General features: G+C 45.7%; 2 protein-coding genes across 4 annotated transcripts; both read right to left on the bottom strand.

Annotated features, from left to right (window-relative positions):
* Positions 1-7,849: 7,849 nt before the first annotated feature.
* LOC148834044 (E3 ubiquitin-protein ligase TRIM39-like) lies at positions 7,850-21,677 on the bottom strand. 2 transcript variants are annotated; one of them, XM_088916276.1, is made up of 7 exons: positions 21,051-21,677; positions 15,828-15,923; positions 15,449-15,682; positions 15,163-15,322; positions 14,782-14,841; positions 9,672-9,697; positions 7,850-8,599 (listed from the first exon to the last, which is right to left on the bottom strand). In XM_088916276.1, the coding sequence occupies exons 1-7, from the start codon at positions 21,639-21,641 to the stop codon at positions 8,021-8,023; spliced, it is 1,746 nt and encodes a 581-aa protein (XP_088772402.1). In that variant the 5' UTR covers positions 21,642-21,677; the 3' UTR covers positions 7,850-8,020. The 2 variants fall into 2 exon arrangements, with proteins under 2 accessions (XP_088772402.1, XP_088772401.1); XM_088916275.1 differs by lacking the exon at positions 9,672-9,697 and having other exon boundaries at positions 7,850-8,565.
* A 20,714-nt stretch (positions 21,678-42,391) lies between these two features.
* LOC148834043 (E3 ubiquitin-protein ligase TRIM39-like) lies at positions 42,392-66,062 on the bottom strand. Of its 2 annotated transcripts, XM_088916220.1 has the most exons (9): positions 65,400-66,062; positions 62,654-62,749; positions 62,275-62,508; positions 61,989-62,148; positions 61,639-61,698; positions 56,983-57,015; positions 56,346-56,372; positions 48,191-48,250; positions 42,392-43,229 (listed from the first exon to the last, which is right to left on the bottom strand). In XM_088916220.1, exons 1-9 carry the CDS (start codon positions 65,988-65,990, stop codon positions 42,682-42,684), a joined length of 1,809 nt encoding a protein of 602 aa, XP_088772346.1. In that variant the 5' UTR covers positions 65,991-66,062; the 3' UTR covers positions 42,392-42,681. The 2 variants fall into 2 exon arrangements, with proteins under 2 accessions (XP_088772346.1, XP_088772347.1); XM_088916221.1 differs by lacking the exon at positions 48,191-48,250.
* Between the last annotated feature and the right edge of the window lie 5,515 nt (positions 66,063-71,577).

Below are 71,577 nucleotides of genomic sequence, written 5' to 3'. Positions count from 1 at the left end.
GATAATAGAGAGGGGCGAGAGGAGAGAGGAGAGAGAGGAGAGAGAGGGGCGAGAGGAGAGAGGGGGGAGAGGAGAGAAGGGAGAGAGGAGAGAGGGGCGAGAAGATAGAGAGTGGCGAGAGGAGAGAGAGGGGAGAGAAGATAGAGAGGGGAGATTGGAGAGAGAGGGGAGAGTGGAGAGAGAGGGGCGAGAAGATAGAGAGAGGCGAGGAGAGAGAGGGGCGAGAAGATAGAGATGGGTGAGAGGAGAGAGGGGCGAGAGGAGAGAGGGGTGAGAAGATAGAGAGGGGTGAGAAGATAGAAAGGGGCGAGGGGAGAGACAGTGGCGAGAGAAGAGAGGGGCAAGAGGAGAGAGATGGGCGAGAGGAGAGAGGGGAGAGAGGAGAGAGAGGGGCGAGAAGATAGAGAGGGTCAAGATAATAGAGAGGGGCGAGAGGAGAGAGGGGAGAGAGGAGAGAGAGGGGCGAGAGGAGAGAGGGGGGAGAGGAGAGAAGGGAGAGAGGAGAGAGGGGCAAGAAGATGGAGAGGGGCGAGAGGAGAGAGAGAGGAGAGGAGAGAAGGGAGAGAGGAGAGAGGGGCGAGAAGATAGAGAAGGGCTAGAGGAGAGAGAAGGGCAAGAAGATAGAGAGGGGAGAGAGGAGAGAGGGGGGAGATAATAGAGAGGTTCGAGAGGAGAGAGAGGGGCGAGAGGAGAGAGGGGGGAGAGGAGAGAGGGGAGAGAGGAGAGAGGGGCGAGAAGATAGAGAGGGGCGAGAGGAGAGAGAGGGGCGAGAAGATAGAGAGGGGCGATAGGAGAGAGAAGGGCGAGAGGAGAGAGGAGAGAGAGGGGTGAGAGGAGAGAGAGGGGCGAGAAGATAGAGAGGGGCGAGAGGAGAGAGAAGGGCGAGAGGAGAGAGAAGGGCGAGAGGAGAGAGTGGGGCGAGAAGATAGAGAGGGTCGAGAGGAGAAAGGGGACAGAGGAGAGAGAGAGGAGAGAAGACAGAGAGGGGCGAGAGGAGAGAGAGGGGTGAGAAGATAGAGAAGGGCGAGAGGAGAGAGGGGAGAGATGATAGAGAGGGCGAGAAGATAGAGAGGTTAGAGAAGATAGAGAGGGGCGAGAGGAGAGAGGGGAAAGAGGAGAGAGGGGAAAGAGGAGAGAGGGGCGAGAAGATAGAGAGGCTCGAGAAGATAGAGGGGGCGAGAAGATAGAGAGGGGCGAGAGGAGAGAGAGGGGAGAGGAGAGAAGGGAGAGAGGAGAGAGGGGCGAGAAGATAGAGAGGGGCGAGAGGAGAGAGAAGGGAGAGGAGAGAAGGGAGAGAGGAGAGAGGGGCGAGAAGATAGAGAGGGGCGAGAAGAGAGAGAGGGGAGAGAGGAGAGAGGGGGGAGAGGAGAGAGAGGAGAGAGAAGAGAGGGGCGAGAAGACAGAGAGGGGCGAGATAATAGAGAGGGGCGAGAGGAGAGAAGGGAGAGAGGAGAGAGAGGGGCGAGAGGAGAGAGGGGGGCGAGAAGACAGAGAGGGGCGAAAGGAGAGAGAAGGGCGAGAGGAGAGAGGAGAGAGAGGGGTGAGAGGAGAGAGAGGGGCGAGAAGATAGAGAGGGGCGAGAGGAGAGAGAAGGGCGAGAGGAGAGAGAGGGGCGAGAGGAGAGAGGGGGGCGAGAAGATAGAGAGGGGCGAGAGGAGAGAAGGGAGAGAGGAGAGAGAGGGGCGAGAGGAGAGAGGGGGGCGAGAAGATAGAGAGGGGCGAGAGGAGAGAGAAGGGCGAGAGGAGAGAGGGGCGAGAAGATAGAGAGGGGCGAGAAGATAGAGAGGTGAGAGAAGATAGAGAGGGGTTAGAGGAGAGAGGGGAAAGAGGAGAGAGGTGCGAGAAGATAGAGAGGCTCGAGAAGATAGAGGGGGCGAGAAGATAGAGAGGGGCGAGAGGAGAGAGAGGGGAGAGGAGAGAAGGGAGAGAGGAGAGAGGGGCGAGAAGATAGAGAGGGGCGGGAGGAGAGAGAGGAGAGAGAAGAGAGGGGCGAGAAGACAGAGAGGGGTGAGATAATAGAGAGGGGTGAGAGGAGAGAGGAGAGAGAGGAGAGAGAGGGGCGAGAGGAGAGAGGGGGGAGAGGAGAGAAGGGAGAGAGGAGAGAGGGGCGAGAAGATAGAGAGGGGCGAGAGGAGAGAGAGGGGAGAGAAGATAGAGAGGGGTTAGAGGAGAGAGGGGAAAGAGGAGAGAGGTGCGAGAAGATAGAGAGGCTCGAGAAGATAGAGGGGGCGAGAAGATAGAGAGGGGCGAGAGGAGAGAGAGGGGAGAGGAGAGAAGGGAGAGAGGAGAGAGGGGCGAGAAGATAGAGAGGGGCGGGAGGAGAGAGAGGAGAGAGAAGAGAGGGGCGAGAAGACAGAGAGGGGTGAGATAATAGAGAGGGGTGAGAGGAGAGAGGAGAGAGAGGAGAGAGAGGGGCGAGAGGAGAGAGGGGGGAGAGGAGAGAAGGGAGAGAGGAGAGAGGGGCGAGAAGATAGAGAGGGGTGAGAGGAGAGAGAGGGGAGAGAGGAGAGAGAGGGGCGAGAGGAGAGAGGAGAGAGAGGAGAGAGAGGGGCGAGAGGAGAGAGGGGGGAGAGGAGAGAGAGAGAGAGAGAGTTCAATCAAACTTTATTTGACAGAAAAAAAAACAAAAGTATTAATCAAGGGTCTTAAAACTCCATTTTAAGAATTAAGAGGAAAAAAAAAACAAAAAATAAAAAAAATAAATAAATAAAAAATCATAATTGGAATAAAATTCTTTCATTATTTATGATCCTGCACAGGACATTTCCAAAACACCAAAACATTTCGAATGTTCTGAGGTCATTATGCGATTTGTAAAACAAAAATTCTAACGATATCCTGCTCTTCACCAACCCTTCGAACATCCTCACCAAGTCTACAGACCCGGAACCAGAGATCTTATTTTTCCGAGTCCTGTAGATGGTGAGTTTGGCCTGGCCCAGCAGAAAATTAGCGAGGAGGGTCTGAGTTTTCTGTTTTTTTGTATGACCTACCCCAAACACGAAAATAACATTGTTGAAGGCCAGGCCAAGGTTGGTGAAGAGCCGGATCAGTACGGCAAACATGGGCGACAGGCGGGGGCAGGCGCTGTAGCAGTGGAACACCGTCTCCCTCCGAGCGCAGAAGGGACAGGCGTCAGACACCGCCGGGTCCAGAACCGACACAAACGAGTTGACCCCCAAGATGGTGTGCAGGACCCTCCATTGCAGATCACCAGCCATCTTGTTGAGGGGAAATCTGTAGAGGCTACCCCAGGCAGGCCGGACGTCATCCGGCACTCCCAGACGAGCCCTCCAGGGAGTGTCGGGGAGCGCGGACAGCTGGGCCTGGTGCCTAGATGTTACGACTAGTCTGTACAGACATTTCCCCCCAACACCAGCTAGAGACCTCTCCTCTGAGGCAAGGGGCTCAAGGAGAGATCCCGTCGGTCCGGGACTGAGCGCAGGAGACACTAGCAGACCAGGGAAAGGAGGCTGTGTGGTTGGAATGCGATGATCCTCAAACAGACCCTGGATCAGCAGCATCTCCTGGAGAGGCAGAGCAGAGCGAAGCTGACTAAGAAACCTGTCTACACACCGCCGCGAGTGTAGTCCCAGCGCGTCACAAACCCAATCCACGCTGCGCCAGCAGCCCTGATCCACGTCCAGCAGGTGGTGGAGCTGTGTGATGTTGGCGTGGACCAGTCTGCTGGTAAAGTCCAAGGAGCGGCCCGGTCCTATGTCCATTCGTAGATTGTGTATTAATGGTTCTCTGAGTGTCCAGTATAGACTGGGCCGCTCCTCTTCCCTCTGCACGCGCAGATGCCGCCAGGCCTCCAGGAGACTGCGCTGGAAAGGCGGCAGTGGAGACAGGTCAACCCTGCTGGTGTCCATCAAGAAGAGCACACAGTCGAGCCCGAGGTGTCCTGCTCGACGCAGCAGGGTGAAGGTCAGCTCCCTCCAGGACAGCGAGGCCGGGCCGAACAGCAGCTTCTGCACTGCCTGCATGCGAAAGGCGTCCACCCGGCTCCGGATGTCGATGAGTCCTTGCCCTCCGTCCTCTCTGGGCAGATAGAGGACGCCCCTCCGCAGCCAGTGCAGTCCATCCCAGAAGAAGTCGAGGAGCGTGGCCTGCAGCTCCTCGACCAGTCCGGCTGGTGGCTCCAGACACACCAAGCGATGCCACAACATCGAAGCCACCAGGGTGTTGACAATCAGAACCCGGCCTCTGTAGGAGATCTGGGGGAGCAGCCAGCGCCAGCGGTCCAGACGACCTTTCACCTTTTCAAGGAGCCCCTCCCAGTTCTTTTTCACGTTGGCCTCATCCCCCAGGTGCACCCCCAGGTATTTGAGTCCCCCTCTGGTCCAGCTGAGCCTCTCTGGCAAGACTGGGGGACCCATCTCGCTCCACTCCCCCAGGAGTAGGGCGCTACTCTTGGCCCAGTTTACTTTGGCTGATGATAGCCGCTGGAAATCGCTCAAAGTTGTCTGTAGCGCCCTGACATCCTGTTCTCCTCCGACCACGACCATGATGTCATCAGCGTACGCCGAGATCTTGACAGTGGAATCGGGGCAGCCCGGGATGGACAGGCCCCTGATTACCCGGCGCAGCTGATGTAGCAGAGGCTCGATGGCAAGGGAGTAGAGCATTCCTGAGAGTACACAGCCCTGCCTGACCTTTAGCACACTGAAGATGTCACTGTACAGCACCTGAATCATGGCAACAAAGACGGGGCTGAACCCGAAGGACCTCATGGTCCTCCACAAATACTGATGTTCAACCCTATCGAAGGCCTTTTCCTGGTCTAACGAAATGAGACCAGTATCTAAACCCAATAGTCTGGAGGTGGCCAAAACATCTCGAATCAGAAATATGTTATCAAAGATTGACCTTCCAGGCACGCAGTACGATTGGTCGGAGTGCACCACAGACCCCAGCACCACCTTCAGCCTGTTGGCCAGAGCCTTGGACAGGATTTTATAGTCCACACACAGCAGGGCAACAGGTCTCCAGTTCTTAATGTCACACAGGTCCCCTTTCTTGGGCAGCAGGGTGACAACAGCTCTCCTGCAACTCAGTGGCAGGTCCCCCTGCTCCAGACTTTCCAAATATACATCGAGCAGGTCAGGACCCAGCACAGCCCAGAAGGCACGATAGAATTCGGCTGGCAGGCCATCGAGGCCAGGGGTCTTGCCATTGCTCAAGCCACTGAGTGCAGTGGAGAGCTCCACCAGGGAGAGAGGCCTCTCCAGCCCTGCCCTCTCCTCTTCGGGGACCTGTGGAAGGTCTTTAAGGAACCTGCGTGTGCGGACCGAGTCCTCACTAGCCTCGCTGGAGAAGAGCGCTTTATAGAACTGCACGGTCCTCTCCTGGATCTGCCCGGCCTCGTGCAGCTCCTGCCCTGTCTCCGAGCGCAGGCAGTGGATCTGCCGGCTATGGCCCGGTTTCTTCTCTAGGCCGAAGAAATAGCGAGTCGGGGCGTCTACTTGTGATGCACTCTGAACCCTAGAATTTATTAGAGCTCCTTGTACTTTTGTGTCCATAAGGCCAATGAGTGATTCTTTTTGGGTGTGGAGGTCATCAATTAGCCTCCTGTCTGCACGACACTCCAGAGCCTGGTGGAGCTCCAGAATGTCTCTCTCCAGAGCCTTCATGGACTCACGGATACCTCTCGTGACACTTCCAGTGTACTGCTGGCAGAACTGGCGAATCTGCACCTTGCCAATATCCCACCACTGCCTCAGGGAGACAAAGTGGGCTTTCTGACTCCTCCACTGCTGCCAGAAGAACACGAGGCAGTCACAGAAGTGAGCATCGTCAAGCAGCTGGGTATTAAAGTGCCAGTAGGCACTGCGGGACCTCACTAATGGCACAACGACTGTGCAGACAGTGAGACAGTGGTCCGACAGGCCCACTGGACAGATGGAGCACTGCTTGACGATGCTGTAATGATTTTTACGGTAGTAGAAACGGTCTAGCTTGGCCAGAGAGAGGGTATTCCCCCTGACCTGGGCCCAGGTGTACTGCCTCGTGTCCCCATGACATCTCCTCCAGATGTCAGTGAGGTCAGACTTGACGAGGATCCTGCGCAGCTCCCTGGCCGACGGGCCATGTGGCTCTGCGTGATTCCTGTCCAGTGTGCTGCTCTCTGTGCAGTTGAAATCCCCCCCCAGGAAGACCAGCTCTTCAGGCTGGCAGGTCGCCAGTGCAGTCTCAAGCTCCCTGAAGAGGGTGACCCTCTCCACGCCGTCGGTGGGTGCGTAAACGTTAATAAAAACAAAAGGTTTTCTTCCCGACAACTACTCGCACGAGTAGCAGGCGACCCTTCACCACCTCCTGGACAGCTATAGAGAGGGGCTTGAATCCCACAGAGAACAGCACCGCAACCCCCGCGCTCACAGGGGACCCGTGACTGTACAGGATGTCCCCCTGCCACTCCCGCTGCCAGGCGACGATGTTGGAGCTGTCGGTGTGGGTCTCCTGCAGGAAAGTCACCTGCATGCTCTTTTCTTTGATGACCTCCAGCACCGCAGCTCGCTTCAAAGCCCTCCTGCACCCATTGGTGTTCAAACTCCCTATCCTAATGTCGCCCATGTTTGCGGAAAAGAAAAAAAGAAAAACATAAAACACGAACAGACATTTAGCACGCAGACGGATAGTGATGTGATGTGAGGGACAGGACTCATTCGTGCTGAGGTGCGTTCCGCGGTCCTGCCTTGATCTTACCTAAAAGGCTCTTCAGGCGCCATCTCTCCTGATCGCTGAAGTCATTCGCACCCGAGCCCCTCTTCAGATGGCGCGTCGCGGAGAGGACAAAGAGCTCGGTGTCGGGAAAAAAGTCCTCGACCACAGTTCCCCTCTTACCTTTAGTCTTTTCTAAGAACTCCCTAATGCTCTGGAAACTGTAGCCTCCTCTGCAGCTCCACCGGGCCGAGGAGCCCGAGGCGAGAGAGGAGTCGGTGAAGCCGCCCTCGTCGTCGCTCCCGGACTCCGAGTGGACACTCCAGCGCGTCCTCACTCTGCCGGTGTTGGAGTCACTCGCGGCCCCCGGGCTCCACCAAGCTCTCTGTGCTGCGCTTCTTCTGCACCGCACTCTGCACACAGCGATAGAGAGGGGCTTGGATTTTGGGCTTTCATATTGTAACGCTTCAGGGTTCAGGCAGGCACCCTTGCCGCATCAGGTCGGCCCCCCACCCTCAGGGGCTCAAACCCAGGACTCCCGCGTCACTCAACAAGGACCCAGCCCGGTGAGCCAAAGAGAGATCTCTGTACAGCCCAGTAGCTGTAGTCCTGCTATCACAGGGAAGGGTTGCGACGTCACCGCTCTGGTAAGCCGGCTCTTACACACCCTGATGGCCGTAAGCGTTACAATATGAAGGAAAACAGAGCTTTCACCGGGCGATTATCTCGATTTATTGGGAACTAAAATAAAGAAAACAGCAGGAAAAAGGAGTAACGGGCACAGCGCGTCCACACCGCACTTTCCCCTGAGACACAGATCAAATAAAACTGATTTTATTTAAACGTTAAACGTAACTCTAAGGGGAGCCGTGTACTAGACTGTCAGGGTCTGGAGCTGCTCACAGACACAGCGCTGGTGATAAACTACAACTCCCATAACCACCCTGAGCCACTTCCTGTCTGCGTCACAGTCCCTATTCCTCCTGGCTGTGGTGACGTCAGCGGGTCCCTCCCCGTTCTGGCAGCTTCACGGTCACCGGCGCGCGCAGGAGAGACTCACACGGGATTTCATTTTTAAAAGTTTATTTTCTCAAAAATTAGAAAAAAATCACAGGAGGTTTTCCAGAGATATTTACAAGTCAGGAGTACAGCAGGCTGGTAGCGAGGTGTATCTCCCGCTGTCATACATGTTATTTTCCCCCGTTTAATTTAAAAAAAAATAATATAACGCATTTAAACACAACACAACATCATCATCTACAATTACTACTATATTTCTGACCTCATCTCACTGGCCGTCAGTAAACACGTCTCCCAGTGTGAGCAGTGGACAGAGAGCTGGGAGAGAGTCAGCCTGTGTTCATGAGTCAGTGACGGGTTTAATCTCCACACTGACAGCAGGCAGCAGCTCAAGGTCTTTATTTGAATCCCAGGTCCAGAAGACAGGATAGATCTTCTCCCCCTGAGTGAAGACCATGTCAGTGAAAGTGTAGACATGAGCTCTGGACTCCACTGTGTAAAAGGAGACCTTCCTCTCCTCAATATCCACACACACCTCCAGCTTCCTGGGCCGCAGACTGAGGGGGAGATCAGTCATAGGGTCAGTGAGAGCAGAGAAAACAGGGTAAGTGCCCAGACACCAGTAACCCTGCTGGGGAGAGAATCTGATCCCCCCTTTCCTCTCTGCAGACTCTCTGGTCACTCCTGTTCTCCAGCAGTCATTCAACTCCACCTCCCAGTAGTGTCTCCCTGAGGTGAAGGCCTCCCTGCTCACGACACAGGGACAGAGATCAAATCTGTGAGGATTGTCAGAGAGACTCTTCCTCTGTCCCCGTCTCACTCTCTTCCCATCCTCAGACAGGCTGAGCTCACAGTGAGCTGTATCAGGGTCCAGAGTCACAGCAGCTGGGGAATAAAACACAAACATCACAACAGGCTCCTGCAGATCACAGTCCAACTCAACTCCATCAGACTGTGAAATATCTTTGTCCCCAAACACACCGAGAGAGAAACACCAGTCAGTTACTAATGACTGCTCTTCCCTTCCAGAGAAACGACATCTTCTTCATTGTTTCACTAGTGTTACACATGGGAGTGATCCCCAATATCCTCTAAATACAAACATTAAACACTTGTTTTCTCTTGTTTCGATGAAACTTTATTTTTTTAAACGACATTATTAATAAACACAGGACCGACCGGACTGCAGGAGAAACTACAGCCCGACCACTCGCTTTCAAACACTTTACAACCCACCACAACGGCCTGTATACTGTAAGAAACTGGACAGCCTGTCTGTTAAACTGGTTTATTTCAAATCCCAGTTCAGCAGCTCGTTCATCTTCTCTAAGACCATTTTCCTGACGACGCAGAATAAAAAAGTGCTGAATTCAAAGACTGAATAATGCTCGTTTTTACAGAAAAAAAATATAATGGAAAAAGCAAAACCTTGCTGAGATATAAGAAAGCCTTCCCACTTACTTTGAAAATGCCAAGAAATATCCAAAGTGTTCAATTTAAAGCAGAAATAACACATCCAGAAACCCAGAGAGAAAGACGAGAGAAACAGAGGCGCTCATACTGACTTCAGACTGCTCGCGCTCACTGTCCGCCTCTCTGATAGGAGACACCAGCTGTCAATCATTGAACTCTGACCACTGAGAGATGGGGGCGGGGCTTATACATGCCCAGAGCGAATGGGGGTTTTAATCGATTCAAGAAGCTTTATTCGCATGACTAATGAATACTGACTTAATACTCTCCTCGTACTTAATACTTTAGTGTAAACTATTAATACTTAATACTGAGTAAATACTCCCCTTTGCCTGTCTGCCTGTCAATCTAGTGAAGATCAAATATATTCATATCAGCTCTTGTATTCTGACTCCCAGAGCCTAGAAAGGCTGACACAGTCACCTACATGAATTTATAAAAACACCAGCAGCCATATCACTCTGCAACTCACAACTGGCAGCCCACTGCAGCTCAACAGGTGTGAGCCTGGTCAGTACCTGGATGGGAGACCTCCTGGTAAAAACTAAGGCTGCTGCTGGAAGAGGTGTGAGTGGGGCCAACAGGGGGCGCTCACCCTGCAGTCTATGTGGGTCCTAATGCCCCAGTATAGCGATGGGGACATGATACTGTAAACAGGTGCTGTCCTGTGGATGAGACTTAAAACCAAGGTCCTGTGTGGTCATTAAAAATCCCAGGGTGTTTCTTGAAAAGAGTAGGGGTGTAACCCTGGTGTCCTGGCCAAATTTCCCCCTGGCTTTTACCCATCATGGCCTCCTAATAACCCCCCTCTCTGAACTGGCTTCATCACTCTGCTCTCCTTCCCAATGAGAGCTGATGTGTGGGGAGTGTTCTGGCACACTATGGCTGCAGTCGCATCATCCAGGTGGGGCTACACACTGGTGGTGGTGAAGGGGAGTCCCCATTACCTGTAAAGCGCTATATAAGTGTAAGCAATTATTATTAATACCTGAATTCATTTCTGGGCTCAGAGCGCCTTTATTTCAGTGATGAGAGAGGTCGCCCGTTTCTGGACACTGCAACTCTGAAGCCATCATGACAACATCTTCCACTGATATTTCACACTTATTCTGTGTAGAACAGGACACAGTGTCAAACACTGACTTACTCCACAGGAGAGTCTATCAGTCTGGAAACACAGACACCCTCTAGATCACTCCTGTTTGAAACGAGGTCCCCAATATCGCAGGCAAACACCCCAATACACACTCACTCTGGTGGGACTAGTGAAATAATATTGACACTCCAGTGTCATTCTTAGTGAAACACACCACTGGGTCTCTTAATGACCAGGACCATGTGAGAACACCAGCTGGGCTGAAGAGAAAGACCCCAAAGTTATTACCCCTGGCCAGTAAGAGAGCCCTACAGCCCCAGTAAATACCCCTCTTAAACTAACCATGAGCACCTGACCCTGACATGTCTGAGCTGCTCTGAGGAAAACAGGCTGTACTGTGACCCCAAGCTTCTCTCTGTCTGTGTGTCTGTGTCTCATGGAGAGCAAGCTGGGGTCCTGTATGTGAAAAGATGAATTCCTAATGCAAGAGATTGTATATGGCAAATAAAGAGATCTTGATCTTAAACGTGTGTCATTTTTACCATTTCTGTGACAAGTAGAATTGACACAGCTTTCCAAACATCTGTTCTTCTTGATGTGAAACTGCAGAAACATGTCCTGTACAGAGTGTTTGCTCACTCTTTCAACACTGAACAGAATACTTTTACAATGACTTATACCTGCTGTTGGCTTCCTGTTACTGTTGGTCCCAGTAAACAGCAAGCCAGCAATGAACAAACTGTGTAACGGGTTGTGTGTCGTCCTGAATTATTTTTCTTTTTGTCTGTCATTCCCCTATCTCTTCACATCCATCTGCGCAAAATACACAGAAATACTGTTTCTTCCCCCTTCAACTTATACCACTCCTGCATTTTACTGTGTAATTCCCAATTCAAGTGTATTTGATGTCTGCAGACTGTAGTCTAAAAGCGTTTGAGGTTTTTGTGCTTAAAGATTTAGTGACTGACCAACAATAACCTAAGACATTCTTATTTTGGCAGGATATCAAGAACAAATGATGTTGGGTTTTCCTATCGCTCTGTTTGATCAGACAGATCAAGTCCTGACTGTTTCTTCCTGCTGACCCATCAGCCTGGTTGAAGTGTGAAGAGAAGCAGCCATTTCTCAGACAAGAGAGAGGCCTACAGGCCCCAGAGGAGCCCCTGTACCAGAGTCACACTGCTGCCGCTCACAAGAGGCTGTGTGTCTGTGAAGCTGCAGGGGAAGAGGCTCTGCTCCTGTATATTCCAGTTATTCACAAATCTAGGGTCTCAGACTCTGACACATTCTGACAGATGGAGAATGGCAAAGGGCTGTGGCAAGACGGACTTCCCAAGGAATTCTACACCTGCTTCTGGGACACCCCAGTGGCAGACCTGGTGGAGGTGGAACAAGAGCTCTTCCATCAGCAAAAAGCTTGGACACGGGATGAGGGAAGGTGTCATCTCTCAGCACTTCAGGAGGGGTTCAATAGATGCTCTGCATGGACATCAAGATCGTGTCCAAGCTACTGGCCATTAGATTGAGGACCGCCCTGCACCACATCACCAACAGTGACCAGACATGTGGGGTGGGAGGGTGATAAGTCAGCTGGAAGTTCCAGCTCACCAGAGATGCCATCACCTGGGCCGAGGACCAGAACGTGCCCATGATGGGGGTGAGCCTGGACCAGGAGAAAGCCTTCGACACAGTAAACCACAGCTATCTGTTCAGAGGGCTGGAGCACTTCAGATACTGAGAAAGTTTCAGCTGCTGGACAGAGATACTGTACTCTGAAGTGGGCAGTAGGGTCAACATGATCAGACATCTTTGGGATTGAATCCCCCAGGAATCTGGAGTAGGACAAGAGTGTCTTCTTTCACCTCTTCTCTATGTTCTCATTATAGAGCTGTAGGCAGAGGCACAGGGGAAGTCCTCAAGATCTCCCAGTACACATGACGCTGTTCCTGATTTCAGACAGGGGGTTGCAGAGTGGGCTGCAGGTTAGGGAGCAGTACTGCAGAGCCTCAGACTTGAGGCTAATAAACAGAAAGAGCAAGGGCAAGCTCTTTGGACCCTGGAGGGACAGGAACATGCTGCCAGAAGGTCTCAAGCTTTGCATGGAGCCCCTAATGATACTGGTGGTTTCATTCCAGAGCCAGGACAACAAGAACATAAACTGGACAGAGAGGACCATCAAGGTCAACGCGTAACTGGGCCTGTGGAAGACTCGCACACTGACTCTCATGGGGAAAGTGAGAGTGCTGAAGGCAGACACCCTGCTGTATTTAGCTAACCTGGTCGTGGTGTATCCTCTGTCAGCCAGACTCAGACAAGCGCTGCAAGGGATGGTGGAACAGGTACGAGTACATCACAAGGAACCAGATGTGCCAGACAGTGAGGAAGGGGGAGAGATGTGCCGAATTTCCCCCTGAAACTCCACTGCATCTTCTTCTGCAACCTCTGTCACTAGGGGCTGGACCCCATCAGTCACAATTCTCAGTACTTTGTCAGGCTGTGGTTCTCCCTCCCAATGAAGCATCTGATCCGGTGTCAAACACTAGTCCTAAAGCAGAAAACTGACCGGAGACCTACTAGGAGGTATGAGGCCATGAGACAGCCAGAGCTCTGCACCAATAAAAGGCACTATACAAGGAAGAGAAAGGAGGAACTAGTCACCAGGGAGAGACAGATGATCCTACAGGTCACCGGGAAGGGGCTGACGATCCCATGAGAGACCTGGGTAAAGACTCAACCCAGAGGACTAGACAACAAGCTGAAGGCCCTCAGCTGGATGACTGTGCACCAGAGCTGGTGACCAGAGAGGTGTCATGGCCTCTGCAGCCAAAGGGAGCTCCTACTCTGGCCTGTCCCTAGTTTCCTGTGCTTTGCTGTCCTTCTGGTGTCTCTCTCTCTGGGGATATATATTTCCGGGTCTCTCATTCCCCTTCGCTCATCATTGACGTTCGGATGTCCTGAGACCCGCCCAGCACCAGGTCGCCCCACGTCCGCTGCCTGAGGACATTGGTTTCTATACGACTCCTGAACAGCTGAGCCCAGGCTAACCCCCGTCTCACCACTACACATAGGGTCTTTTTCACTCTGCTGCCTCTCCACGATTTGCCTCTTCCGACATCCGTGACAGAACGCCGAGCCTCCTACTGACCCTGCGAGCGGCGCTTTTTTGTTTTTCCTCAGTTTTTTTTCCTCTGGGCTTTTTTTTTCTCTCAGCTCTCCTATTCTAATCGCGAGATTCTTTTTCCGACTCCTGTGCCTGTGAGCGGGCCGTGTGCCTGGCTTTCCTCAGGTTGTCCACTCCGATATCAGTGATAGAATGTTGAAGGTGCCTATTGCCCAGTCTGCGGTATTTTTCCCGGGTTTTTGTCCTTTTGTTTGTTTCTGCCTGGTGTTTTGCTTTTTTCACTTCCTGGTTTCCCCTTCTCTCTGGTCCCCCTGTCCCCTGTGTTGTAGAACTCTTGGTTCCTATCTGTTTATTGTGGTTTGTTACCCTGGTTCCCAGGTTTATTTCTGTCGTTGTTTGTGCTTGTTTACTTGTCTTTTTTTGTTTTATGTCTCCGGAGCACTACCCCGGCCCCCCCTTCCACTACCCAATAAAGGTTTCTACCCTGGAGGAGGGGGTAGCTCTCAGCCGTGGACTCCCGGAGGTTTCCTTTCAGTTAAATGAGGTTTTTCCTCCCCCCAGTGCTGTGCAGCTCGCTTATTTGTATGGGCGTCAGGAGCCTCCCATGAAGGGGAGGGGGTACTGTCATGGCCTCTGCAGCCAGAGGGAGCTCCTACTCTGTCCTGTCCCTAGTTTCCTGTGCTTTGCTGCCTTCCGGTGTCTCTCTCTCTGGGTATATATTTTTCAGGGTCTCTCATTTCCCTTAGCTCAGCATTGACGTTTGGATGTCCTGAGACCCGCCTAGCACCAGGTCGCCCCACGTCCGCTGCCTGAGAGCATTGGTTTCTATACATCAGAGCAAAAGAGCACTGGACAGGACTGAGGGCTGAAGAAAACCCAGAAAAACCTGTTCCTTAGTGCTCCAGTTGAGAAATGGACAATCACAGTTTCAGAGCCAGGACTGCAGCCAGTGGTAACACCCAGGAGGCTTGGAGGGGCTCTTATTGTGTGAACCAGCCTCACTGACCACTTGCAAAATAGAATGATTGATAATGGACAATCACTCTTTTTGAGACGATTTAAATACTGTAGAAGAGTTGTTGTCAGAATTGTATTCTCGGTAAGCACTGTGCACTTGCCATTGTTGTAATAAAGTGCATTTTTTTAAATAAACTACACCCACTGGAACTTCTGTGTCCATCTGTGTGTTTGACACAGTGTGTCTCTGATCCACACAGAGTGACTGTCTGCAAGCTTGACTTTCTGAATTCAGACGTGTATCAGCATGTATCAGAGTGTGAATCAGTGTGTGTGTCAGAGTGTGTATCAGTGTGTGTGTAAGAGTGTGTATCAGTTTCTGTATCACTGTTCCTGCTGTGTGTTTGAGCTCCAGGTATATTTCAGAGGGAAATTGTTGTGAAAACAGACTAACGGTGTAAAAGCTGTGCTCTGGACCCGGGCTCTGGAGTCAGCAGACTGTAGACTTCAGTCACTGGGGAGACACACAGAGAAATGTCTCATCAGGGCTGCAGTAACAGAGTAACAGGAATAACATGTTCTACTGGACTGGGACTGTAGCCCCTATTAAAACGTTCCTGTTAAACTATATACAGCACAATATAACAACACACTTACTGTCATAAAGATTTGTGGGACTGGAGATTTTAAGATATTTCACCTAGAATTTGAATCATTGACTGACAAGCTGCTCTGATAAATACAGTCACTGCACAGAAAATCCATTGACAATATAAGAGAGAAACAGGAAATATATAAGCTGTCCAGAAAGACATCAGTGTGTTTCTCTACTAACCTGTTGTGGAAATCTTTATTGATTCCTTCTTGCAGAGATCCTCCAGTCGCTCTTTCAGTCCAGAGACAGCTCTCCTCACTGCCTCAGGAGAGAAGTGTGGACGGACAGGGGTGCTGGGTGAGTCTCCAGCTCCAGGAGGGACACAGATAGACTGGAAACTCTGCAGCAGGGAAGAGAAAGAGGAGTTTCCAATCAAACACAACACACATTCCTGAGGAGATGCCAGGAGCAGCTCTGTGTGAGAGACACCCTTCTGTACTGCAGAGTCACAGAGCAGTGATGTTACCTGGAGGAAATGGATGTGATCCTCTGTGTGTGAGAGCTGGTCCAGCTCAGAGTCTCTCCTCTTCAGCTCAGTGATCTCCTTCTCCAGTCGCTCTAGAAGTCCTTCAGCTTGACTCACTGTAGCCCTCTCTTGAGCTCTGATCAGCTGTGTGACCTCAGAGCGTGTTCTCTCAATGGAGCGGATCAGCTCAGTAAAGATCCTGTCAGTGTCCTGTACTGCTGTGTGTGCAGAGCTCTGAGGGAGGAGACACACACTGGATTATTACACAGGAAAACACTCAAACTACATTATGCTGTATGCTCTGTTTCCAAAGGGTACTGTCCAGTGTCCAGCTGTGGAAATGTGTGTCTGTGTGTCCACTCATCTGGTGAATACCCACTCTGAGTGACTCCACAGCCTGTCTCAGCTCCTGTAGCTTCTTCTCTCTCTCCTGGAGTCTCTGCTGGGTTTGTGTCTGTGTCTCCCCCAGCTGCTTCTGTGGAGAAACAGAGACACTCACGACATTTCTGCTGTAAGAGAATCACATTACAGAGACACCCTTTAGAGTCACCCTGGGAAAACCACAGTCTGTATCCCTGATGTCTTATCCACACGAGATGTGTTTCCTGGTCCTGTCTGACATGCTCCTGTTTCATGTCTAATCTACACCGGCAGCGTGTGCAGCGCAGCAGACACCTGACAGCTGGGTCTGCACATCTGTATGTGAGGTGAAATGTAAAAACAAGATAATTGTGTTTCAAATGATATATAAAACATCATCTAGAGATAGTTCAGGTGGGGAGCTGTGTCAGCATGCGTAGGCTGCAAAGGAACAAGCAATAGGTTTATTCCATTCTGAAAAAAAGAAGAAAGAAAACACAACGTTTCGGCCTTGGAGCCTTCTCACACCTGAAGAAGAATAAACCTATTACTTGTTCCTTCATAATCTAGAGATTTCAGATTTCATTCATCTCAATATACACTAGTGTCCTGACTGCTCTCGGCATCTCAAAACAGAGGACTACAGCAGTGCTGATGAGCCTTGCTGCCACTAGTTTCTCTGAGTGGTCAGAGGAGACCCTGTGGCTGACGTGCTTGACCGCTGGATGAGGTTCTGGACCAGGCAGACCCTGTGTCCGACCACATCTCACATCCTGTCTGCTTCTGGGAAAATTCAGATCATTTCAGAGGAGAAAAGGAAACATGTTCTGTGTCAGATTGACTCCAGCAGAGCCCAGCGTGAGTCTTGTATTTAATAAAGCAGGTGAAGGTATTATACCACAGTTCACTGGTTTACAGATGCAGCCATTCAAAATGGGTGAGGTATTTCGCGGCATACCGGTGGGCGTGTCGCGGTGTCACACGGTGTCACGTGGTTAATCGCGCGTCATTTGACGTCATGCCGGAAACTATCCGGCGTCGCCTTGTAAAACCGCCAGGGGGAGCTTAACCTCTCATGTACAGCATTTGAGCTTTTAATTTTGAACTGTGTATGACAGCATGTTAATCATCAGTCATTAAAATGTTGGTATATTTTATGAAAGCAAGATTGCTCAGTTGGACAAAAGTACACAACCTACCTTTATCAGAAATATTTATGCATCAAAGCCTTTACTGAAGATATTACTAATAGTATTAATAATGGATGACTTTGGACAAGCTGTATACTCAAAGTATAATTTCTTTAGCACATTTGTACAAGCACTTGGAATCTGTCCAAGCCATACTTTGTCAGGCATTTTGTTTTACTTCAACGGGCATAAAAACTTCCTTGCTTTTAACAGGGCGTTTCATAATTTCTAACTACGAAAATGATTTAAAATGCGACACTTATCATTCAACTAGAGCTTAAAATATCACAAGGATCCTCAATAGCACAGCAAAGAGTGTATTAAAAGACACTTGTATTTATCAACGCTTTCTTTTCCGTATACCAGATTTTATGGAACCACTTCAGAAGGGTGTCAGCCAGTCAGATTCCAGGAATCGGCACTTTAAAGGAAAAATACACACCGGTATTCCATTTCTCCCTAACGATTTTAAGCATTAAAGTATTTAACTAGCATGTGAAATAGCGTGTGAAAAAGTGGTAGTTTTAAGCTTTTCTGCTAATATAATATGGAATTGCGTATCTAAAGAATTTAATAACGGTATGATTATATTCGTGTGCTGCGACAGGGCTGTGTAGGGCTGTTTCGCCTGCCTGTTCATGCGAGCTGTCTTGTAGCCTACTGGTTTTGGTGCGTGACTAACAACGCACAGGTTGTGTGTTTGAATCCAGCTAGTGCTGGACTTTTCTTTTAACAAACATTTCTTCGAAAAAATAGAATAGCGATATTATGGACAATCAATTGACTTTTATATTTCAAAATATCGCAACATGATCGATATTTGCGATATTTTGAACATATCTTCCCTTCTGACAGCGGTTCCTGCTTCTATTGTGTGTGTGTGCAACAGAGTAAATTTTTATAGAGAAATGGAGGCTGGACAGTATGCGTTACAATATAAACATTTATATTGATTTAAATCGTGTTCTGATTTAAATCGCAAACGTGTGTTTAATTATGTGTTTTTTAATCATAATCAGGCTAATGCATTTCTACATTTTCTGTATGAACCAGCTTAGAGGTTCATACAGAAAGACAGCTTGTGTTTAAATTGAGTGTAAGGTAATTTATGCTTCTAAAGTCATGGTCAGCATTTATTATTGTACTGTAAACTTTTTCTGTGCCTAGTCACATTATTTTATAGCGTTTTTATTGCGTTATTAAATCCAGTGGTGCTGTGTGTTAGTTTCCTGACTCCCATGTCACATGGTCTGTGATTGAATCCCATGGTACTATGACTTTATTTTTTAACAAACATTTCTTTGAAAAAATGAAACGTTTCCCTTGGTCAGAGATTAAATAAAACCTCACTCGCACCAAACAAATTTATATTTCTAAATATCACGACATGGTCGAATTTAAGTCTTTTTAATAACAATGAATAGTCACCTATGCGTTACAAAATATACATTTATATTGATTTGAGTCGCGATTTAAATCGTAAATGCGTGTTTAAATAAATGTGTTTAAAGGCTATATACTGTATAAAAGCGCTGATTCCTATGGAGCGTGTTCCGCCGGCGATTCAAAAAATTTATTTTAAATAGGCTGATAAAGCTTAGACTACTGTAACTGTATTCTAGCCTGTATTACAACAGAACATTGGACAATGCAACGTAAATTGCAAAAATGCACTTGGAGTCTGTCCAAGCCCTCCTACAAAAATTATTTAAACTGCGACACTGATCATTCATCTCTAAATAAACTTTATTTTATATAGCGTTTTAGGCGAATAGGTAATTAGATTGCTCATAAACCTAATCGCTTTTTCTACATAAACACAGCGTGATTGCTCTCTGAAAATGCTTTTCCTTAAAGCGATTCTATTGAGGGAGTAGCCCAGCTACCACTTAACACTGTACTTCCTACTTTGAAAATACCTGTGAGACCGGTTTAATTCGTCACAGCAGCACTCCGGGAGGGAGAGAGGGGGTTGAGTAGTGGAGGCAGGCGAGATTTCCAGTGAAAGACACCTCCCCCTCAAAAACCCAGCAAGCAGTAAGGCTTTATGTTGAAAATCGAGGTAGATTTTGAGGATGATAAAGAGGGTAAACTGGGATGGGAAGAGGGTTTGGTTTTGTATAAGTGGTTTGCAAGGTGTTTTATTTGCATGACAGATGTACAGGCAGTGTTGGGTATGTATATTGTAACGCTTACTGCCGACAGGCACTGTGTAAGAGCTGGCGCACCGAGGGAGCGTCTGCATTTATAACTTAGTTTTTATAATTAGTCAAGCAATATGAAGCATCTCCTTTTACTTTTAACTCCCTTAAATACATTGAGCACAGCTTTCTCACCACTTAAGATTGCTTTTGATACCATCCTTACAAGGGAAATCTTCTGCCCCTTATGCAAAACCAAACCCTCCTCCCATCCCCTCACAGCACAGAAAGTGCCCTGGTCAAAGTCACTAACGATCTTCTAACGGCTTCTGATTCTCGTTCTCTTTCTGTCCTCATTCTTACTGAACTCAGTGCTGCTTTTGACACTGTCAGCCATGACCTCTCACTTTCTTGTCTTGAGACGGTGTTTGGAGTTTCTGACACTGCTCTTCAATGGTTCCAGTCTTACCTCACTGATCACTTTCACTCTGTCTCTCTCGGCGATTGTAGCTCTGAAATTGGACTCATTAAGTCTGGTCTTCCTCAGGAGTTGACACTGAGCCCCCTACCCTTCAGCATGTATGAGTTCTGATGATACTCAAATCTACAGTACAGTACGTCCATACTAAACTGACACTGACATGTCTCTGCTCTAATTGCTTCTCTGACATAAACACATGGATGACTGACAATTTCCTTCATTTAAACTGCTACAAGACAGAAGTCATGCTTCTTGGCACACCAATGCAGTATCCTTACCTGTGGAAGACACTGTACTGGAGTCACAGTCAAAATTGAAGAACTTAGGGGTGATATCCGATCCAGGATGACATATTCAACAAATTATCAAAACATCATTCTTCCACCTCAGAAATACTGCCAGGCTGCGTCCTATGTTATATCTAATTGTTGCTGAAAAGCTGGTCAACTCTCTCATCTTTACTCATACTGACTACAGTAACGCTCCACTCGCTGGGGTATCTAAACCCACACTGAACAAACTTCAGTATGTCCAGAAAATGACAGCCAGAATTCTGACCAGGTCTAGTGCAAGTGATCACATTACTCCTGTCCTGAAGTCCCTGCACTGGCTTCCTATCGGGTTTCATGTTGACTTCAAAGTCCTCATGATCCCCTAAAAGTCTCTGCATGGCTCGACACCTCAGTACCTGTCAGAGTTACTATCATCCTACTCCCCACCTCACAACCTTCACTCTTCTAATTCTGGTCTCCTGTCTGTCCCCCAAGCCAGAACTCTGGGTGACAGGGCTTCTCCTGCTGCAGCCCACAGCTCTGGAATTGTATCCCTATGGATATCATAGAGTCACCTCCCCTGAGCTCTTTCAAATTCAGACTCACAATCTTCTGTTTCAGAAGGGTTTTAATTTAACTGGGTCTGTTTCTGCCTCTTTGCTTTTATACTGTTTTCCAAAACTCCCTTCTACCTTCTACCTTTTGTGTTCTGTAAAGTTCTTTGAGAAGCCATTTTAAATCTATCATATAAAAATAGAGTTTATTATTATAAATAATAATACTATTGTGCTGAAATTAAAGCAGGACTTCATTAATGAGGGTGTAGTCTGTTCTAGAGATGTTGAGAATGCTGTGCATTAATGAGGGTGCAGTCTGTTCTAGAGGTGTTGAGTGTGTTGTGAAGTTGTACGGTGCAACATGAGGACAGTAAAGAGGGAAACAGTGAAGGTGAGGAGGACCAGATAATGAACAGGAGACACTTCAGAGACACAACCAGTGTGGATCACAGCTGAGTACATGAGCAGGACTCAGCAGTGGAGATCCAGCATTACAGATACAGTAAATACAGTCCAGAGATCACTTAAAGCCCCCAAATATCCTAAATATCCTTTTTACATTTTGTACTAGACACTTTATGAACAGACACAAAGTCCTCACCTGTTTCTCAGTCCTTCCTGCTGCAGCTGAGACAGTATCATGGCCTCTGTGTTCATGCAGTAGACAGAGATAACAAACGCACATCTGGTCAGTACGGCAATAGACCTCCAGCAGTTTGTCGTGAGTGGAGCAGATCTTCTCCTGCAGTTGTCCTGTGGCATCAGCCAGCTCCTGTCTGTGTCCAGGGTGGAGCTCATTGTGTAGATCGAGGTGAGTCTGACAGTAAGAGGCCAGACACACCAGACAGGATTTCACACCTCCCCTCTTTCTCCCAGTGCAGACATCACACAGCACATCTCCAGGGCCAGCAGGACTGTGAGCAGGAGGAGGGCCACTGAGCCCTGTCTCCTTCAGTTTCTCCACCACTTCAGCCAGGATGGTGTTTCTGTGAAGATCAGGTCTTGGGGTGAAGGTCTGTCTGCACTGGGGGCAGCTGTAGATCCCAGTCTGATCTTCCCGATCCCAGCAGTTCTTAATACAGCCCTTACAGTAACTGTGTCCACAGAGCAGAGTCACTGGATCCTTCAGCAAATCCAGACACACTGAGCAGCTGAACTGGTCCTGAGAAACTGAAATACTGCCTTCTGCCATTTTTCTGACAAGTAAAAGCTGCACAGAGAGGAGCAGTAGTGAGGCTGTTTCTAGTAAAACGAAACTGATCTTTCACTTCCTGGATCTGCACAGAGCTGCAGGGGTGTGAGTATTAGGGGGTGTGGTTGTTAGGGGTGTGATTAGGGTTGTCAGGGGGTGTGGTTTAGAGCTGCAGTTATGAAACGGCTTTGGTGGTTGTTGTTTGGGGAAGGTGTGGGGTTGTAAGAGAAGTGACTTTCTGTGTCATTTTGGACTGACAGAAAGAAGTTATTTTAATAAACGTCGATGTCAGTAGCTGCTCAGGTGAAGTCAATCCAGTTGTTTGTGTTCCCAATAATCAAAACAATAAAATACTAACTCGCTCACACAGCATGAGAAGATCAGAGCATGATGGTGACAGACAAGAGGAGGCCAGCTGGCCCATCCAGCCGTTTAATCGTTGGGAGTTATTTGGCTAGAGGATCTCGTCCAGCTGTGTTTTGACAGAGGGGTGTCACAGCTCCACATGGTGCAGAGGATTTCACTGTCCGGGTGTGAGCTCTTACTGCGAGCAGTCCAGCCTGCTGTGTCTCTCTCTCCAGGCCAGTGAGCCCAGCCTACTGTCTGGCTCTGCCCTGCAGCGTGTGGGCCAGCAGGGTACGTCCAGGGCTTCGTGCTTCACCTGCACAGTGACCCCCCTGTGAGCCGCACAGACCTGCGGAGCGCTGCAGAGAGTCACGAGCCCATCTCTCCCCCGAGATACGCTAGAGGAGCAGATGGACAGGGCAGTGTCATGTGGGTGTGATTGTGATCTCCATCCACCCAGTAAGTCCCTCCTGTATCTCCTGCAGCTGAGATTCACTGGTGTTCAGTGTGACGTTTTCAGAGGTCGTCAGGTCACAACCAACTGGAATCTCAAAGCTGTACTCCTGAGAAAAGCCAGGATTTCGTCCTCAAGTCTTTTACAACAAAGGCATCCTAAAACACAAGCAAGTTCCCTCTTTTAGGAAGAGAACCACAAGCAAAGGAATCCTTAATACAAACACCTGTCACGCTCGTAAGCCCCTCCTCTTAAGGAGGCTCCAGCCCTTCCTAGTTTAGTGTTGATCTCCTGCACCTGCCTCCGGTTCCTGCCCCCCCTGCTATACAAGCCAGGCGTTCCTGCCAGTCTGGGCTCAGCTGTGGAAGATGGACACCCGGAAGACCAGGAGGGACTCAGCGGCACAGGCTTCATCACGGCGTCCTGATCTTCTGGGTCCGGGATGAGGGAGCGTCTGGCCCCGTGACCCCCTTTTATTCCCCCGACCCTCCGCCAGATCCCGCTCCGGCTTGTAACTCTGTTCGTCTGTCAGGATGGATCACCCGGTCTTGGACTATTGCTACACTCATGGATTCACCTCGGACTCCCTTGGACAGTTTGCCTCGGACACACCTCCCCCGAACACCCCTGTTTCCCTCCAGCCCCGGCTGTGGAGCATCTTCAGGTGTGAGAGAGACAGGGCGGTCAGCAAAGGTAATGGTCTTTTTATCTGCGCTGCCTGCAGTTTGTCTTTGAGGACAACATGAAGGAAGTTAAGGAATTTCTACAGGTAACAGCTCCTCTTCCTTTTATCAGCTGTGAACTTCACACCTGAAGGAGGCGCAGGTCCTGAGCCTCAGAGCCATGTAATGATGTAGCGCTTTCGGGGTTCAGGGGGGTCTGCGCCCTCGCCACCACCACCACTAACGGTCTTTTTCTTAACTTTCTGCATAAACGGTAACAGAAGAAATACAATCCAAACCAGAGAACATCTAACATCTCGAGATAAAAAGAACGGGTACACATGACGAAATCACTTCAGAATGATCTAGACGAGTTCAAACGAAATTAAATAGAGATGACGTCCGCACCGCTTCATCGTGTGACGCTCAGGGCTGCTGCAGTAGAGCCTGAGAGCGATAACTTTGAGAGAATGAGGTTGGCGGCGGCGGCGGCGGCGATGCGACCGTATAATCTATCATTTCAGAGCAGCAGAGCACTAGGCACAAGCACTCGTGTTGTTCATCTTGACACAATATTCCATTCATTTCAAGGTGTTTTTATATAGTGCCTTTCACAACGAAGTTGCCCCCAGGTGCTTAACATAGCAAGTGACCCTCAAGTTGTGAATACAGAACAGAAAAGACCAGGAGACAACGGAGGAGAGGAACCACAAACCCCTCAGTAAGGAGAGAAAAAATCCTCTGAGGGTCCAAGGTCAACTGGCTGCCCAACCCCTTTGGGCATGCTAACATTATAGAATTCAAAAAGAAATAAATGAATGAGGGTATTAATCCATCCATCATGTCTTCTGTGTGTCAGTACTCCATGCAGATCTCTGTGGACCAGTAAATCCTCCTAAACGATAGCTATATCCACGATGTCCCTCTTGGATCCATGGCAGTGATGCAGCATCCAGCTCAGATGGTGCCCAGCCTGGGTGCCATCCAGACGTGGGGAGGAGAATAGGATAGTCTGGTCAGAACAGATGTATCTGCCTGGTGGGCCAACACAGACACACAATGGCCTGTACAGCAGCACCAGCAGCCATGGCTGCAGCAGGCTATAATGTAAGGTGTGAGGAGGCGAGACTGCAGTCATGGGTCTTCAGTCTGGATCTGAGGACAGATTGACCCGCAGGTACAGGCTATGATGTCAGCTGTGAGTAGACTAGGCTGCAGTCATGGGTCTTCAGTCTGGATCTGAGGACAGATTGACTCGTAGGTACAGGCTATGATGTCAGCTGTGAGTAGACTAGGCTGCAGTCATGGGTCTTCAGTCTGGATCTGAGGACAGATTGACTCGTAGGTACAGGCTATGATGTCAGCTGTGAGTAGACTAGGCTGCAGTAGTAGGTCTTCAGTCTGGATCTGAGGACAGATTGACTCCTAGGTACAGGCTATGATGTCAGCTGTGAGTAGACTAGGCTGCAGTAGTAGGTCTTCAGTCTGGATCTGAGGACAGATTGACTCGTAGGTACAGGCTATGATGTCAGCTGTGAGTAGACTAGGCTGCAGTAGTAGATCTTCAGTCTGGATCTGAGGACAGATTGACTCGCAGGTACAGGCTATGATGTCAGCTGTGAGTAGACTAGGCTGCAGTAGTAGGTCTTCAGTCTGGATCTGAGGACAGATTGACTCGCAGGTACAGGCTATGATGTAAGCTGTGAGTAGACTAGGCTGCAGTCATGGGTCTTCAGTCTGGATCTGAGGACAGATTGACTCGCAGGTACAGGCTATGATGTCAGCTGTGAGTAGACTAGGCTGCAGTCATGGGTCTTCAGTCTGGATCTGAGGACAGATTGACTCGCAGGTACAGGCTATGATGTCAGCTGTGAGTAGACTAGGCTGCAGTAGTAGGTCTTCAGTCTGGATCTGAGGACAGATTGACTCGTAGGTACAGGCTATGATGTCAGCTGTGAGTAGACTAGGCTGCAGTAGTAGGTCTTCAGTCTGGATCTGAGGACAGATTGACCCGCAGGTACAGGCTATGATGTCAGCTGTGAGTAGACTAGTCTGCAGTCATGGGTCTTCAGTCTGGATCTGAGGACAGATTGACCCGCAGGTACAGGCTATGATGTCAGCTGTGAGTAGACTAGGCTGCAGTCATGGGTCTTCAGTCTGGATCTGAGGACAGATTGACTCGTAGGTACAGGCTATGATGTCAGCTGTGAGTAGACTAGGCTGCAGTAGTAGGTCTTCAGTCTGGATCTGAGGACAGATTGACCCGCAGGTACAGGCTATGATGTCAGCTGTGAGTAGACTAGGCTGCAGTCATGGGTCTTCAGTCTGGATCTGAGGACAGATTGACTCGTAGGTACAGGCTATGATGTCAGCTGTGAGTAGACGAGGCTGCAGTCATGGGTCTTCAGTCTGGATCTGAGGACAGATTGACCCGCAGGTACAGGCGATGGACGCTGCGCATGGGGCCGCCCGGAGATCATCCGACGAGCTGTCGCCGAGCGATTTCGTTCAGCTGCGTTTGTCTTCCGTCCGGTTTAATAACCCGCTGTTCTCGCCCAGACGGCGACCCGGGGAACTGAAACGCTGCCGATACTTCCAGCCACACCCCGGCCCCCTTACAGAGCCGCACAGGGGTCCTCACAGACGACACCCCCCGACGGGCAGGCACGGCAGCGGAAGAGGCAGAAGCCCGAGTCCAGCGAGACCGCGTCTCAGAGCGCGTCTCCCCCACCACACCCCCGGCCCGCCTGGTCCTCCAGCACGGTTCCCCCTCCCTCCCCGCTCAGCGCCGGTCCTCGGTGTGAGCCGCTCTGTCGCGCTACGCCTAGTTCCTCGTCCCAGCGGCCGTGGGAGGGGTGAATCGCGCAGGCGGCCGAGATAGATAGATAGAGGAGACTTTATTGATCCCGTAGGGACATTGATGTGTTACAGCAGGCCAGCCCAAGACAAGCAAAAACAGACATCGGAGTAGTTATAAAACAAAAGACAACAAAATAAATAACAATGAATAAATACACAGGTGTGTGCAAAATGTGCTGATCATAGTTGCTGTAAAAACGTCCAAAAAGTCCAATGGAGCACCATGCTGTCCATAGATGAGCAGACGAAGGGCTGACAGTCCTCGCCCAGGGCAGCGTTCTACACCCTGACAGCCGCCGGGAGGAGAGACCTGCGGAAACGTTCCCTTGAGCACCGCAGCTGGAGCAGTCTGGTGCTGAAGGTGCTCCGCTGCCCAGTACCAGTCCCATGAAGCGGAGGAGAGGCGTCGTTCATGATGGCTGTGAGCTTGGTCAGCATTCTCCTCTCGGCCAACACCTCCATGAGTACTGTAACGCTTCAGGGTTCAGGTGGGCACCCTTGCCACATCTGGTCAGCCCCCCACCCTCAGGGGCTCAAACCCAGGACTCCCGCGTCACTCAACAAGGACCCAGCCCGGTGAGCCAAAGAGAGATCTCTGTACAGCCCAGTAGCTGTGGTCCTGCTATCACAGGGAAGGGCGGCGACGTCACCGCTCTGGTAAGCCGGCTCTTACACACCCTGATGACCGTATGCGTTACAATATGAAGGAAAACAGAGCTTTCACCGGGCGATTATCTCGATTTATTGGGAACTAAAATAAAGAAAAGAGCAGGAAAAAGGAGTAACGGGCACAGCGCGTCCACACCGCACTTTCCCCTGAGACACAGATCAAATAAAACTGATTTTATTTAAACATTAAACGTAACTCTAAGGGGAGCCGTGTACTAGACTGTCAGGGTCTGGAGCTGCTCACAGACACAGCGCTGGTGATAAACTACAACTCCCATAAACACCCTGAGCCACTTCCTGTTTGCGTCACAGTCCCTGTTCCTCCTGGCTGTGATGACGTCAGCGGGTCCCTCCCCGTTCTGGCAGCTTCACGGTCACCGGCGCGCGCAGGAGAGACTCACACGGGATTTCATTTTTAAAAGTTTATTTTCTTAAAAATGGGAAAAAAACACAGCGGGGTTTCCAGAGATATTTACAAGTCAGCAGTACAGCAGGCTGGTGGCGAGGTATATCTCCCTCTCTCGTACATGTTATTTTCCCCCGTTTAATTTTTAAAAATTTAATACAGATGCAGCCATTAAAATGCGCGGGCGATACCGCATTATTTTCCGGTGCGCTGTACGCAGTCTACCGCAAGTTACCGGTAAATACCGCAAGTTACCGGTAAATACCGCTAGCAAAATAATAGTATCCGGAATTTCCGCAAGGTGGAGCTAATAAAGCTCAACCTCTCATGTTTGAGCTGTCGCCATCTAAGTCTTTAACGAAGATATTACTAATACTATTAATAATGAATGACCTGGGACAAGCTGTAAACTCAAAGTATTGCCCTGGTCCACATTCTTTTTTTCATTGACCGTCTTTGTAAAAGTAACACCACAGCATTTCGCAATCACGCATTTGTTTCCAATCGTGCAAAGTACAGTGATTCACCATGCCTTTCACATGCTCATAAAAGAGATTGATTTAGGAACATAAACATATTACCGTATGCAAACTGTACTGTATACAGTATGTATATGTGTATTTAATGTCTTAACTGTGCGCGTTTAAGTATTGAATAGTCATATCTAATTTTACCACTGAAGGGAAATCTTAGTAGCTGAGCATAAAAAGAATAGGAGCATACTGTAACGCGTGTGAAGGCCATAAACAATATTAATTTTGGAACATAAACATACAGTATATGGCTGGTCTCGGTACTTTAAAGAAAACATACACGAAACATGGTTTCATTATGACCAGAATCGGTCTTGAGATATTTTTAACTTGATTTACAGTATTTGAGAGGTATGTCTTGACACCGATACTACGTAAGTACTGCTCACGTACTGTATATGTTTCTAGGTTTATATTATGCATTTCATACGGTCAAATTACTTTTGAGCAACTGATAAGAAGCGCGAAACGGTATGCCCAGGGCGTTTTAGTTTCGTTTTGTGCCGGGACTGCTTTAACTATATCGCCGTGGATTGATTAGAGATATCAAGTACATACAAGTCATTTTTTAAATGTTGTAGTTCGTCTTGTAAAAATGTTACGAGAACATCATCTGTCAACAATTACACAGGTTCTGTTTCCATATTGCGGATTTTGGTTACGTAATATTATTTTCTAATTTAACTTTGTGAATATATGATTTGGGCAAACAGAGCCGCAAAGAAGTACATTATGGGTTGTTGTTTTTTTTTTGCAGTTTTATCTAGAACAAGCGATGCTTAAACCTTTGTCTGATTCTTGTGAAACTATCCACACGACAGTTACCCACAGTAGGAGTTGACTTCAGTGATGTCACTGATGGGATGTTTCTAAAAATCCATCCTCTGTAAAACGTCTTCTCCAGTTGTCCTGCATATGTATTCGCTAATGAAGCTGTGTGTTCTGAGCCTGGATCTCTACATTTCTGTATGAACCAGCTTAGAGGGCTAAAGACAGCTTGTGTTTAAATTGAGTGTAAGGTAATTTATGCTTCTAAAGTCATGGTCAGCATTTATTATTGTACTGTGCTGTAAACTTGTTCTGTGCCTAGTCACATTATTTTATAGCGTTTTTATAGCGTTATCAAATCTGGTGGCGCTGTGTGTTAGTTTCCTGACTCCCATGTCACATGGTCTGTGATTGAATCCCATGGAACTACTGTACAGTACCACTTTATTTTTTAACAAACATTTCTTTGAAAAAATGAAACGTTTCCCTTGGTCAGAGATTAAATAAAACCTCACTCGCACCAAACAAATTTATATTTCTAAATATCGCAATATGATCAAATTTAAGTCTTTTTAATAACAATGAATACCTATGCGTTACAAAATAAACATTTATATTGATTTGAATCGCGTTTTGATTTAAATCGTAAACGCGTGTTTAAATATATGTGTTTAAAGGCGATATACTGTATAAAAGCGCTGATTCTTATGGAGTGTGTTCCGCCGGGGATTCAAAAAAAATTTTTTTTTTAATCGCGTATCTAAGGAAAATTGCAGTATAACTTTGTTCATGCACAGTGGCATGTTACATTATAATTTGGGTGTCTCCTCTTGCCAGAAAGCTCTAAATTGCATTAAACTGCATTAAACTGCGACACTGATCATTCATCTCTAAATAAACTTTATTTTATATACAGATGCAGCCATTCAAAGTGCGCGTCACAGACACGTACCGCAGGTGACGTCGCTCAGTATGACGCAAGATGACGCGTGGCACCGCAGTACGTGATTGGTTGACCGACAGGGGCACTCGTGGTCCGTTGGTCTGTCGTAGAAAGACTTACAGTAAAAACGTCTTTGCTGTGCCCGTTGTAGATATTGAATTTTACCACTGAAGGGAAATCTTAGTAGCTGAGCATAAAAAGAATAGGAGCATACTGTAACGCGTGTGAAGGCCATAAACGATATTAATTTTGGAACATAAACATACAGTATATACTGTAGCTGGTCTTGGTACTTTAAAGAAAAAAATACACACCAGTATTCCATTTCTCCCTAAACATTTTAAGCTTTGAAGTCTTTAACTAACATGATACCGGAGTCAACAAGCATACTTTTAGAATTTGATTAAAAGGGAATATAATATGGAATCGCGTATCTAAAGAATTTAATAACGGTATTCGTGTGCTGCGACAGGGCTGTGTAGGGCTTTTTCGCCTGACTGTTCATGCGAGCTGTCTTCTAGCCGACTGGTCTAGGTGCGTGACTAGCAACTGGGAGGTTGTGTGATCGAATCCAGCTGGTGCCGGACTTTTCTTTTAACAAACATTTCTTCGAAAAAATAGAATAGCGATATTATGGACAATAAATTGACTTTTATATTTCAAAATATCGCAACATGAACGATATTTGCGATATTTTGAACATATCTTCCCTTCTGACAGCGGTTCCTCCTTCTATTGTGTGTGTGTGTGCAACAGAGTAAATTTTTATAGAGAAATGGAGGCTGGACAGTATGCGTTACAATATAAACATTTATATTGATTTAAATCGTGTTCTGATTTAAATCGCAAACGCGTGTTTAATTATGTGTTTTTTAATCATAATCAGGCTAATGCATTTCTACATTTTCTGTATGAACCAGCTTAGAGGTTCATACAGAAAGACAGCTTGTGTTTAAATTGAGTGTAAGGTAATTTATGCTTCTAAAGTCATGGTCAGCATTTATTATTGTACTGTGCTGTAAACTTTTTCTGTGCCTAGTCACATTATTTTATAGCGTTTTTATTGCGTTATTAAATCCGGTGGCGCTGTGTGTTAGAGTAGTTTCCTGACTCCCTTGTCACATGGTCTGTGATTGAATCCCATAGAACTATGACTTTATTTTTTAACAAACATTTCTTTGAAAAAATGAAACGTTTCCCTTGGTCAGAGATTAAATAAAACCTCACTCGCACCAAACAAATTTATATTTCTAAATATCACAAAATACGTTCATTGTCTTCCAATCGAGTCGAGTTGACATTGGAAGCCTGCCACACCCGGACTGTTAAACCAACGCATTAGCACGTCAAAGCCCATCGAGGGTATTGAGCCAGTATTGCCTTTAGTATTCCCCCCTCTCCCCTCAATTCAATTCAATTCAAGGTGTTTTATTTGCATGACAGATGGGTACAAGCAGTGTTGGGTATGTATATTGTAACGCTTACGGCAGACAGGCACTGTGTAAGAGCCGGCGCACCAGAGCAGCGCACCGAGGGAGCGTCTGCATTTCTAACTTAGTTTTTAAAATTAGTCAAGCAATATGAAGCATCTCCTTTTACTTAGTGCCTGAGCATAAAAAGAATAGGAGCATACTGCAACGCGTGTGAAGTCCATAAACGATATTAATTTTGGAACTTAAACATACAGTATATGGCTGGTCTCGGTACTTTAAAGAAAACATACACACCAGTATTCCATTTCTCCTAAACATTTTAAGCATCGAAGTCTTTAACTAACGCGATACCGGAGTCAACAAGCATACTTTTAGAATTTGATTAAAAGGGAATATAATATGGAATCGCGTATCTCAAGAAATTAATAACGATATAATTATATTCATGTTGCAAAAGAACTGCAACGGACATAAAAACTCCCTTGCTTTTAACAGAGCGTTCCATAATTTCTAACTACGAAAATGCCAGGTGAAAGGATTTGTAAACATATTTTGTTAAAGCAAGTCAGAACCCATTCAGAGCCTACATTACATTTTAGCGTTTCATTCTGAGCAGAAGACCCTCACACCTGAAGAAGGGGGAGGTGTTTTTCGCTGGAAATCTCGCCTGCTTCTACTTTACAACCGGAGTGCTGGCTGTGACGAATTAAACCGGTATTACAGGTTACAATCACAGACCATGTGACATGGGAGTCAGGAAACTAACACAGCGCCACCAGATTTGATAACGCTATGAAAACGCTATAAAATAATGTGACTAGGCACAGAACAAGTTTACAGCACAGTACAAAAATGCTGACCATGACTTTAGAAGCATAAATTGCCTTACACTCAATTTAAACACAAGCTGTCTTTAGCCCTCTAAGGTGGTTCATACAGAAATGTAGAGATCCAGGCTCAGAACACACAGCTTCATTAGCGAATACATATGCAGGACAACTAGAGAAGACGTTTTACAGAGGATGGATTTTTAGAAACATCCCATCAGTGACATCACTGAAGTCAACTCCTAGGTACTGTAACTGTCGTGTGGATAGTTTCACAAGAATCAGACAAAGGTTTAAGCATCGCTTGTTCTAGATAAAACTGCAAAAAAAAACAACAACCCATAATGTACTTCTTTGCGGCTCTGTTTGCCCAAATCATATATTCACAACGTGAAATCTAGAAAATAATATTACGTAACCAAAATCCGCAATATGGAAACAGAACCTGTGTAATTGTTGATAGATGATGTACTCGTAACATTTTTTCAAGACGAACTACAACATTTAAAAAATGACTTGTATGTACTTGATATCTCTAATCAATCCACGGGTCCCAGCACGAAACGAAAGTAAAACGCATACCGTTTCGCGCTTCTTATTAGTTGCTCAAAAGTAATTTGACCGTATGAAATGCATAATATAAACCTAGAAACATATACGTGAGTAGTACTTAAGCACTGTAGTATCGGTGTTAAGACATACCTCTCAAATACTGTAAATCAAGTTAAAAATATCTCAAGATTCTGGTCATAATGAAACCATGTTTCGTGTATGTTTTCTTTAAAGTACCGAGACCAGCCATATACTGTATGTTTATGTTCCAAAATTAATATCGTTTATGGCCTTCACACGCGTTGCAGTATGCTCCTATTGTTTTTATGCTCAGCTACTAAGATTTCCCTTCAGTGGTAAAATTAGATATGAATATTCAATACTTAAACGGGCACAGTTAAGACATTAAATATACATATACATACTGTATACAGTACAGTTTGCATACGGTAATATGTTTATGTCCCTAAATCAATCTCTTTTATGAGCATGTGAAAGGCATGGTGAATCACTGTACTTTGCATGATTGGAAAAAAATGCGTGATTGCGAAATGCTGTGGCGTTACTTTTACAAAGACGGTCAATGAAAAAAAGAATGTGGACCAGGGCAATACTTTGAGTTTACAGCTTGTCCAAGGTCATTTATTATTAATACTATTATTAATATCTTCGTTAAAGACTTTGATGGCTACAGCTCAAACATGAGAGGTTGAGCTTTATTAGCTCCACCTTGCGGAAATTCCGGATACTATTATTTTGCTAGCGGTATTTACCGGTAACTCGCGGTATTTACCGGTAGCTTGCGGTAGACTGCGTACAGCGTACCGGAAAATAATGCGGTATCGCCCGCGCATTTTGAATGGCTGCATCTGTAGCGTTTTAGGCGAATAGGTAATTAGATTGCTCATAAACCTAATCGCTTTTTCTACATAAACACAGCGTGATTGCTCTCTGAAAAGGCTTTTCCTTTATATTTAGGCTCAGAATTCAACTATAGATCGTATTATTATAAACTTTCTTGGAAAAATGTATTTTATGTAAGCCATGTTTGCTATTAATTCATTTAGGGCTAAAATACGTTCATTGTCTTCCAATCGAGTCGAGTTGACATTGGAAGCCTGCCACACCCGGACTGTTAAACCAACGCATTAGCACGTCACAGCCCATTGAGGGTATTGAGCCAGTATTGGCTTTAGTATTGGCCATACAGAACATTAAAGTGCCCCTTTTCCATTCAGCGGGTGCCTGAGCCGCTGTGTCCTGTCTTCTGACAGTCGCCGTTGTGAATGTCTGTAGAGTGTATCTTATTTTTAGTACTATATTTTTGTATTATATTCCCTATTAATCAAACTCTAAGAGTATGTATCGGCTTGTCAGTCAGGTCTTTTTTCTCTATTTGAATTGTGGTTTACACATCGCACGACTTTAAAAGCTAGAAAGAGGTTTCGATTCACATTAGCTGGCGAGCCTTGTTAACAAAAAAAAAACAGACAATACCCAAGGAGGGGGAGGTCAAGCCAGAGAGAGAGTTTTTTACCCTCTGTCTAAAAACCCAAATAGCCCGGGGCAGAGACTCCGGGGGATCATTGCGTGGTACAGAGCGGAGCTCAATCAATTCTTATGGAATGTGTTTTCTTTCTTCTTTTTTTCAGCATGGAATAAACCTGTTACTTGATTCATATGGATGCCCGGTTCCGCCGGGGATTCAAAACATTTTTTATTTTTTTTTAATCGGGTATCGAAGGGAATAGGCAGTATAACCCTGTTCATGCACAAACTGTGGCATGTTACATTGATTTGGGTGTCTCCTCTTGCCAGAAAGCTCTAAATTGCATTTTGAGCGCGGTTTTTGACTTTTTTTAAATTGCATTTTGGGCGCGGACAGCACATACAAGGGTTAATGAACTGCGCCAAGAAATTTAAAATAGTATTCTTTAGGTGTGAGGGTAGGAGTGGACCACAGCAGGCATAATCAGCAAACCAGGAAAACAAAGAACAGGACAGGTGAGATGTGTATCCAGAAAGCGAGTGATCAGAAAAAGGAAATGGTGTCTTTCCCTGGCATTAGCTCATCGGTATGGTGTAAGTTTACCCTTACTTCGTGCGACTGGAAAAGAATTCGTGATCGGATCAACGAATTGCTTCGTAGAAGGAGGCGCTCTTTTCCTCTAGTCTAACAGTCTGTCCACAAACAAAACATTCCTGTTAGACAAGAGGAATTGAAAAAAAACAATTTTGTCAATGGAACCCGGTGTGTGTGTCTCTCTCTGCTGGATGTCCCTCTCACTCTCTGCTGAATGAATAAAAGCATTTTATTAAAAACGCGTTTGCGTTTGTCTGGTATTTACTTTGGTCCCTTTTAACTGTTTTTTGATCTATTGTATTGCTTTGAGATGCCACTTTTAAAGGTGATATGTAAAATAAAGTTTTTTATTATTGTTATAGAGAAACATGATCAGATTTTCCCTGGTTCAGAAAAAAAGATCTAAAGTGCTACACCTAACTTTCTTAATTCGATGTATTTAAAGCAGTGAACTACTGTAGGTGTAACATAACATTCAGAAATACAATCACGTATTTGACAAATAAAAACGATTACAATCTAATCCTTCCACATTTGATCCCAAAATCCCAAGAAATATAAATCTTAACGGGTAGAAAGCTATACTGAAAGTTTATTAAGATACTTAGAAGACAAAGATACTGTATCAATTTATGTTGCATTAGCCTGATTACGATTAAAAAACACATATAATTAAACACGCGTTTGCGATTTAAATCAGAACACGATTTAAATCAATATAAATGTTTATATTGTAACGCATACTGTCCAGCCTCCATTTCTCTATAAAAATTTACTTTATTGCACACACACACAATAGAAGCAGGAAGCAGAAGCAGGGACCGTTGTCAGAAGGGAAGAAGGTGACTATTCATTGTTATCAAAAATGACTTAGAATCGATCATGTTGTGATATTTTGAAATATAAAAGTCAATTGATTGTCCATAATATCGCTATTCTATTTTTTCGAAGAAATGTTTGTGAAAAGAAAAGTCCAACACCAGCTGGATTTGAACACACAACCCGTGAGTTGGTAAGCAGGCACGTAGACCAGTAGGCTACAGGGGGAAGTCGCATGAAGAGGGAGGCGAAACAGCCCTACACAGCCCTGTCGCAGTACACGAATATAATCATACTGTTATTAAATTCTTTAGATACGCGATTCCATATTATATTAGCAGAAAAGTTTAAAACTACCACTTTTTCACACGATATTTCACATGCTAGTTAAATACTTCGATGCTTGAAATGTTTAGGGAGAAATGGAATACCGGTGTGTATTTTTCCTTTAAAGTACCGATTCCTGGAATCTGACTGGCTGACACCCTTCTGAAGTGGTTCCATAAAATCTGGTATACAGGAAAGAAAGCATTGATAAAAAAAGCCTGGATTCTCATGTATCTCATACAAGTATCTTTTAATACAGTCTTTGCTGTGCTCTTGAGGATCCTTGTGATATTTTGAGCTCTAGTTGAATGATAAGTGTCGCATTTTAAATCATTTTCGTAGTTAGAAATTATGAAACGCCCTGTTAAAAGCAAGGGAGTTTTTATGCCCGTTGAAGTAAAACAAAATGCCTGACAAAGTATGGCTTGGACAGATTCCAAGTGCTTGTACAAATGTGCTAAAGAAATTATACTTTGAGTATACAGCTTGTCCAAAGTCATCCATTATTAATACTATTAGTAATATCTTCGGTAAAGGTTTTGATGCATAAATATTTCTGATAAAGGTAGGTTGTGTACTTTTGTCCAGCTGAGCAATCTTGCTTTCATAAAATATATACGCGATTCAATATTATATTCCCTTTTAATCAAATTCTAAAAGTATGCTTGTTGACTCCGGTATCTCTTTAGTTAAAGACTTCGATGCTTAAAATGTTTAGGGAGAAATGGAATACTGGTGTGTATTTTTTCTTTAAAGTACCGAGACCAGCCATATACTGTATGTTTATGTTCCAAAATTAATATCGTTTATGGCCTTCACACGCGTTACAGTATGCTCCTATTCTTTTTATGCTCAGCTACTAAGATTTCCCTTCAGTGGTAAAATTCAATATCTACAACGGGCACAGCAAAGACGTTTACTGTAAGTCTTTCTACGACAGACCAACGGACCACGAGTGCCCCTGTCGGTCAACCAATCACGTACTGCGGTGCCCCGCGTCATCTTGCGTCACAATGCACGACTCCACCTACGGTACGTGTCTGTAACGCGCACTTTGAATGGCTGCATCTGTACATGCAACAAATACATACATTATATACATATACAGTAACCCTTTAACATCTTTCTTTTCACAATCTTCCATCAGTGCTCTTAACTGGCTTGCTGCGCTGAGGCAGTGGAGGGGCATTTTTCCGATTGTTAGCACCTCGAATTCTGTTGTAACGGCTCAGCCTGATCTCTGTTCTCCCTCATGCATCAGAGAGGACCCATCAGTAAACAGTATTATATTTTCTTAAATTTTCACGGTCCCCCACCTTTTGGCTACAGTATCTAATGGTATAATAGTGCCTACCTCCATGCTCCTGCGTCAGCACAGCTGCCCAAAACCCTTTGTCCACACTTACATACAAAGAATGGTTGATCCATCTGAGGAAACCCCAGTCTCAGCACCTGTAAGAGAGCTTGTTTCAAATTATTACAGGCGGCTTTTGCTGCTGGAACCAAGGCAATCTTGTCCTTGTACTGCACTCCCCCCTTAAGCAGATCTGTTAAGAGTTGTGCACCCCGTAAAAACATTGCACCCAGGCCCTGTTAAAATTTCACAATGCTAGACACAAAAGGGCCTTATCATAACTGCTTCTATTAGACACTCTAAAGCTGAAGCAACTCAGACTTGTGGGTTTCCTTGTCAGGGGAAGCACTCAGAATACCATCAACATACTGAGTGATCACAGTCAGTTGAAGCCACGTGATACCCTGTTCTGGATAGTCATTCTTTGTAATGCATAATATTCCAACCCACTAGATCTGGGATAAAACCACCCACATTCGTGTGATAAGTGCACGTGAATGTTAAAATCTGGTACTCAGCAAGTAAAACTTGCTACCCCAATACTCCTGTGGCTTCCTGCCATCTCCCCATATACATTACTCTATAGCACACTGTTGAACAGAGGAGTGAAACAAGCAGGACAGTAGTGCTCCAGTATCCCCTAACAGAGAAACCAACACTCCATTAACAGTACATTTTTATCCACTGGACTGGGACAAACTTAGGGAGGCTACAAGGGATTTACAGGATCTAATCGTTAGGTAAACAGATCTTCTCACAAGACGTTATTCTCCCCAGTCTCGATTCTAAACCTACAGCGTTTCAGCATGTCTGGTTTTGAGGCATTCGGATAAATCCAAATTGTTTCCAATATTGCAACTAATTGTATAAAAATACAAAAACTGTTTATCTAACTACTTTTACGTCCACCTGTACTGTACTTATACGTTTCAGACGCTCTTATATTTTCCAATCTCCTTAAGTTGATTTTCGTCAAGTCTTTTTAGTTACGTCTCTAGCCAGTCCCGCTGGCTAAACACACTCACACCGCCATTTAGTATACCAAAACTCACAGTTACATACATACATGCCGGCACACAAATTCATAAAACACACATACACATCGAGAATATATTTTTCTCTTCGTACTAAAATGTGTTGTATTCTTGTTTCACTTCTACATGAATCCTTTTAATTCCTGAAGCGCACTCCAGGTTCGCTGCGTTCCTAATTTCGGGTGCGGTACTTTACCCCACAGGTCAATATCTTCCGGTTTTGGATTTGATCGTATGGGGGAATCGGGGAAGGTAGGTGCAAGTGCAGACCCCCTTGACGGGGTGCGAGACAGTTAGAGTGACGCTGTCATCACCAGCGCCAGCCCCCGCTACATCAGGCCCTCTGTTTAAGAAGGGAGTTCCTATTCCGTCTCTATCACACTCGTACCAGGTGTCATCCCACTCAGACCCCCCGTCTCCATATGGTCACTGTGGGAATTGATCCCAATTATTTTCATTTCCTGCCTGTCTGTTCCCCCATGGGAGAGCAGGATATAACACATGAACTAGTGCAGTGCGACCAGGAACTAATTCTTCTTTTAGTTTCCGATTCTCCTGCACTGCCTCTTTTCGCTTTTGTTCATACTCTTTCGTAGCGAGTAAAGTATCTTTTCTTCCGGGTTTTTGTTTTCCCCGTAAACACACTTTTAAGAAGTCACATCCTAATTTCTTTCTCTTTTTTCTCTCATGTATCTGCCACCACTGGTGCCGGCCGTGCACCAGGGTGGGAGCCACATGCTTGTGCTTTTGCCAATCAATACGCATATGCTTTCTTTACAGGCGTCTTCGCCCCAAACTCCCTCTGACAAACTCAGCTTTTCCCATATTTTTCTCCTTCTTTTCCGTCAACTTACGCTTTTCCGATATATAAACGGACCCTTCCACCACTTTCTCAAACCATCAGTTAGCACACATGTTCGGTCTCTTTTACTTTTGTCGTGTGTGAGGTAACAGCTCATTCAGTAGGGGGGTGCTTTCACTTGAAAAATCTGTGCATTACTGCACTCATTCAGCTAAGGGCGTCTGTTACCTCCAGATCTAAATGCCTCTCAGAGCCTTTAGAGAGGACTTACACCGCACTGTTCACAGGTAAGGGATGAGACCTCGAAAACCCCCTTTCCTGATCAGTAATTCACCATCCCCAGAACGCCAGCATCGCTGCTTTTGCCCCGGGGTGGACTTACACACTGAGCTCAATCAGGGCGATTCTCGGGTTTCAACTTCCTTTAAATCCTGCTACTTAATGCTTTGCTCTTTTATTATGAGGTGTGTTTATGTTAGTGTCGTGCGTGTGTATATGTATTTCACAAACAAGGAAAACACCAACAACATACATATATATATTTCCTACTTCTGTTTCCTTTAAAACAAAAAACCACTCCACGCCAATCCGTACACGATCAAGGCGTAGCTAATCTCAGGACCCCGGGCGCAATTAAGGCCCACACCAATCCTGGATTATACGTGCATTTAATGCACCACTTGCTCTAGAACCCCGGGCGCAATTAAGGCCCACACCGATCCCGAGCCACAGAACTCCGGGCGCAATTAAGGCCCACACCAGTTCTGACCTTCAGAACTCCGGGCGCAATTAAGGCCCACACCAGTCCTGAACTTCACTGTAAGGGTCCAAAACCCGTTCAAAACTCCACGCGCAATTAAGGCATACACCAGCTTCGAACGCCTGTACACAATACCGCGGAACCCCTGCCAGACCAAATTCTGAGCTTACAGCAAACAACCCATTACATACACCGGTGTCTTCCCCGGGCCAGAGGAATTCAGAAACTCACGTTTACTCCGTCATCTCGGGCAATTCTCGCAGGGAGCAGAGACTTCCCAATCGGTCAGAGAGAGTCGGGACTTTTAAATAAAAGAGGAGTCCTTACCTCTTAGTTATGTGCGCGCTGACCGTCTCTCCTGCCGATGGGAAGTTCTGCGCCTTCTGGAGCATCCTGCCGACTACGCCAAATTTGTTGTAACAGAAAGAATAAGGTTCTTGATCCCGAGATGAAGTAAAACAGATGAGTTTATTGCATGCAAGGAACAATAAAGCCGAAGTCTTGTTTCCCGCAAGAAACAACAAAACCGAAGTATTGTTCGATGTGCCGGTACAAACTTTTAGGTTATATAGTCCTTGCTTGCTGCTTCAGACGTCATTCGATGTTATGGTAAGAGGGGGGGGGTCATGGTATTTGGCCAAATGGTCAGTTTAAGATTATGCCCCCAGGGGGTTCCTTGCTCGCATCTGGAATCCTTATCAGTTAACCCCCTTTCCTGCCATAAACCCCTGTTGCTTAGAAGTCTAATTTACAGGCAGAACGGACTTAAGTTATTAACCCTTTTAACATCTTGTCTCTTACTTCAATACTAACCTAGTGACTAGTTTTAACCTACTCTACCTTGTAATCATCTTAAGAGCAGCTAACTTATCAAAAAGTACAGAAAGCTGAATCAAACCACAGCTGTAAAAACATGTTCTGTAAACCAAAAATTGATATAACTAAGTTTTGGAATTGTTACCAAACGCACACGAATGTCTTCATTATGATAACGGCTGTTTTGTGCGTGTCACTTGGTAATTTACAGCCTTAGGAAGCCGAAAGGACCGGATGGAGGGTTTGTGAAAATGAGACCGTTGTGCCTATCAAAGTCCGGCTCGGGAGACACACGGGCCGCTCCCATGGCAAGACGTTTGCGACAGTTTAATGTCGCCTGATCATGTTTAGTCAACATAAACATGCTTGTGATCCTGGTATGTTTCTGAGAGATACGCGATCACAGAATTGTATCTGAGCAATTAGACGGAGAGATACTGGGGTTTGGCCAAGTACATTATTGGAAGGATATTGAAAATAAATAAGCATATCAAATCTCTTAACGTACAAAGGGGGAGAGTAAACCAAAATAATAAAAGACGTTCCCTTTAATGTATGTCTGTATTGTTACGGGTTTCATTAATTGTATCGAAGCAAATTTATGTTTTGATCGTGAATAGGCGACCCCAGATTGACTCGCGTAGAAGCTCATAGCACCATCCTCGCTCATATGGGTCCAAAGCTATGTGACTGTGCTGAAACAGCTGCTGGTAAAGTGTTTGCAGGAGCTGCCTTGTACAAACGGACGAAACCCCCACAAGAGTACAGGCCTACTGTTAGTTTTGCCTCATTAATTAGGTCGCACTTGGAAAGGTTAAATCGATCAACCAAAACCATCCGAGTAGCTCTTGCATATGATTTTTTTTACTTAGCTACGTTAGTCTCTGTACAGTTTACGCAGACGGTATTTAAGTCTGTGAATTGTATGAAGGTATCAGTAGAATGTGGCGCTGTACCTGGACTGGATTGTGAACAGTGGATTTCCTATGCCAGATGAGCAACCTACTGTACTTTCATTGCTGGCGCCAGAAGTGACGTCAAAACTGTGAGACTTGAAGTCGGAATTCTGAGATGCTAAGTCGCAATTCTGAGATACCATATTAACAGATGTTAATGGTGGTGATGAAACACCACCAACATTGTTTTTACCACATTGTAGTCATAGAGAAGTTTTAGTCAAGCGGTTTAATTTATGTGCATAATAAGATGTATTTCTAAGAGAATAACTGAACAGCTCGAAGTTCAATACTCATTTTGTCAACAGTGTTTTCCCGCGGTACAGCGCTGCGTCACGAAGAACAAAGTGAAATATTTCAGATGCGGTCGGAGAGGGCGGTACTGAGAGTCCTGAACTGGACGTTTCTCAGCTTGTTCTGAGAGTCTGGACACGGCTGGGATTAAAACAAAAGTTGAACAAGTAACGCATTGTAGCGCGTCTTGTTCCAATACAGAGGAACTAAAATAAGCGAAATGAAATATATTTATATACTGTACATGCCAAAGTTTCACAAATAATCCCTCAGATAATGATGTTGAATACACAAACTGCCGAAGCAGTGCAGTAATCTCCCGGTGCAGTCTCTCGTGTTTCAGGCTAGTTTATATATATTAAACACAGCTGAACACAACACCAGGAATGAGTTTAACTTCACTTCTTACTAGAACAGCAGGTCTGTCGCCATCTTCTAACCCGCTTGCTCTAGGGAGCGTCTCACAATTACCACACTAACCAGCGCACAAGGGAGTGTGTTAAAACTACCTCTCAGGAAACAGTCCCTCTGGGGACAGAGAATCGTCCACATGAAATGTCCAAACGGCAGGACAGAACACAAGACTGACACGGAGCCCAAGTTTCTGTCCGTGAAGAAAAAAACTCGCCGCTACCAACAAACTTTTGGGCTACATATGAAGGAAAGCGGAGCTTTCACTGGCCCATTACCAAACTTCATTGGGAAATAAAATAAAGAAAAGACTAGAAAGAAGCATCCACTTTTCCCTGGATCACGATCAGAGATCAAATAAAACGTCTCTCACAAACCACCACAGTAAAAATAAACCCCAAACGAACATAAAATACCGAATATAGTCATGTATCCCTGTATTAAAGGGAGCCGGGTATTAGACTAGCTATAGCTGGTAACAGAAGCAGCGCTGCCTACAAACTACAACTCCCATAAACACCCTGAGCCACTTCCTGTCTGCGTCACAGTCCCTACTCCTCCTGGCTGTGGTGACGTCACCGGGTCCCTCCCCGTTCTGGCAGCTTCACAGTCACCGGCGCGCGCAGGAGAGACTCACACGGGATTTCATTTTTAAAAGTTTATTTTCTCAAAAATTAGAAAAAAAACACGGGAGGGTTTCCAGAGATATTTACAAGTCAGGAGTACAGCAGGCTGGTGGCGAGTTATCTCGCCCTCTCTCGTACATGTTATTTTTCCCCGTATAAATGTGTTATAGTAAATAAAAAAATTTAAACACAACATCATCATTTCTACAATTACTACTATATTTCTGACCTCACCTCACTGCCCGTCAGTAAACCCGTCTCCCAGTGTGAGCAGTGGACAGAGAGCTGGGAGAGAGTCAGCCTGTGTTCATGAGTCAGTGACGGGTTTAATCTCCACACTGACAGCAGGCAGCAGCTCAAGGTCTTTATCTGAATCCCAGGTACAGAAGACAGGATAGATCTTCTCCCCCTGAGGGAAGACCATGTCAGTGAAAGTGTAGACATGAGCTCTGGACTCAACTGTGTAAAAGGAGACCTTCCTCTCCTCAATATCCACACACACCCCCAGCTTCCTGGGCTTCAGACTGAGGGGGAGAGGGGTCTCAGGGTCAGTGAGAGCAGAGAAACCAGACCAGTCAGAGTACAGACACCAGTAACCCTGCTGGGGAAAGAAGCTGATCCCCCCTTTCCTCTCTGCAGACCCTCTGGTCACTCCTATTATCCAGTATTGATTCACCTCCACCTCCCAGTAGTGTCTCCCTGAGGTGAAGGCCTCCCTGCTCACGACACATTCCCAGTAATCAAACCTGTGAGGATTGTCAGAGAGACTCTTCCTCTGTCCCCGTCTCACTCTCTTCCCATCCTCAGACAGGCTGAGCTCACAGTGAGCTGTATCAGGGTCCAGAGTCACAGCAGCTGGGGAATAAAACACAAACATCACAACAGGCTCCTGCCGATCACAGTCCAACTCAACTCCATCAGACTGTGAAATGTCTTTGTCCCCAAACACACCGAGAGAGAAACACCAGTCAGTTACTAATGACTGCTCTTCCCTTCCAGAGAAACGACATCTTCTTCACTGTTTCACTAGTATTGCATATGGGAGTGATCCCAATATCCTCTAAATACAAACATCAAACACTTGTTTTCACAGCGATGAAACTTTATTTTTTTAAACGACATTATTAATAAACACAGGACCGACCGGACTGCAGGAGAAACTACAGCCCGACCACTCTCTTTCAAACACTTCACAACCCACCACAGCGACCTGTATACTGTAAGAAACTGGACAGCCTGTCTGTTAAACCGGTTTATTTCAAATCCCAGTTCAGCAGCTCGTTCATCTTCTCTGAGACCATTTTCCTGACGACGCAGAATAAAAAAGTGCTGAATTCAAAGACTGCATACTGCTCGTTTTTACAGAAACAAATATAATGGAAAAAGCAAAACCTTGCTGAAAGATAAGAAAGCCTTCCCACTTCCTTTGAAAATGCGAAGAAATATCCAAAGTGTTCAGTTTAAAGCAGAAATAACACATCCAGAAACCCGGAGAGAAAGATGAGAGAAACAGAGGCGCTCATACTGACTTCAGACTGCTCGCGCTCACTGTCCGCCTCTCTGATAGGAGACACCAGCTGTCAATCAGTGAGCTCTGACCACTGAGAGACGGGAGGCGGGGCTTATACATACCCAGAGCGAATGGGGGTTTTAATCGATTCAAGAAGCTTTATTCGCATGACTAATGAATACTGACTTAATACTTTCCTCATACTTAATACTTCAGTGTAAACTCTTAATACTTAATACTGAGTAAATACTCCCCTTTGCCTGTCTGCCTGTCAATCTAGTGAAGATCAAAGATATTCTTATCAGCTCTTGTTTTCTGACTCCTGGAGCCTAGAAAGGCTGACACAGTCACCTACATGAATTTATAAAAACACCAGCAGCCATATCACTCTGCAACTCACAACTGGCAGCCCACTGCAGCTCAGCAGGTGTGAGCCTGGTCAGTACCTGGATGGGAGACCTCCTGGAAAAAACTAAGGCTGCTGCTGGAAGAGGTGTGAGTGGGGCCAACAGGGGGTGCTCACCCTGCAGTCTATGTGGGTCCTAATGCCCCAGTATAGCGATGGGGACATGATACTGTAAACAGGCGCTGTCCTGTGGATGAGACTTAAAACCAAGGTCCTGTGTGGTCATTAAAAATCCCAGGGTGTTTCTTGAAAAGAGTAGGGGTGTAACCCTGGTTTCCTGGCCAAATTTCCACCTGGCTTTTACCCATCATGGCCTCCTAATAACCCCCCTCTCTGAACTGGCTTCATCACTCTGCTCTCCTTCCCACTGAGAGCTGGTGTGTGGGGAGTGTTCTGGCACACTATGGCTGCCGTCGCATCATCCAGGTGGGGCTACACACTGGTTATGGTGGAGGGGATCCCCATTACCTGTAAAGCGCTATATAAGTGTAAGCAATTATTATTAATACCTGAATTCATTTCTGGGCTCAGAGCGCCTTTATTTCACTGATGAGAGAGGTCGCCCTCTTCTGGACACTGCAACTCTGAAGCCATCATGACAATATCTTCCACTGATATTTCACACTTATTCTGTGTAGAACAGGACACAGTGTCAAACACTGACTTACTCCACAGGAGAGTCTATCAGTCTGGAAACACAGACACCCTCTAGATCACTCCTGTTTGAAACGAGGTCCCCAATATCACAGGCAAACACCCCAATACACACTCACTCTGGTGGGACTAGTGAAATAATATTGACACTCCAGTGTCATTCTTAGTGAAACACACCACTGGGTCTCTTAATGACCAGGACCATGTGAGAACACCAGCTGGGCTGAAGAGAAAGACCCCAAAGTTATTACCCCTGGCCAGTAAGAGAGCCCTACAGCCCCAGTAAATACCCCTCTTAAACTAACCATGAGCACCTGACTCTGACATGTCTGAGCTGCTCTGAGGAAAACAGGCTGTACTGTGACCCCAAGCTTCTCGCTGTCTGTGTGTCTGTGTCTCATGGAGAGCAAGCTGGGGTCCTGTATGTGAAAAGATGAATTCCTAATGCAAGAGATTGTATATGGCAAATAAAGAGATCTTGATCTTAAACGTGTGTCATTTTTACCATTTCTGTGACAAGTAGAATTGACGCAGCTTTCCAAACATCTGTTCTTCTTGATGTGAAACTGCAGAAACATGTCCTGTACAGAGTGTTTGCTCACTCTTTCAACAATGAACAGAATACATTTACGATGACTTATACCTGCTGTTGGCTTCCTGTTACTGTTGGTCCCAGTAAACAGCAAGCCAGCAATGAACAAACTGTGTAACGGGTTGTGTGTCGTCCTGAATTCTTTTTCTTTTTGTCTGTCATTCCCCTATCTCTTCACATTCATCTGCGCAAAATACACAGAAATACTGTTTCTTCCCCCTTCAACTTATACCTCTCCTGCATCTTACTGTGTAATTCCCAATTCAAGAGTATTTGATGTCTGCAGACTGTAATCTAAAAGCGTTTGAGGTTTTTGTGCTTAAAGATTTAGTGACTGACCAACAATAACCCAAGACATTCTGATTTTGGCAGGATATCAAGAACAAATGATGTTGGGTTTTCCTATCGCTCTGTTTGTTCAGACAGATCAAGTCCTGACTGTTTCTTCCTGCTGACCCATCAGCCTGGTTGATGTGTGAAGAGAAGCAGCCATTTCTCAGACAAGAGAGAGGCCTACAGGCCCCAGAGGAGCCCCTGTACCAGAGTCACACTGCTGCCTCTCACAAGAGGCTGTGTGTCTGTGAAGCTGCAGGGGAAGAGCACTGTCATCATACCATCATTATTGTGCGACTGGCTCTTGTCACGATATTAGTTCCCCCTCCTTAAGGGTGCTCCAGCCCTTTCACTTAAGACTTCATTCTCTGCACCTGTTTCCCATTCCCTGCCCACCTTAAAAGCCAGGCGCTGACGCTCTTCCGGGCTCTGCATCTGATTTCCATATCGTGCGAGTCCGGGACCTGGAAGCGTTTTAACCTCTGTTCCCGTTCCCGTTCCTGTTCCCTGTCCGCCGGTTCCGACCCGGCCTTCGTGGTTTTTAATCCCTTCTTCTGATGGATTTCCTGGTTTTGGATTTACCCTTGTGTTTTGGATATTCCCTAAGGACTACTCTCTCGGATTGTTCGCCTCGGCCACACCTCCCCCGTGCACCAGCGCACCTTGGACACGCCCCCTTGTCTTCAGCCCCGTAATCCTGCATGACATTTCCCCAGTGTTTCCCCACTCCGTCGGACTGTGTCATCCGCATAGGGTCCGGAAAGAACTGTTCGTTACACTCTGCTCCTGAATATTCCAGTTATTCACAAATCCAGGGTCTCAGACTCGGACACATTCTGACAGATGGAGAATGGCAAAGGGCTGTGGCAAGACGGACTTCCCAAGGAATTCTACACCTGCTTCTGGGACACCCCAGTGGCAGACCTGGTGGAGGTGGAACAAGAGCTCTTCCATCAGCAAAAAGCTTGGACACAGGATGAGGGAAGGTGTCATCTCTCAGCACTTCAGGAGGGGTTCAATAGATGCTTTGCATGGACATCAAGATCGTGTCCAAGCTACTGGCCATTAGATTGAGGACCGCCCTGCCCCACATCACCAACAGTGACCAGACATGTGGGGTGGGAGGGTAGTAAGTCAGCTGGAAAGTTTCAGCTGCTGGACAGAGATACTGTACTCTGAAGTGGGTAGTAGGGTCAACATGAACAGACATCTTTGGGATTTAATCCCCCAGGAATCTGGAGTAGGACAAGGGTGTCCTCATTCACCTCTTCTCTATGTTCTCATTACAGAGCTGTAGGCAGAGGCACAGGGGAAGTCCTCCAGATCTCCCAGTACACATGACGCTGTTCCTGATTTCAGACTGGGGGTTGCAGAGTGGGCTGCAGGTTAGGGAGCAGTACTGCAGGGCCTCAGACTTGAGGCTAATAAACAGAAAGAGCAAGGGCAAGCTCTTCGGACCCTGGAGGGACAGGAACATGCCGCCAGAAGGTCTCAAGCTTTGCATGGAGCCCCTAATGATACTGGTGGTTTCATTCCAGAGCCAGGACAACAAGAACATAAACTGCACAGAGAGGACCGTCAAGGTCAACGTGTAACTGGGCCTGTGGAGGACTCGCACGCTGACTCTCATGAGGAAAGTGAGGGTGCTGAAGGCAGACACCCTGCTGGCTTTAGCTGACCTGGTCGTGGTGTACCCTCTGTCAGCCAGACTCAGACAAGCGCTGCAAGGGATGGTGGAACAGGTACGAGTACATCACAAGGAACCAGATATGCCAGACAGTGAGGAAGGGGGAGAGATGTGCCGAATTTCCCCCTGAAACTCCACTGCATCTTCTTCTGCAACCTCTGTCACTAGGGGCTGGATCCCATCAGTCACAATTCTCAGTACTTTGTCAGGCTGTGGTTCTCCCTCCCAATGAAGCATCTGATCCAGTGTCAAACACTAGTCCTAAAGCAGAAAACTGACCGGAGACCTACTAGGAGGTATGAGGCCATGAGACAGCCAGAGCTCTGCACGAACAAAAGGCACTATACAAGGAAGAGAAAGGAGGAACTAGTCACCAGGGAGAGACAGATGATCCTACAGGTCACCGGGGAGGGGCTGACGATCCCATGGGAGACCTGGGTAAAGACTCAACCCAGAGGACTAGACAACAAGCTGAAGGCCCTCAGCTGGATGACTGTGCACCAGAGCTGGTGACCAGAGAGGTGTCATGCCAGCCAAAGGACGCTCCTACTCTGTCCTGTCCCCAGTTCCTTGTGCTTTGCTGTCCTTCCGGTGTCTCTCTTTCAGAGGGGAACTGTTGTGAAAACAGACTCACAGTGTAAAAGCTGTGCTCTGGACCAGGGCTCTGGAGTCAGCAGACTGTAGACTTCAGTCACTGGGGAGACACACAGAGAAATGTCTCATCAGGGCTGCAGTAACAGAGTAACAGGAATAACATGTTCTACTGGACTGGGACTGTAGCCTCAATTAAAACGTTCCTGTTAAACTATATACAGCACAATATAACAACACACTTACTGTCATAAAGATTTGTGAGACTGGAGATTTTAAGACATTTCACCTAGAATTTGAATCATTGACTGAAAAGCTGCTCTGATAAATACAGTCACTGCACAAAAAATCCATTGACAATATAAGAGAAAATCAGGAAATATATACATTTGCAGCCATTCAAAGTGCGCGTTACAGACACGTACCGCAGGTGTCGTCGCTCAGTGTGACGCAAGATGACGCGTGACACCGCAGTACGTGATTGGTTGACCAACAGGGGCACTCGTGGTCCGTTGGTCTGTGGTAGAAAGACTTACAGTACAGTAAACGTCTTTGCTGTGCCCGTTGTAGATATTGAATTTTACCACTGAAGGGAAATCTTAGTAGCTGAGCATAAAAAGAATAGGAGCATACTGCAACGCGTGTGAAGGCCATAAACGATATTAATTTTGGAACATAAACATACAGTATATAGCTGGTCTTGGTACTTTTAAGAAAAAAATACACACCAGTATTCCATTTCTCCCTAAACATTTTAAGCTTGGAAGTCTTTAACTAACGTGATACCGGAATCAACAAGCATACTTTTAGAATTTGATTAAAAGGGAATATAATATGGAATCGCGTATCTAAAGAATTTAATAACGGTATGATTATATTCGTGTGCTGCGACAGGGCTGTGTAGGGCTGTTTCGCCTGCCTGTTCATGCAAGCTGTCTTGTAGCCTACTGGTCTAGGTGCGTGACTAACAATGCACAGGTTGTGTGTTTGAATCCAGCTGGTGCTGGACTTTTCTTTTCACAAACATTTCTTCGAAAAAATAGAATAGCTATATTATGGACAATCAATTGACTTTTATATTTCAAAATATCGCAACATGATCGATTCTAAGTCATTTTTGATAACAATGAATAGTCACCTTCTTCCCTTCTGACAGCGGTTCCTGCTTCTATTGTGTGTGTGTGTGCAACAGAGTAAATTTTTATAGAGAAATGGAGGCTGGACAGTATGCGTTACAATATAAACATTTATATTGATTTAAATCGTGTTCTGATTTAAATCGCAAACGCGTGTTTAATTATGTGTTTTTTAATCATAATCAGGCTAATGCATTTCTACATTTTCTGTATGAACCAGCTTAGAGGTTCATACAGAAAGACAGCTTGTGTTTAAATTGAGTGTAAGGTAATTTATGCTTCTAAAGTCATGGTCAGCATTTATTATTGTACTGTGCTGTAAACTTGTTCTGTGCCTAGTCACATTATTTTATAGCATTTTTATAGCATTATCAAATCTGGTAGCGCTGTGTGTTAGTTTCCTGACTCCCATGTCACATGGTCTGTGATTGAATCCCATGGAACTATGACTTTATTTTTTAACAAACATTTCTTTGAAAAACTGAAACGTTTCCCTTGGTCAGAGATTAAATAAAACCTCACTCGCACCAAACAAATTTATATTTCTAAATATCGCAACATGATCAAATTTAAGTCTTTTTAATAACAATGAATAGTCATCTATGCGTTATAAAATATACATTTATATTGATTTGAATCGCGTTTTGATTTAAATCGTAAATGCGTGTTTAAATATATGTGTTTAAAGGCGATATACTGTATAAAAGCGCTGATTCCTACGGAGTGTGTTCCGCCGGGGATTCAAAAAAATTATTTTAAATAGGCTGATAAAGCTTAGACTACTGTAACTGTATTCTAGCCTGTATAACAACAGAACATTGGACAATGCAACGTAAATTGCAAAAATGCACTTGGAATCTGTCCAAGCCCTCCTACAAAAATTATTTAAACTGCGACACTGATCATTCATCTCTAAATAAACTTTATTTTATATAGCGTTTTAAGCGAATAGGTAATTAGATTGCTCATAAACCTAATCGCTTTTTCTACATAAACACAGCGTGATTGCTCTCTGAAAATGCTTTTCCTTAAAGCGATTCTATTGAGGGAGTAGCCCAGCTACCACTTAACACTGTACTTCCTACTTTGAATACCTGTGAGACCGGTTTAATTCGTCACAGCCAGCACTCCGGGAGGGAGGGAGTTGAGTAGTGGAGGCAGGCGAGATTTCCAGCGAAATTGTTATAGTTCTGTCACTTGCAAAAGTGAAAGTTGAAAAAGATGTCTGGCACTTGTGTGAAGTACTTACAGTATGAGTGTAGTACAATGTCTGAGGTAGGCATGAATGACTCAGCCATGGTGTTACCAAATTATGGAATTTGTTTTGTTCTTAAAGGGTCGCTTTCATAAAGATATGTTGCAGATGAAGAGCTCTTCCTTGCTCAGAAAGACAGGAGCGGTAAACTATGAGCTCTACTTGCCACTTACAATACCAACAGTACCAGCTAACTTTAGTAGTGACATTTTCATGGATCTTTTTAACAATAAAATTTACAACATCAGACTTCAGACACAATTAAACAGGCCTCAAAAAAGTCTGGTACAAACATTTTCAGCATGGAATAAACCTTTACTTTAATGGTATAAACCTTAAATGGATTCATATTCTCAATAAGATTTGGTGCTCAGTAACATGACTTAGAAAATGACAGAAGACATATCATTTTCGTATCATGCTTATCATGCTTATCCTTCTATTTTTCATAATCGTAAACTCCTTAAGGCAGTTACATTTTCTCTGTTCTGACCTGGAGTTACAGAGAAATTTAAATTCTAATAAGAGATTTGTAATGAGGAAAGTCATACCAATCACTCATACCAGGATTTGCAATTACAATACAAATACTTTCTTTCTGTATGTGTTTATTTTGCAGTTTGAGTCTATGGCATTCCTTTGGGGGTCTATACTCCAAGGCATGACTTTTTTAAGGGAACATGACATTTTTTTAAAGTCTTTTAATGGAAGCTTCATATAAACCCTTAGCAGTGGTTACTGTCTGGAGCAGGTACTTGAATGGCACAGATTCATTGAAATGATTCAATTTCTTTTGAAAATATTTGGGATAATACATATTCCAGAAATCACAGCCGTTGAATTATCCAGAAATTAATTTCTCTCAGGGTGTATTTAACCCCTCATGGATGGCATTGTATGAAATGAGTTTGTAGTTCCCCATTTGCCTCTATTATGAGATGCTGTGGACACTATTTTAGGAGTCTCCATAGGAAGGTATGTTCTAGAAAGAGTGAGCTTCTGTTTTGCCATTATTTTTAATAGGGCGTTACATGTTTACACTTGGTGCTCCTACTAGAGGAGAGGATATGATTAATCTAGGCTTATCACAGAAACTGAAACACATCTGGTTGGTGAGTCTACTGTGGGTAGAATGTTACTGGTACCGCATGTTGTAAAGCTCGGTATTTTCTCTCTTGGCCTGACTTTTTTAATGTCTGAGTGTTAGAATCCATGTTGTTGCTGGTAAGGGAACGGTAGGTGCTGTGATTGACACAGTAAAAGCCTTGTACAGAGATACCATTGTAGCTGTTTGACAGTATTTTAGATGCCCTTAGTTAAAAGCATGGGAGGAAGTACTGCCAAGGGGAGGGGGTGGGAGCAAGGATTTTTTCTTTGAGTTTGTGAGGTTATTTTTTGTTATATTGTGTTTCAGAAAGCAAGAAAATAAAATTTACTGTATGATAAAAAGAGAAAGAGCTGGAGTAGATCCTCAGATCAGTTTGCTACCAGCAATCAAACAAAAAAAATGGAAAGAATTGTCTCCTCCTGATTGGAACCTTTCTTACTGTCTTATAATTTATCAGGCTACCTTTTAATTTCCACTGAGAGAAGGAAGTCACTTGTCATGTAGCTATTTTATTCTTCATTGCACAATATGCTCTAAGTTAGCAAATGAAACATGAACACTTATTGAAATAAATCAAGAATACGATTAACATGAATGTATAAACATCCAAACTATACTTTATCACATTTAATTATTGGGTTAGCTTTTTATTGATCCGAAATGTTATAAATGTGTGAACGTCTGTAAAATGGAAATATTTATATTTTTCTCTTTTCTGTTACCTGCCTGACAGTATTTTGTATGCCATTCTGTATATTACTGGAAAATATTAGACCCAACCTAAAGAATTCATGGGGGTAGTGGGACACAGTACTGCAAAGAGTCTCCTAAAGGGACAGAGCTATTAGTACTTATGTGTTTGAGTCTGGAGAATATAGTAAACTCTAAACATTAAGGGAATGCATGGAATCGGAAAATATAAATTGCATAGTACACAAGACATAACTGGTTTTATTCTAGGAAAGCAGACAAGACTGAGTCATGGGACTCAGAGGATCCAAGGCTAGACTGAGTATAATAGGCTTCGGGCTTCTATTGTGACATCTACTGTAAATTACAGAAATGTTAAAAGTAAACAAAATAAAGTAACTAAAATGTGGTCTGAAATCACCCCTTTAGACACCCCTTTTATTTCACTGGAGTCAGATATGAAAGGCAATAGTCTCCCGTTCTGTCTGCTGTGTGTTGCAGCAGAGGGACTCCCTGCAGCTGAAAGGGGCAGAGTAACTTGCATGCCCTCTAGTACAGTTTACACATGCACGACTTTAAAAGCTAGCAAGACAGGTTTCGATTCACATTAGCTGGCGAGCCTTGGTAAAAAACGAATGATAATGTAACATGCCACTGTTCATGAACAAAGTTATACTGAGATTTCCTAAGATACGCGATTAAAAAATAAATAAATAAAAATTTGAATCTCCTGCGGAACACATTCCATGAGAATCAGCGGTTTTACAGTATATATCGCCTTTAAAGGTGGCTTCTCAAAACGCTTTACGGGATAAAAACAACCAGAACAGCAGCAACAACAGTATTGTATTTCATTGCACTTTGAAAACCAAGTAATAACTTAACTATACAGTACGTGCAAACGTTTCGTATGTTGCTGTCGTGAATGCCTGCGTACCCATAAGTATTTTATTTGCCTTGAGTCTGTCTACAGTATCTCTGTCCCACTACCCCCCTCTCTCCCTCAATTCAATTCAAGGTGTTTTATTTGCATGACAGATGGGTACAATTCTTGTTGGGAATGTATACTTTGATATTTACACCCGGCGCGGCACCGAGGGAGCGTCTGCATTTATAACTTAGTTTTTAAAATTAGTCAAGCAATATGAAGCATCTCCTTTTACTTTTAAGTCCCTTAAATACATTGAGCACAGCTTTCTCACCATCCTTACACAAAGCAGAAACTGTCCGATGACTCACAGTACAAGTGGAAAGATTACAGATTTAATCGTCTTTAATTTTGTCTTTAATTTTGCCTGTGGAGTGTATCTTATTAAGCTCTAAATTGCATTTTGAGCGCGGTTTTTGACTTTTTTTTAATTGCATTTTCGGCGCGGACAGCACATACAAGGGTTAATGAACTGCGCCAAGAAATTTAAAATAGTATTCTTTAGGTGTGAGGGTAGGAGTGGACCGCAGCAGGCATAATCAGCAAACCAGGAAAACAAAGAACAGGACAGGTGAGATGTGTATCCAGAAAGCGAGTGATCAGAAAAAGGAAATGGAAAACGCAGAAAAAGGAAACGCTTTACAGGATAAAAACAATAACAACAGTAGTGGCTGGGCAAACGATTTTTTTTAATCGAAATACAAATTGAGATACTGTACTGTATAATGATGTGCATGAACAAAGGTATACTGCAATTTTCCTTAGATACGCGATTAATGCTTCGTAGGAGGAGGCGGTCTTTTCCTCTTGTCTAACAGTCTGTCCACAAACAAAACATTCCTGTTAGACAAGAGGAATTGAAAAAAAACAATTTTGTCAATGAAAACCGGTGTGTGTGTCTCTCCCTGCTGGATGTCCCTCTCACAAACTGCTGAATGAATAAAATAATTTTATTGAAAATGCGTTTGCGATTGTCTGTATTTAATTTGGTCCCTTTTAACTGTTTTTCGATCTACTGTATTGCTTTGAGATGCCACTTTTAAAGGCGATATGTAAAATAAAGTTTTTTATTATTGTTATAGAGAAACATGATCAGATTTTCCCTGGTTCAGAAAAAAGTTCTAAAGTGCTACACAAAACTTTCTTAATTCGATGTATTTAAAGCAGTGAACTACTGTAGGTGTCACATAACATTCAGAAATACAATCACGTATTTGACAAATAAAAACGATTATAATCTAATCCTTCCACATTTGATCCCAAAATCCCAAGAAATATAAATCTTGACGGGTAGAAAGCTATGCTGAAAGTTTATTAAGATACTTAGAAGACAAAGATACTGTATCAATTAATGTTGCATTAGCCTGATTATGATTAAAAAACACATATAATTAAACACGCGTTTGCGATTTAAATCAGAACACGATTTAAATCAATATAAATGTTAATATTGTAACGCATACTGTCCAGCCTCCATTTCTCTATAAAAATTTACTCTGTTGCACACACACACACAATAGAAGCAGGAACCACTGTCAGAAGGGAAGATATGTTCAAAATATCGCAAATATCGATCATGTTGCGATATTTTGAAATATAAAAGTCAATTGATTGTCCATAATATCGCTATTCTATTTTTTCGAAGAAATGTTTGTTAAAAGAAAAGTCCAGCACCAGCTGGATTCGAACACACAACCTGCCAGCTGGTAGTCACGCACCTAGACCAGTCGGCTACAAGACAGCTCGCATAAACAGGCAGGCGAAACAGCCCTACACAGCCCTGTCGCAGCACACGAATACCGTTATTAAATTCTTTAGATACGCGATTCCATATTATATAAGCAGAAAAGCTTAAAACTACCACTTTTTCACACGCTATTTCACATGCTAGTTAAATACTTCGATGCTTAAAATCGTTAGGGAGAAATGGAATACTGGTGTGTATTTTTCCTTTAAAGTGCCGATTCCTGGAATCTGACTGGCTGACACCCCTCTGAAGTGGTTCCATAAAATCTGGTATACGGAAAACAAAGCGTTGATAAATACAAGTGTCTTTTAATACACTCTTTGCTGTGCTCTTGAGGATCCTTGTGATATTTTAAGCTCTAGTTGAATGATAGGTGTCGCATTTTAAATCATTTTCGTAGTTAGAAATTATGAAACGCCCTGTTAAAAGCAAGGAAGTTTTTATGCCCGTTGAAGTAAAACAAAATGCCTGACAAAGTATGGCTTGGACAGATTCCAAGTGCTTGTACAAATGTGCTAAAGAAATTATACTTTGAGTATACAGCTTGTCCAAAGTCATCCATTATTAATACTATTAGTAATATCTTCGGTAAAGGCTTTGATGCATAAATATTTCTGATAAAGGTAGGTTGTGTACTTTTGTCCAACTGAGCAATCTTGCTTTCATAAAATATACCAACATTTTAATGACTGATGATTAACATGCTGTAATACACAGTTCAAAATTAAAGGCTCAAATGCTGTACATGAGAGGTTAAGCTCCCCCTGGCGGTTTTACAAGGCGACGCCGGATAGTTAACCACGTGACACCACGTTAACTGCGTCATGCCGCGTGATACTGCGACACGCCCACACGCCGCGAAATACCTCACTCATTTTGAATGGCTGCATCTGTACACTGCATGGTCATGTACCCCAGGATTTGGACAGGTGATTTTTACTGGCTCTGCTGCTGATTCCTCCTGATATTTCACATTTATTCTCAAAATCCAGGGTCACAGGCTCTGCAAAATTCAGCCTGAAGACCCTCATGAAGGAGTGACACTGACAAAGGAGTGAGCAGAGCTCACAGGACATGGCCTTTGGGTAGAACGAGTTTTGGAACACCTTCAGCCCCTCTGAAAGAACTTTCTGCTGGCCACTAGGTGAAGATCTCTTAAGGATCCCAATAGGATTTCATGTACTACATTACAGACGTGACACTGAAATACATCTTCTATTTACCTAACAGGAACAACCAATTAACACAAAAGAGATCGTCTGAGAGCGTATTCAATAACCTCTGACACAAGGGCTTAAAACAGCCCCTGTGTCAACAAGAGGAGACAGACCTACCTGCAGCACTGCAGATCCACTGCCATTCTGAAACACAGAGATACAGACACTGTTAATCACAGTCACACACTGGAACACAGAGATACAGACACTGTTATTCACAGACACACACTGGAACACAGAGATACAGGCACTGTTAATCACAGTGACACACACTGGAACACAGAGATACAGACACTGTTAATCACAGTCACACACTGGAACACAGAGATACAGACACTGTGAATCACAGTCACACACTGGAACACAGAGATACAGACACTGTTAATCACAGTGACACACTGGAACACAGAGATACAGACACTGTTAATCACAGTCACACACTGGAACACAGAGACACAGACACTGTTAATCACAGTCTCACACTGGACCAAAGAGATACAGACACTGTTAATCACAGTGACACACTGGAACACAGAGACATAGACACTGTTAATCACAGTCACACACTGGAACACAGAGATAGAGACGCTGTGAATCACAGTCACACACTGGAACACAGAGATACAGACACTGTGAATCACAGTCACACACTGGAACACAGAGACACAGACACTGTTAATCACAGTCACACACTGGTAATAAGATGTCAGTACAGTCAGTGCTGTCAGATAGCAGAGTTTCACACTGTACATACGTGATTTTGGGATAGGAGCTCGCTTCACAGCATCTACAGAAAGAGAGAGAAGACCTTTATTGCTTCTTACCTGTTATTATACCAGAGTTTATTCTACAGTCTGCAGTCAGTCCATTTCAGGATCCCCAGTCTCCACTGCAGTGTGGATCAGAGTGTCAGTGAGTGTGAGCAGCAGTGGCTGTAAGACTGGAGTCTCACTCAATAAGACTGAGCAGCACAAGGCAATAAGACACACAGACACATCACAGGACACTCTGGAGTCTGGTGCTTGAGCCATTGAGAGATGAGAAATTAACAGTCTGCTGTTAACAACAGTGAGGAATATTTCACATTTAAAGACCAATCATTGATACTGAAAACTGTTCCTTGTTCAGTCAGATGAGTAAAAGTGTTGGCAATTCTCACACAGCCTGAGTGACCCGTCCCCACAGTGACCAGTATCACTGACTGAGATACAGTGATGTCCTGCTCACTGGTCACACTGCCTGATCTCTGGACATCAGCTGGACAGTGCGAGATGACCAGTTACACTCGATAGTGAGCACATCTCCACACTAGGCCTGATCCAGGAAGACTGACACACAGACAGTGCGCTCCTGTGTTTTTGTGTATGGCTCAAGCATTCATCAAGACATCTCAGACAACCTCATCCATCGTACACATGTGTAGAATATAAATAAATGATATATAGTATCTTACAAAAAATGGTAATTGTACCTAATTTGTATACATTAAAATATCTGCTATCCCAAACACAGAATATTTCAGAAAAACCTGAATGTAAAACAAGATGCAAGCTATTATTTATGATGAGAAAAATGTCCTCGGGTTATATTTCTAGTTCACAATGGTCTAAATCATAGAGTTTAAGGAAAGTGAATAGGTTTATGGTGTGGGAAATATGTCAAATATTTCAAACATAATCTTCTACTTATTTGTGAAGAGTGGGAGAGCTGCATAAGCTGTTGCAGGTTGCAAAAGAAAAAGAAGAAGCTAATTCTATGCTGCAAAGTAATGTAAGACAGCAAAATATGCAACATTTCACCTTTGAAGTCTTCATGCATTTCATAGAATTAAACCTCATTTGTAACTTCCAGTATTCCGTTTCCTTGTTTATTTTTTAATAGAATCTCTTCCATTATGTTTTTAAACAGGTTTTTGCTCCCCTTTCTTTTTAAACCTCTCTCACACTCACTCTGGTGGGACTAGTGAAATAATATTGACACTCCAGTGTCATTCTTAGTGAAACACACCACTGGGTCTCTTAATGACCAGGACCATGTGAGAACACCAGCTGGGCTGAAGAGAAAGACCCCAGAGTTATTACCCCTGGCCAGTAAGAGAGCCCTACAGCCCCAGTAAATACCCCTCTTAAACTAACCATGAGCATCTGACTCTGACATGTCTGAGCTGCTCTGAGGAAAACAGGCTGAACTGTGACCCCAAGCTTCTCTCTGTCTGTGTGTCTGTGTCTCATGGAGAGCAAGCTGGGGTCCTGTATGTGAAAAGATGAATTCCTAATGCAAGAGATTGTATATGGCAAATAAAGAGATCTTGATCTTAAACGTGTGTCATTTTTACCATTTCTGTGACAAGTAGAATTGACACAGCTTTCCAAACATCTGTTCTTCTTGATGTGAAACTGCAGAAACATGTCCTGTACAGTGTGTTTGCTCACTCTTTCAACACTGAACAGAATACATTTACGATGACTTATACCTGCTGTTGGCTTCCTGTTACTGTTGGTCCCAGTAAACAGCAAGCCAGCAATGGACAAACTGTGTAACGGGTTGTGTGTCGTCCTGAATTCTTTTTCTTTTTATCTGTCATTCCCCTATCTCTTCACATTCATCTGCGCAAAATACACAGAAATACTGTTTCTTCCCCCTTCAACTTATACCTCTCCTGCATTTTACTGTGTAATTCCCAGTTCAAGTGTATTTGATGTCTGCAGACTGTAGTCAAAAAGCATTTGAGGTTTTTGTGCTTAAAGATTTAGTGACTGACCAACAATAACCCAAGACATTCTGATTTTGGCAGGATATCAAGAACAAATGATGTTGGGTTTTCCTATCGCTCTGTTTGTTCAGACAGATCAAGTCCTGACTGTTTCTTCCTGCTGACCCATCAGCCTGGTTGATGTGTGAAGAGAAGCAGCCATTTCTCAGACCTACAGGCCCCAGAGGAGCCCCTGTACCAGAGTCCCACTGCTGCCGCTCACAAGAGGCTGTGTGTCTGTGAAGCTGCAGGGGAAGAGCACTGTCATCATACCATCATTATTGTGAGACTGGCTCTGCTCCTGAATATTCCAGTTATTCACAAATCCAGGGTGTCAGACTCTGACACATTCTGACAGATGGAGAATGGCAAAGGGCTGTGGCAAGACGGACTTCCCAAGGAATTCTACACCTGCTTCTGGGACACCCCAGTGGCAGACCTGGTGGAGGTGGAACAAGAGCTCTTCCATCAGCAAAAAGCTTGGACACAGGATGAGGGAAGGTGTTATCTCTCAGCACTTCAGGAGGGGTTCAAAAGATGCTCTGCATGGACATCAAGATCGTGTCCAAGCTATTTGCCATTAGACTGAGGACCACCCATGCCCCACATCACCAACAGTGACCAGACATGTGGGGTGGGAGGATGATAAGTCAGCTGGAACCTCCAGCTCACCAGAGATGCCATCACCTGGGCCGAGGACCAGAATGTGCCCAAGATGGTTGTGATCCTGGACCAGGAGAAAGCCTTCGACACAGTAAACCACAGCTATCTGTCCAGAGGGCTGGAGCACTTCAGATTCTGAGAAAGTTTCAGCTGCTGGACAGAGATACTGTACTCTGAAGTGGGCAGCAGAGTAAAAATGAACAGACATCTTTGGGATTTCATCCCCCAGGAATCTGGAGTAGGTCAAGGGTGTCCTCATTCACCTCTTCTCTATGTTCTCATTATAGAGCTGTAGGCAGAGGCACAGGGGAAGTCCTCAAGATCTCCCAGTACACATGACGCTGTTCCTGATTTCAGACAGGGGGTTGCAGAGTGGGCTGCAGGTTAGGGAGAAGTACTGCAGAGCCTCAGACTTGAGGCTAATAAACAGAAAGAGCAAGGGCAAGCTCTTTGGACCCTGGAGGGACAGGAACATGCCGCCAGCAGGTCTCAAGCTTTCCATGGAGCCCCTAATGATACTGGTGTTCATTCCAAAGCCAGGACAACAAGAACATAAACTGGACAGTGAGGACCGTCAAGGTGAACGTGTAACTGGGCCTGTGGAAGACTCGCTCGCTGACTCTCATGAGGAAAGTGAGGGTGCTGAAGGCAGACACCCTGCTGGCTTTAGCTGACCTGGTCGTGGTGTACCCTCTGTCAGCCAGACTCAGACAAGCGCTGCAAGGGATGGTGGAACAGGTACGAGTACATCACAAGGAACCAGATGTGCCAGACAGTGAGGAAGGGGGAGAGATGTGCCGAATTTCCCCCTGAAACTCCACTGCATCTTCTTCTGCAACCTCTGTCACTAGGGGCTGGACCCCATCGGTCACAATTCCCAGTACTTTGTCAGGCTGTGGTTCTCCCTCCCAATGAAGCATCTGATCCGGTGTCAAACACTAGTCCTAAAGCAGAAAACTGACCGGAGACCTACTAGGAGGTATGAGGCCATGAGACAACCAGAGCTCTGCACCAACAAAAGGCACTATACAAGGAAGAGGAAGGAGGAACTAGTCACCAGGGAGAGACAGATGATCCTACAGGTCACCGGGGAGGGGCTGACGATCCCATGGGACACCTGGGTAAAGACTCAACCCAGAGGACTAGACAACAAGCTAAAGGCCCTCAGCTGGATGACTGTGCACCAGAGCTGGTGACCAGAGAGGTGTCATGCCCTCTGCAGCCAAAGGGAGCTCCTACTCTGTCCTGTCCCCAGTTCCTTGTGCTTTGCTGTCCTTCCAGTGTCTCTGTCTCTGGGGATATATATGTCCAGGTCTTTCATTCCCCCTCGCTTAGCATTGACGTTCAGATGTCCTGAGACCCGCCCAGCACCAGGTCGCCCCACGTCCGCTGCCTGAGAGCATTGGTTTCTATACAACTCCTGAACAGCTGAACTGTTTCATCAGAGCAAAAGAGCACTGGACAGTATTGAGGGCTGAAGAAAACCCAGAAAAACTGTTCCTTAGTGCTCCTGTTGAGAAATGGAAATTCGCAGTTTCAAAGCCAGAACTGCAGCCAGTGGTAACACCCAGGAGGCTTGGAGGGGCTCTTATTGTGTGAACCAGCCTCACTGACCACTTGCAAAATAGAATGATTGATAATGGACAATCACTGTTTTCGAGACGATTTAAATTCTGTAGAAGAGTTGTTGTCAGAATTGTATTCTCTGTAAGCACTGTGCACTGCACATTGTTGTAATAAAGTGCATTTTCTTAAATAAACTACACCCACTGGAACTTCTGTGTCCATCTGTGTGTTTGACAAAGTGTGTCTTTGATCCACACAGAGTGACTGTCTGCAAGCTTGACTTTCTGAATTCAGACGTGTATCAGCATGTATCAGAGTGTGAATCAGTGTGTGTGTCAGAGTGTGTATCAGTTTCTGTATCACTGTTCCTGCTGTGTGTTTGAGCTCCAAGTATATTTCAGAGGGGAACTGTTGTGAAAACAGACTCACAATGTAAAAGCTTTGCTCTGGACCAGGACTCTGGAGTCAGCAGACTGTAGACTTCAATCACTGGGGAGACACACAGAGAAATGTCTCATCAGGGCTGCAGTAACAGGAATAACATGTTCTACTGGACTGGGACTGTAGCCCCTATTAAAACGTTCCTGTTAAACTATATACAGCACAATATAACAACACACTTTTTAGATTTTAAGATATTTCACCTAGAATTTGAATCACTGACTGATAAGCTGCTCTGATAAATACAGTCACTGCACAAAAAATCCATTGACAATATAAGAGAGAAACAGGAAATATATAAGCTGTCCAGAAAGACATCAGTGTGTTTCTCTACTAACCTGTTGTGGAAATCTTTATTGATTCCTTCTTGCAGAGATCCTCCAGTCGCTCCTTTAGTCCAGAGACAGCTCTCCTCACTGCCTCAGGAGAGAAGTGTGGACGGACAGGGATGCTGGGTGAGTCTCCAGCTCCAGGTGGGACACAGACAGACTGGAAACCCTGCAGCAGGGAAGAGAAAGAGGAGTTTCCAGTCAAACACAGCACACATTCCTGGGGAGAAGCCAGGAGCAGCTCTGTGTGAGAGACACCCTTCTGTACTGCAGAGTCACAGAGCAGTGATGTTACCTGGAGGAAATGGATGTGATCCTCTGTGTGTGAGAGCTGGTCCAGCTCAGCATCTCTCCTCTTCAGCTCAGTGATCTCCTTCTCCAGTCGCTCTAGAAGTCTTTCAGCCTGACTCACTGCAGCCCTCTCTTGAGCTCTGATCAGCTTTGTGACCTCAGAGCGTGTTCTCTCAATGGAGCGGATCAGCTCAGTAAAGATCCTGTCAGTGTCCTGTACTGCTGTGCGTGCAGAGCTCTGAGGGAGGAGACAAACACTGGATTATTACACAGGAAAACACTCAAACTACATTATGCTGTATGTTCTGTTTCCAAAGGGTACTGTCCAGTGTCCAGCTGTGGAAATGTGTGTCTGTGTGTTCACTCATCTGGTGAATACCCACTCTGAGTGACTCCACAGCCTGTCTCAGCTCCTGCAGCTTCTTCTCTCTCTCCTGGAGTCTCTGCTGGGTTTGTGTCTGTGTCTCCCTCAGCTGCTTCTGTGGAGAAACAGAGACACTCAGGAAATTTCTGCTGTAAGAGAATCACATCACAGAGACACCCCTTAGAGTCACCCTGGGAAATCCACACTCTGTATCCCTGATGTCTTATCCACACGAGATGTGTTTCCTGGTCCTGTCTGACATGCTCCTGTTTCATGTCTAATCTACACCGGCAGCGTGTGCAGCACAGCAGACACCTGACACCTGGGTCTGCACATCTGTATGTGAGGTGAAATGTAAAAACAAGATAATTGTGTTTCAAATGATATATAAAACATCATCTAGAGATAGTTCAGGTGGAGAGCTGCGTCAGCACTCGTAGGCTGCAAAGGAACAAGCAATAGGTTTATTCCATACTGAAAAAAAGAAGAAAGAAAACACAACGTTTCAGCCGTGGAGCCTTCTCACACCTGAAGAAGAATAAACCTATTACTTGTTCCTTCATAATCTAGAGATTTCAGATTTCATTCATCTCAATATACACTAGTGTCCTGACTGCTCTCGGCATCTCAAAACAGAGGACTACAGCAGTGCTGATGAGCCTTGTTGCCACTAGTTTCTCTGAGTGGTCAGAGGAGACCCTGTGGCTGACGTGCTTGACCGCTGGATAAGGTTCTGGACCAGGCAGACCCTGTGTCCGACCACATCTCACATCCTGTCTGCTTCTGGGAAAATTCAGATCATTTCAGAGGACAAAAGGAAACATGTTCTGTGTCAGATTGACTCCATGAGAGCCCAGCGTGAGTGTTGTATTTAATAAAGCAGGTGAAGGTATTATACCACAGTTAACTGGTTTATGTGTCTGAGGTCCACCACCTGCCTATTAGATCCCCTTCCCAGCACTTTATTTAAATCCTGTTTCTCTACTTTCTGCCCCATAGTCCTCAATATAATAAATAAATCCTTGAGCACTGATGTGGTACCAGTGGCTTCACAGCTGCTGCTGTTCCCCAGTGTGAGAAAGAGAATCATGGCTCTGGACAGCCTGAACAACTTTCACCCTCTCTCCAACTTTCATACCCTTTCATTACCTGTTCATGCAGAAAGTTTACAGTGTGCTGTTAGACTTCAGTTAAATAATCCTCTTTGAACTCCAATATGGTTTCAGACAACCTCACAGCACAGAAAGTGCCCTGGTCAAAGTCACTAACGATCTTCTAACGGCTTCTGATTCTCGTTCTCTTTCTGTCCTCATTCTTACTGAACTCAGTGCTGCTTCCGACACTGTCAGCCATGACCTCTCACTTTCTTGTCTTGAGACTGTGTTTGGAGTTTCTGACATTGCTCTTCAATGGTTCCAGTCTTACCTCACTGATCACTTTCACTCTGTCTCTTTCTGCGATTGTAGCTCTGAAATTGGACTCATTAAGTCTGGTCTTCCTCAGGGGTTGACACTGGGCCCCTGACCCTTCAGCATGTATGAGTTCTGATGATACTCAAATCTACAGTACAGTCTGTCCATACTAAACTGACACTGACATGTCTCTGCTCTAATTGCTTCTCTGACATAAACACATGGATGACTCACAATTTCCTTCATTTAAACTGCTACAAGACAGAAGTCATGCTTCTTGGCACACCAATGCAGTATCCTTATCTGTGGATGACACTGTACTGGAGTCACAGTCAAAATTGAACTTGGGGGTGATATTTGATCCAGGATGACATATTCAACAAATTATCAAAACATCATTCTTCCACCTCAGAAATACTGCCAGGCTGCGTCCTATGTTATATCTAATTGTTGCTGAAAAGCTGGTCAACTCTTTCATCTTTACTCATATTGACTACAGTAACGCTCCACTCGCTGGAGTATCTAAACCCACACTGAACAAACTTCAGTATGTCCAGAATATGACAGCCAGAATTCTGACCAGGTCTAGTGCAAGTGATCACATTACTCCTGTCCTGAGGTCCCTGCACTGGCTTCCAATCAGGTTTCATGTTGACTTCAAAGTCCTCATGATCCCCTAAAAGTCTCTGCATGGCTTGACACCTCAGTACCTGTCAGAGTTACTATCATCCTACTCCCCACCTCACAACCTTCACTCTTCTAATTCTGGTCTCCTGTCTGTCCCCCAAGCCAGCACTCTGGGTGACAGGGCTTCTCCTGCTGCAGCCCAGAGCTCTGGAATTCTATCCCTGTGGATATCATAGAGTCACCTTCCCTGAGCTCTTTCAAATCCAGACTCAAAATCTTCTGTTTCAGAAGGGTTTTAAATTAACTGGGTCTGTTTCTGCTTCTTTGCTTTTATACTGTTTTCCAAAACCCCCTTCTACCTTCTACCTTTTGTGTTCTGTAAAGTGCTTTGAGAAGCCATTTTAAATCTATTAATGAGGGTGCAGTCTGTTCTAGAGGTGTTGAGTGTGCTGTGAAGTTGTACGGTGCTACATGAGAACAGTAAAGAGGGAAACAGTGAAGGAGAGGAGGAGGAGATAATGAACAACAGACAGAAGAACAGGAGACACTTCAGAGACACAACCAGTGTGGATCACAGCTGAGTACATGAGCAGGACTCAACAGTGGAGATCCAGCATTACAGATACAGTAAATACAGTCCAGAGATCACTTAAAGCCCCCAAATATCCTTAATATCCTTTTTACATTTTGTACTAGACACTTTATGAACAGACACAAAGTCCTCACCTGTTTCTCTGTCCTTCCTGCTGCAGCTGAGACAGTATCATGGCCTCTGTGTTCATCCAGTAGACAGAGATAACAAACACACTTCTGGTCAGTACGGCAATAGACCTCCAGCAGTTTGTCATGAGTGGAGCAGATCTTCTCCTGCAGTTGTCCTGTGGCATCAACCAGCTTGTGTCTCTTGAAAGCAGGAGATTCATAGTGAGGCTGAAGGTGAGTCTGACAGTAAGAGGCCAGACACACCAGACAGGATTTCACAGCTCCCCTCTGTCTCCCAGTGCAGACATCACACAGCACATCTCCAGGCCCAGCAGGACTGTGAGCAGGAGGAGGGCCACTGAGCCCTGTCTCCTTCAGTTTCTCCACCACTTCAGCCAGGATGGTGTTTCTGTGAAGATCAGGTCTTGGGGTGAAGGTCTGTCTGCACTGGGGGCAGCTGTAGATCCCAGTCTGATCTTCCTGATCCCAGCAGTTCTTAATACAGCCCTTACAGTAACTGTGTCCACAGAGCAGAGTCACTGGATCCTTCAGCAAATCCAGACACACTGAGCAGCAGAACTGGTCCTGAGAAAATGGAAAAGTGCCTTCTGCCATTTTTCTGACAAGTAAAAACTGCACAGAGAGGAGCAGTAGAGATGGAGCTGCAGTGAGGCTGTTTCTAGTGAAACGAAACTGATCTCTGAGTTTCACTTCCTGGATCTGCTCAGAGCTGCGGGGGTGTGATTATTAGGGGGTGTGGTTGTTAGGGGTGTGATTAGGGTTGTCAGGGGGAGTGGTTTAGAGCTGCAGTTATGAAACGGCTTTGGTGGTTGTTGTTTGGGGAAGGTGTGGGGTTGTAAGAGAAGTGACTTACTGTGTCATTTTGGACTGACAGAAAGAAGTTGTTTTAATAAACGTCGATGTCAGTAGCTGCTCAGGTAAAGTCAATCCAGTTGTTTGTGTTCCCAATAATCAAAACAATAAAATACTAACTCGCTCACACAGCATGAGAAGATCAGAGCATGATGGTGACAGACAAGAGGAGGCCAGCTGGCCCATCCAGCTGTTTAATCGTTGGGAGTTATTTGGCTCCAGGATCTCGTCCAGCTGTGTTTTGACAGAGGGGTGTCACAGCTCCACATGGTGCAGAGGATTTCACTGTCCGGGTGTGAGCTCTTACTGCGAGCAGTCCAGCCTGCTGTGTCTCTCTCTCCAGGCCAGTGAGCCCAGCCTGCTGTCTGGCTCTGCCCTGCAGCGTGTGGGCCAGCAGGGTACGTCCAGGGCTTCGTGCTTCACCTGCGCAGTGACCCCCCTGTGAGCCGCACAGACCTGCGGAGCGCTGCAGAGAGTCACGAGTCCATCTCTCCCCCGAGAGACGCTAGAGGAGCAGATGGACAGGGCAGTGTCATGTGGGTGGCCCTTACGAATCATGGCCTCCTAATAATCCCCCTCTATGAATTGGTTACATTACTCTGCTCTCCTCCCCACTGATAGCTGGTGTGTGGTGAGCGGTCTGGTGCACTATGGCTGCCGTCGTATTATCCAGGTGGATGCTGCACATTGGTGGTGGTGGAGGGGTCCCCATTACCTGTAAAGCGCTTTGAGTGGTGTGTCCAAAAAAACGCTATATAAGTATATATATAGTATATAAGTATATATATATAAGCAATTATAATTATTATTATCAGCTGTGAACTGCACAACTGAAGGAGGCGCAGGTCCTGAGCCGCAAAGCCATATAATAATGTAGCGCTTTCAGGGTTCAGGGTTCAGGTGGGTCTGCACCCTCACCGCTGCCGCCTCAGGTCGGTCCCCTGCTGGGGACTCGAACCCGGACCTCCGGCGTCGCTCCACAGGGACCCAGCCAGCTGAGCTAGAGGTCAGATCTCCCCTTGACGAGGGGTCGACCTGCGAGTGTATGGATGAAAAGGCAGCCTGCGCCACCTGCCAACACGCTGAAGACGCGGCGGGGAAGCCACAGTGGTCTCGTGCGCGAGCGCTGCGCTTGTGCCGGTGAAAGTAACTTCCCTGCTGCTCTCGTTCCCGAGATATAACGTCTAACGATTGACGTCTGACCTGGCACTGACGAGTGAGACCGGTCCGGTTCCCCTATGAGGTTGTGGGGGGGCTGAGTGACGTCACGACCCCGAAACGACAAGGCGCTACATCTGGGGAACGACAGCAGCGCCGATGCCACCTTCAACGGCACACGAGCGCAGTGCTGACGAAGGAGGGGGGGGGATTTCTTCGTTTGTGCTGTCTGCAGGGGGGTGGGGGGGGCAGCTTCCCGGCGCTCGAACACGACCGTGTTGACTGTGGCGGGTAAGGCGTGTCCCAGCGCTCGGGTGACCCCGTTTCGATCAGGGGATGATGCCCTGTGCCCTCCTGGTCCGGCGCTGAGGGGGAAAGCGAGCAGTGTCCCCCCCCCCCCCCCGGCGTGCTCCCCGCGGTGCTCCGGCAGGGGCTCGTCTCCCAGACGCTTCCCGGCTGTGTCCGCCAGGGGAGAGCTCTCCGCTCCGGAAGTCGGGCTGAAGATGCTGCTTGGGGATTGGCCCGCCCGTGAACAGAGAGAGACAGGAAGACACACGGTGTCGTGTTCACAGGTGAAGGGTTTTTTTTTTTCGATTTTTAAGAACTTTATTTTCTTTTCACAAAAAAATACAGGACATCACAAATTAGAAAGCTTTACATTAATATACATACTTAAAACAGTATATATGATCACATCTCATTACATTTTGACACGGTACCAGTTACATAGCAACAATTTCTTTTTTTCTGGTGCAAATCACATTCTTTACTTAAACATGATAATGTTTTTCACAGTTTCTTGAGATATTGACCTATGCTCTCTATTTCCCACAGATTTTCTGCTTCCTCCCTCCCTTCTCTCCTCAGATCTCTGAGGTAATAGTTCTCTCGGGTGATGAACAGGGCCAGGCTACCTGCTGCCTTGACTGGGACCTCGATGCCTTTGAACAGCCCCCTGTTCCTCACTCTCCACAGGGCGTCTTTCCCACTGTTCACCACGGCCCAGATCCTGTCAAACACGTCAGGAGGAAGTTTGACAGGAGAGATGCCGTATATGACGAAAGCAGCGGTCAGGGTAAATTGGGGCGAGAGAGCTTGCAACCAATCTTCAAACTGTGCCCAGAAGGCCTTAGCAAAAAAGCAGGACCACAGGAGATGGGTCACAGTCTCCTACTCGCCGCAGCCCACCCTAACGCAGTGAGGGCTGTGGGTGAGGCCCCTACGGTACAAGAAAGTTCGTACCGGTAAGCACTGGTGGACGACACTCCAGGCTAAATCTCTGTGAATGTTGCACAGAAACTTAGAGGATGTGTGTTTCCACACCTTCCTTGTTTGGGCTGATGTTAAAATGCCCACAGGGGTCTGCCTATTGTTCTGGGGTGCAACGAAATCTTCCAGTTTTTGGACGCTGACATCTCGGAGGGGAATATGGCCAATTGGGTGAGATCTTAGAAAACTTTTAACTGTCCCATAAATTGCAGGGCATGTGTCAGAGAGTGGGACATCCAGCTTGGGTCTGACACCCCACACTCTGAACACCTCCCTACCTACCCAGAGCCTGGAAAAATAAGTCCAGGTACGCGCTGCAGGTGCTGTTGCAAAGCCTCTCAGCACAGAGGCCAGGAAACTGCACAGCAGCTTCGTAGCAATATCTGGGACAGACTTCCCCCCTGAGGGTAGCGGCCTGTACATTATTTCCCTTCTGAGTCTTTCCTGCTTCCCACCCCATAGAAATTGAAACATCAATCTCCTCAGCACCGCCGCAACACGGTGTGGGATTGGGAAGGTAGAAGCCAGAAAATTCAAGACAGGCAAGAGCTCAGCTTTGATGACCAGCACCTTCCCTGTCATGGTGAGGTCTCGGTCCTTCCATTGAATCAGTTTTTTGTTTAAGATTGGCAATTTGTTCTGCCAATTTACTGTTCCCATCTCTTCTCCAAAATACACCCCCAGGACCTTAATTCTCTTCTCTTGCAGCCTGAGATCATGTCCTTCTTTTGGCTCCCTCCAGTTCTGATAAATAATCTCACTCTTAGATTTGTTAATTTTTGCAGAGGAAGCCAAAGAGAAACGATCACAGCACTGCAGAGCTCTGCTAATTGAGGCATTGTCAGAGAGGAGCAGGGTGACGTCATCCATGTATAGAGATGTCTTTACCTCTCCTCCCCCACTTCCAGGCACCGGTATCCCATTAATGGCCTGATCCTGGCGCAAGGCACAGGCTAAGGGCTCCATAGCCAAAACGAATAACAAGGGGGATAATGGGCAGCCCTGCCTCACCCCTGAACAGACTTCAAAGGGGCGTGATCTATTGCCATTAACCATTACTCTGCTGTTGCTACCTGTGTACAGCAGGTTAATCCACTTTCTCATGATGGGGCCAAACTTCATGTGCTCAAGTACCGATGAAAAGTACTGCCGGTTTAGGCGGTCAAAGGCCTTTTCTAGGTCTACACCTAAAATGCACAGAGGGAGGGAGCGATCCTCCGAGTACAGACAGACATCCCTCAACAAGGCCAGGTTGTCGCTCATCAGGCGTCCTGCTATCCCACAAGTCTGTTCTTTCCCTACCAGTGAGGCCACTACATTTTGTAGGCGCAGGAAAAGGGCTTTGGACAGGATCTTAGTGTCCACGCCTAACAGGCTGAGGGGTCTCCAGTTCTTTATGTCATTCTTTGCTCCTTTCTTAAACAAGAGAGAGATCGTGCCTTCTCTTAAGGAGTCAGGCAGCAATTCTGTCTTATAGCTTTCCTCGAATAGGAGCAGTAGCGGATCCTGAAGCAGATCCCAAAAGGTGCAATAAAATTCTTTAGGGAGCCCGTCAGCACCCGGAGTTTTCCCCTTCTGTAAGCTCTCCATAGCCTGTCTCAGCTCTTCTACTGTCAAATCCCTCTCAAGTACTTCCCTATCTTCTTCACTCAAAACGTTTTCTAGCTTTGAGGTGAAAAAATGAATTTCTTCATCCTTTACCTCTGTAGAGCTGTACAGTCTTGAGTAGAAGGCCTCGGTGCAGGAGAGGATAGCACTCGGCTCTGTTCTCTCTCGTCCCTCCTCATCAACTACACTTTCCATGACAGACTTGGAGCCTACCACTTTCCTGAAAAAGAAGCGAGTACACTTCTCATTTTCTTCCAAGAACTGCACTCTGCTTCTTAACAGCACTCCTCGACTACTTTCTTCGGCTATGCTCCGGATGTCCTTTTTTAAAAGAGTGATATTCTCGAGCACATCGAAGCCACTGTGCAGCATCGTGTAGAGACGCTGCAGCTGCCTCTGTTTCCTGGCTAGCACTCCTCTCCGTCTGGCAGCAGCCTTCCTTCCCTCAGCCATGAAAAAGGCCTTTGTCCTCACCTTCACTTCCTCCCACCACTCTCCTACTGACCCGTACAGACACTGCAAGGACAGCCACTGTGATAGTTTCTCCTTGTAGCGGGATACTACCCCCTCGTTCTCTAGCAGCTTTGTGTTGAGTTTCCAGAGGCCTGGGCCAAAGACAGTCCCGCCCTGGAGTTCCACTCTACACCCTAAAGCCTGATGATCTGAGAAGAAGACAGGCTGAAGAGTGACCCCAACAACTTTCACTCTCGCTGAGACAAAGCAATAGTCAATTCTGGAGCTGCTATTCCTCCCTGACCATGTGTATCCTGCTGTTGTGGGATATATACATCTATATGTGTCTGAGAGTTTAAAGTCTTGAACTAAGTTTTGCAGGGCCAGTGAGCTGGAATCCAATTTTATCGGAGAGCTAGACTGCCTGTCTGTGTGCTCTAAGATACAATTAAAATCCCCTCCCACTATCACGTCTGTGCTACATAACAATAGGGGAGAGAGCGCCTTGAGTAGCTCCACCCTTCCTCCCACGTCAGTAGGACAATACACATTGATTAGCCGCAGGTTAACGGTCCCCCATTCCACATCCACACACAGCAACCTGCCATCTATGACCCTCTGAATACTTTTCAATTTGAAAGCCCATCCTTTGAAAAGAATGGCCACGCCAGAGGCTCTGTTGTTATTGTCCCCTGACCAAACAGAAGGCCCTTTATCCCACCTATCTTCAAAGCTTTTATACCTCTCTTGATAGGCTAAAGCACACTCCTGCAACATCAACACATCTCCCTCTCTCTGCTGGAGGTAATCAAAGACAGACTGGCATTTAACTCTGTCATTG

The sequence above is a fragment of the Atractosteus spatula genome, chromosome 5, assembly GCF_055471065.1.
Source record: "Atractosteus spatula isolate fAtrSpa1 chromosome 5, fAtrSpa1.hap1, whole genome shotgun sequence".
In the NCBI taxonomy this organism is placed as follows: domain Eukaryota; kingdom Metazoa; phylum Chordata; class Actinopteri; order Semionotiformes; family Lepisosteidae; genus Atractosteus; species Atractosteus spatula.
Note: the sequence above shows the minus strand (reverse complement) of the source record. Positions and strands in the feature narration are given on the sequence as shown.

Coding starts and splice junctions, on each gene's coding strand:
- LOC148834043 (XM_088916220.1), bottom strand. CDS start 65,990: ATGGCAGAAGGCACTTTTCCATTTTCTCAGGACCAGTTCTGCTGCTCA. Junction 62,750..65,399: donor CAGGAAGGACAGAGAAACAG/GTGAGGACTTTG, acceptor GTTTCTCCACAG/AAGCAGCTGAGGGAGACACA. Junction 57,016..61,638: donor CAGAGCAAAGCTTTTACATT/GTGAGTCTGTTT, acceptor CTCTTTCTGTAG/ATGCTGTGAAGCGAGCTCCT.
- LOC148834044 (XM_088916276.1), bottom strand. CDS start 21,641: ATGGCAGAAGGCAGTATTTCAGTTTCTCAGGACCAGTTCAGCTGCTCA. Junction 15,683..15,827: donor AGGCTGTGGAGTCACTCAGA/GTGGGTATTCAC, acceptor CTCCTCCCTCAG/AGCTCTGCACACACAGCAGT. Junction 8,600..9,671: donor CCAGGAGGTCTCCCATCCAG/GTACTGACCAGG, acceptor TGTGATCTGCAG/GAGCCTGTTGTGATGTTTGT.